This window comes from Lolium perenne, chromosome 1 (genome assembly GCF_019359855.2).
Source record: "Lolium perenne isolate Kyuss_39 chromosome 1, Kyuss_2.0, whole genome shotgun sequence".
Lineage (NCBI taxonomy): Eukaryota > Viridiplantae > Streptophyta > Magnoliopsida > Poales > Poaceae > Lolium > Lolium perenne.
The window spans coordinates 125,226,796-125,298,884 of NC_067244.2; the positions used below are offsets into that span (position 1 = coordinate 125,226,796).

The 72,089-nt window shown below is 43.3% G+C and overlaps 2 protein-coding genes across 4 annotated transcripts; one reads left to right on the forward strand and one right to left on the reverse strand.

Annotated features, from left to right (window-relative positions):
* The first annotated feature begins 10,639 nt into the window (after positions 1 to 10,639).
* On the forward strand, positions 10,640 to 18,045 carry LOC127301189 (meiosis-specific protein PAIR3). Of its 3 annotated transcripts, none has more exons than XM_051331412.2 (12): positions 10,640 to 10,783; positions 10,913 to 11,078; positions 12,099 to 12,176; positions 12,298 to 13,944; positions 14,066 to 14,213; positions 14,956 to 15,096; positions 15,172 to 15,235; positions 15,313 to 15,462; positions 15,603 to 15,661; positions 16,513 to 16,647; positions 17,364 to 17,455; positions 17,538 to 18,045. In XM_051331412.2, the coding sequence occupies exons 3-12, from the start codon at positions 12,147 to 12,149 to the stop codon at positions 17,604 to 17,606; spliced, it is 2,535 nt and encodes an 844-aa protein (XP_051187372.1). In that variant the 5' UTR covers positions 10,640 to 10,783; positions 10,913 to 11,078; positions 12,099 to 12,146; the 3' UTR covers positions 17,607 to 18,045. The 3 variants fall into 3 exon arrangements, with proteins under 3 accessions (XP_051187372.1, XP_051187381.1, XP_071674398.1); XM_051331421.2 differs by having other exon boundaries at positions 10,913 to 11,061; XM_071818297.1 differs by lacking the exon at positions 10,640 to 10,783 and adding an exon at positions 10,795 to 10,811.
* Positions 18,046 to 18,111: 66 nt separating this feature from the next.
* On the reverse strand, positions 18,112 to 22,342 carry LOC127301205 (ATP-dependent 6-phosphofructokinase 5, chloroplastic). Its single transcript, XM_051331431.2, has 14 exons — positions 21,974 to 22,342; positions 21,127 to 21,451; positions 20,933 to 21,014; positions 20,655 to 20,728; positions 20,472 to 20,583; positions 20,263 to 20,358; positions 20,079 to 20,180; positions 19,912 to 19,986; positions 19,601 to 19,741; positions 19,369 to 19,485; positions 19,178 to 19,282; positions 18,917 to 18,997; positions 18,701 to 18,829; positions 18,112 to 18,606 (listed from the first exon to the last, which is right to left on the reverse strand). Exons 2-14 carry the CDS (start codon positions 21,423 to 21,425, stop codon positions 18,439 to 18,441), a joined length of 1,581 nt encoding a protein of 526 aa, XP_051187391.1. The 5' UTR covers positions 21,426 to 21,451; positions 21,974 to 22,342; the 3' UTR covers positions 18,112 to 18,438.
* Between the last annotated feature and the right edge of the window lie 49,747 nt (positions 22,343 to 72,089).

Consider the following 72,089-nt stretch of genomic DNA (forward strand, 5'->3'; position numbering starts at 1 on the left):
TAATGAGTCTCTCTTTATAATCAATGATATAAGGATTATCAGTGTAACTTTCATTGCAAAAATTAAGGATAGAAGAGACATAATCTTTAAGGTCCTTACAAAGAACACAAGTTTCATAATTCTTAGACATGAAGGATTCTATCTCAGAGGCTCCCATAAATAAGAAAAATTGTTCTACCTCTTCGAACCCAAGATGAATATAGTTATTCCAATTGTAGTTCTTAATTAAAGCTTCCTCACTAAAGCCACATTGGAATTTCAGATGTTTAGTATCCTCTTTAGAGCAACAATTTATATCATGGAGTTTAAGCAAGATTTTAGCAATTGTATTCAATTTTTCTATCATAGCACTCATTACTTTACCAGTTCTTGATTCTCTATAATTATTATAATATTCTATAAGCTCCAAATAGGTTGTGGGTTCTCCCATAACAACAGTTTTTAATTTTTAGGGTTTTCAAATTTTTATGGATTTTTGGGTATATGAGAAAAGTAAAACAAGACAAAAAGAAACTAGATAAAAGTAAACTAAGCAAAATAATACTAGACAGAAATAAACTAAGCACAAATAAACTAAACAAAAGTAAACTAAGCAAAACAAAACAAAATAAAATAAAAACAGAGAGAGAGGTAGAGTGTACTCCCCAGGTGAACTTATGAGTAGAGATATGCCTCCCCGGCAATGGCGCCAGAAAACAGTCTTGATAACCCACAAGTATAGGGGATCGCGGTAGTCTTCGAGGGAAGTAAAACCCAAATTTATTGATTCGACACAAGGGGAGGTAAAGAATACTTATAAGCCTTAACAACTGAGTTGTCAATTCAGCTGCACCTGGAAAAGCACTAGCAACAGGGGTGATGTGAAAGCGATAATATGAGAGCAATAGTAATGAATAACACAAGCGATAAGAATAGTAACAGAGGCAATGGCACCAGAAAATAGTTGATACTACTTCCAATGACATGTAGAACAAGTATATGATGATGAGAGATGGACCGGGGTTCCCAGCGATCTACACTAGTGGTAATTCTCCAATAACAAGTGACAAGTGTTGGGTAAACAAATTACAGTTGGGCAATTGATAGGATTGATAAAGCATTAAGAAAGAACATCAATTCATTAATCATGTAGGCATGTTTTCCATATATAGTCGTACGTGCTCGCAATGAGAAACTTGCACAACATCTTTTGTCCTACCAGCCGGTGGCAGCCGGGCCTCAAGGGAATCTACTGGATATTAAGGTACTCCTTTTAATAGAGTACCGGAGCAAAGCATTAACACTCCGTGAAAACATGTGATCCTCACATCACCGCCACCCCCTCCGGTTGTCCCGATTTCTGTCACTTCGGGGCCTTTGGTTCCGGACAGCGACATGTGCATACAACTTGTAGATACAATCTAAGCAATAATATAGAGCTTAAATCTAAGATCATGCCACTCGGGCCCTAGTGACAAGCATTAAGCATAACAAGATTGCAGCAACAATAACTTCACAAACTTTATAGATAGACTAATCATAATGTATCATCCATCGGATCCCAACAAACACAACACCGATTACATCAGATGAATCTCAATCATGTAAGGCAGCTCATGAGATCATTGTATTGAAGTACATGGGATAGAGAGTACCAACTAGCTACTGCTAGAACCCGTAGTCCATGGGGGAACTACTCACGGAGCATGATGGAGGCGGTGGCGTCGATGGAGATGGCTTCCGGGGGCACTTCCCCGTCCCGGCAGGGTGCCGGAACAGAGACTTCTGTCCGCCGAATTGGAGTTTCGCGATGGCGGCGGCTCTGGAAGGTTTCTCGTACCGTGGCTTTTCCGTATCGATGTTTTAGGTCAGGGACCTTTATATAGGTGAAGAGGCGGAGTCGGAATGTCGACGAGGCGATGACATAGTAGGGGGGCGCGGCCAAGGCCTGGGCCGCGCCAGCCTATCATCTGGTGGGCCTGTGGCCCCCCTCTGGCGACTCTCGGGTGTTCTGGAAGCTTCGTCCAATTCTAAGACTCTGGGCGTTGATTTCGTCCAATTCCGAGAATATTTCCTTACTAGGATTTCTGAAACCAAAAACAGCAGAAAACAGGAACTGGCACTTCGGCATCTCGTCAATAGGTTAGTTCCGGAAAACACATAAAATCATCATAAAGTATGCATAAAACATGTAGATATCATCAATAATGTGGCATGGAACATAAGAAATTATCGATACGTTGGAGACGTATCAAAGGGCTTGAACAAGACTCCATATGAAATACTCACCGGGAACAAGCCTAATATCTCATACTTCAAGGTGTTCGGGTGTAAGTGTTTCTACAAAATCAAAGGAGTTCGTTTATCTAAATTTGCTCCTAAAGCTTTGGAGGGTATATTTGTTGGTTATGGTGCCGAATCTCACACTTATAGAATCTTTGATGTATCCTTCGGGATTATCATCGAATCTTGTAGTGTGAAGTTCGAAGAAAATGATGGCTCCCAAGTGGGGCAAGTTGATGTATGTGCAGGTGATGAAATACCACAAGATGCCATAGTAAGAATGGGTGTGGGATTTTTCCGCCCCATTGAGGGACACGGTGTGGCGTCTCGGGAAGGACTATGCTCTACCATGGTGGAGCCCTCATCTTCTCAACATCAACAAACCCCTTCTAGTGAAGCAAATGATGCACCAACCCAAGAACAAGAACAAGAACAAGACCCTCCCTCTTGTGTGCAAGATCAAGGACAAGATCAACCAAGTATTCATGATGGCTCCAATGAGGATCCATTCAATTCATGTCTTTCACCTCATAATGTCCAAGATCAAGTACATGATGTTGAGCACTCTCAAGAAATTGAGGAAGCTCAAGTTGAAGGTCAAGACGGGGACCCAAATGATCAAGTTGATCAAGTGATACCTCCAAGGCCAAGAAGAACCAAGGAGGAGATAGAGGCCCGCCGTCTAGCAAGAAGAGAAAGGAACCTTGAACTTCGTGGACACACACATGACAAGGTCCTTGGTGATATAAGGGCAAAAGTCTCCACAAGAAGGCAATTGGCTAACTTTAGCAATCATCATGCTTATATCTCCTTAGTGGAACCCAAGAAAGTATTTGAAGCCCTTGAAGATTCGGATTGGTTGGAAGCTATGCACGAAGAACTCAACAATTTCAAGCGCATCAAAGTATGGACCTTAGTAGAGAAGCCAAAGGGGTGCCGCAATGTTATAGGCACTAAATGGATTTTCAAGAAGAAGCAAGATGAGTTTGGAAATGTTGTGAGGAACAAGGCAAGATTGGTGGCTCAAGGTTTCTCTCAAGTTGAAGGAATTGACTTTGGAGAGACTTATGCTCCCGTTGCTCATCTTGAGTCCATCCGTATCCTTCTTGCTTATGCATCGCATCATAACTTTAAGTTACAATAAATGGATGTGAAAAGTGCATTTCTTAATGGTCCTTTGCATGAAGAGGTTTATGTTAAGCAACCCGCGGGGTTTGAGGATCTCAACTTCCCTAACCATGTCTACAAGCTTGATAAAGCACTTTATGGTCTCAAACAAGCTCCTAGAGCTTGGTACGAGCACCTTAAAGAATTATTGGTAGACCGTGGGTTTGATGTTGGGCTAATCGATCCCACTCTTTTTACTAAGAGGGTCAATGGGGAGCTTTTCGTTTGCCAGTTATATGTTGATGATATTATCTTTGGCTCGACTAACAAAGCTTTCAATGATGAATTCTCAAAGCTTATGACCGATAGGTTTGAGATGTCTATGATGGGAGAGATGAAGTTCTTCCTTGATTTTGAGATCAAGCAATTGAGGGAAGGAACCTTCATCAACCAAGCAAAATATCTCCAAGACATGCTCAAGAGGTTCAAGATGACCGAGTTGAAGGGTGTAGCCACTCCTATGGTTACTAAATGTCATCTTGCACTTGATCCCAATGGTAAAGAGGTGGATCAAAAGGTATATCGCTCCATGATTGGATCCTTGATTTACCTTTGTGCATCTAGACCGGACATAGTGTTGAGTGTTGGTGTGTGTGCAAGGTATCAAGCTTCTCCTAAGGAGAGCCACATGATGGCTCTCAAAAGAATCTTTCGGTATTTGGTTGATACCCCAAGATATGGTATTTGGTACCCCAAAGGCTCAAGTTTTATTCTCAATGGATACACCGATGCGGATTGGGCGGGAGACAAGGATGATAGGAAATCAACTTCCGGGGCTTGCCAATTCCTTGGTAGGTCCTTGGTGTGTTGGTCTTCTAATAAGCAAAATTGTATATCTCTCTCCACCGCCGAAGCCGAATATGTTGCCGCCGCAAGTGGATGCACTCAATTGTTATGGATGAGGCAAACTTTAAAGGAATACGGTGTCATTTGTGACAAAGTGCCTCTATTATGTGACAATGAAAGTGCCATCAAGATTGCCTATAATCCGGTGCAACATTCAAGAACGAAGCATATTGAGATCCGGAATCATTTCATTAGGGATCATGTTGCCCGTGGTGATATTGAGCTTATCTATGTTCCTACCAAAGATCAACTTGCCAATATATTCACGAAGCCTCTTGATGAAGCAAGGTTCTCTTATTTGAGGAATGAGCTAAATATCATTGATTCAAGGAGTATAGCTTGACCATCTTGCAAACACACCTTTGTCTCAAAACTTTATTTGGTTTAGATGTGGGCATGGAAATAGGGGGAGTGCGGTTTAAATTATTGATCTATCCCTCCCCCCATAATGCCAACATTAAGAAATCATTCTCTTTATATCATATGTTGATATGTGAGCTTCAATGATGAGTAGTGGCTTGGACCCAAGATATATCTTCACGGTGCCTTGCCACAACACTCATATATGGTGGCCTAGGCCACCACACTCTTCTTTGTGAAGAGTTGGAGTTATTTGGATCTTATCGCCTTTTATTTGACAACTCCGTGTTCTTATGGGAAATCACTCTAGTTTGGCCTTATTTGCTCATATCTTGCAAACTTGAGTGATCATGTACCATTAACAGTTTGTGTCTTCTAAACCTAAGCCTACACTCATCTATAAGCCATTTGCATCTTGCTCATATGTCATGTTTTGGTAAAAACTTGGAGTTTGAGTTTTTTTGGTCGGATGATCTAGGTTGCCCCATCTTATTGGTAAATATGCATCTTATATGTGACGTGATACTTTATTGCATCACATATGGGTTCATGCAAATAACCAACTAAAGATAGGCAGGATTTCCGGTGTTCTGGAAATTTCCAGAAAATCGGATAATCCGCCCCCTGGCAACCCGGAATATCCGGCCCGGCCGGATTATCCGCCCTCACTTTGGGCCGGAATATCCGGCTTGGGCTGGTTGCGAGGGGACTTAGAGAGGCCGCGGGGTGGACAGTTGCCACAGCAACCAGTTCCCCCCACGCGCCCTCTTTCTCCTCCTTAGCCGCCGGAGCTCCTCCTCCTCGCTGGAGTCGCCCCGTCCGCTCCCTCTCGAAGTTTTTGGGTGGATCGGGTGCCTCTCCTCCCTAGCTACCATCTTCTCCAAGCGGCTTCCCCAATGGATGCGGGTATGACTCACAATCCCTAACCCTATGTGTTGTAATTTGTATGTGCTATTTTCTTGGTGGAGATGGTTTCTAGTTGTTCCAAATCGTGTGTAGTATACTCCTCTTGCATGCTATAAGGCCGATCTGGTCGTAGACAAGCTTTTGATTGCAAGTTCTGCAAGATTCGCAGGGCCGGATTATCCGGCCCCCGCGAAGACCGGATTATCCGGTCAGGCCGGATTATCCGCCCCCCGGGGACACCGGATTATCCGGCCTGGAGCTTCATCGCCGCTGCAGTGTTGATTCAATCTATCTTATCTAGACTTGTACCGACTTATAGTATGTTTCTAGAGTACATTACTGTATCATACATGACTTATGAGCATTATCTTCTCTTTGCTATCCGCCTTTGCTTTCACAGGTGGTGGTTCTCGGGGTACTCGGAGACGCGCTAGGCATGATCGGTCAAGTGATGAGTTCGCTTCGAATGCTCCTCGCAAGTCCTCAGCTTCTAGGCAGAAGAACAAGGCTCCTAGGGATAACTACAAGACAATGGACATTATTTCTTATGCAGCAATCCGTATGAAGAACTGGTATGAAGAACTTCCAAGGGATGAAGAGACAGAGGGCAGGCAATTCTGGTGCATGGAGCAGTAGTTCATCTACAAGGATATTTATGAGCCCATGAAGAAAGTGCGACCCATGCAAGCTATCAATGTGGATCTTCTGGCAGTCAACAATCATTTTGAGGATGCCATCTGGGTGACTGGCAGGATGGGCTTGCAGGATCTGCTGAAGATTCAATGTGACTATAGTCTAGAGTTGGTTAAGCAATTCTTTGCTACTTTGGCCATCAAGAAAGATGCTATGGAATGGATGACTGGCTCCACTCACTGTGAGGCAACCTTGCGCCGGTTTGCCTCTATTCTTGGACTTCCTGAAGAAGGAGGCCGATGCCTCCATGGTCCTCAGAAGACGGATAAGAATGTGATGTTTGATCTCTATAACTCTTCTGGAGCAGTTGGTACTACCAAGGGGCTGCTTCCCATCTACGGTCAGTTGCTCCGTTTCTTTCGAGCCACCATTGCTCCAAGTGGTGGAAACAATGATGCACTCCGGGGAGCTCTTGTGGATCTTATGCACCTCAGTCTTAGGTGTGCTCGTGATCCTAATGAGGAACGTGACTTCTCTCTTGATGTCATGGACTTCATCTTTAATGAGATTCAGGATGCCATGGTCTCCCGGACCACCATACCATATGCACCATATATCCAGCTCCTCATCAACAACTCTGTGGCCATGGATGAAGACTTGAGCTGGTTCCCATTGGTGAAGCACACTGTCAAGAAGGCTTACAAGCTTAAGCCGGTTCCTCATGTTGCACCTGCTCCTGACTCGTTTATGGGAGATGCTCGCTCTAGTGGTTTTGCTCCTGCTCGCCATGCTGATCTTCCTGCCATGAAGAGACAAGTGAGGAAGCTTAGTTGGTTTCAGCGTCACATCCTTTGCATGAATATTGAGATTCATAAGGAGAACTATGCGGCCAGCCGTGAGCGTTCTGAGATTCAGCATACTCAGGCGGTCATTCTTCATAAGCTCAGTGGTGAGCAAGGACCCCCGCCTCAGCCTCCAGTTCACCCAGGTTACAGTGGGTGGCATTCTTCACAGGTTCCGTGGAATGATCTTGAGGATTGCATTCAAAGGGCCAACTACTCTCGCCGCTCTCCGGATGCCCCTGACACTGAAGATGAAGACGAGGAAGAGGTGTACCAGTCCGAGGACGAAGATGGCTCCGAGTGATCTCCATGGGGCGAGTAGCATCGCGCTTTTCCCCTTTTTGGCGTCTCGATGCCAAAGGGGGAGAAGTGTTCTATTAGGAATTCTCTCGGGGATTTGCATGGTTTGGGCACAAGCATATGCATTTATCATTCCTTTATTGCTTGTGTTCCCTCTTATTTGAACTATTTGGTTTGGTTGTGTTTCGTTTCAAACTATGTGCTTTGTGGTGTGAGACATTGTTAAGGTTTTCAGATTTCTATATGTTGAGATCAAGGTTATTATATTGTGTGTGATGCTATATCTCCGTATTATATATCTCCATATGGGTATGATTTCTATCACCTTATCTCAACTTCATATATGTCTATGTCTCTCTTGTTAGAGCTCATGCTGGATATCTCTTGTGTTGAGGCACCCCGCACCTATGTGTTGTGTATTTGTATTCAAATGCAAATTACTTATATGCACACATGTATGGGGAGTGCCTCTATGTTTTTGCCATCATGCTTGTCTCTATTGTGATTCTCTTGCAAATCCGTATATTGTCATCAAACACCAAAAAGGGGGAGATTGAAAGAACATCTCTCACATTATGTTTTGTGTGTTTGATGTCAATGTATGTGATACACTAATGTTTGTTTAAGTGGTACAGGGATTATATAGATACATATATATGTGTGATGGATGTTGTATGTCGTGTAAAAAAGAAGCTGTAACATGATCAACAGGCCGGATAATCCGGGCCGGATAATTTCCAAAATATCCGGCACCCATTTTTCGGCTAAGGACTTGAGGATTTGTGGCTCAGTACTCCCTGGACATGGGTCGGATAATTGCCCGGATTTGCCCCAGGGCCGGATAATCCTGGCCGGATATTTCGAAATCGGCTAAGGACCTGAAGAAAAGCAGCTCGATCTAGACGTGGGCCGGACATTTGGCCGGATTTTCCCTTTGGCCGGATTTTCCGGGGGGGGGGGGGGGATTATCCGGCCCTAACTTAGGCCGGATTATCCGCCCCCCCGGAAGCTCCAACGGCTGGATTTTGGAGGGGGTATTTATACCCCCTTCTTTTACCATGCTCCTTGCTCAATCATTGCACAAAAATCTGCCAAGTGTTCACCACCATTAGAGCCACCTCAAGAACACAAGATTTGCAAGATCTCCTTCCTCCCCCAACCAAACCTCTTGATCTTTGGAGATTCGAAGGAGAAGACAGCGATCTACATCCTCACCGAAGCGATTTACATTTCCCCCCCATTTGTTTGAGGGCCCTCTTGCTAGTGTTCCTATTTGGTTCCCTAGTTGATTGTTGTTGATGTGTTGTTGTTGATTGTTGTATTATTACAGATTTGGGAGCCTCCAATTCGGTTGTGGATGTGTGCCCCAAGAACCTTGTAAAGGTCCGGTTTACGCCTCGGGGAAATCCCTTAGTGGAAGTGGGCTAGGCCTTCGTGGCGTTGCCCATAGGAAATCTGAGTGAAGCCTTCGTGGCTGTTGGTTTGGCTTTCGTAGCAACCACACTCCTCCAAACGTAGACGTACCTTCTTGCAAAGGAAGGGAACTACGGGAATCATCTCCGTGTCATCGCGTGCTCCACTCTCGGTTACCTCTATCCTATTCTATCTCTTATATTGCGTAGCTATATCTTGCTTAGTTGATTACCTTGTCATATAGGTAAATACACTTAGTTGCATATCTAGAGAATTTACCTTTGTGTCAAGCCTAAATTGAAAAAGAACTAAAAATTGGTTAGCACCTATTCACCCCCCTCTAGGTGCGGCATACGATCCTTTCAGACATACATATGTAATGGAATTTTATTGTTAGGTCTAATGTAGGCTGGTGAAGCTGGTTAAGTTTAGCCCCACCTTGCTTAGGGGAAGAGGCTACGACTAGCTTACAAGGGAGAGTTCCCTCCTCTATTTAGTCTGAGATTTTGGGATGGAGTGGGATCTCACTAATAGCTAGGCCTTATGTGAATAAATGTCCAAACCTAGGCCGAGTGATGGGTTAAGATTGAGCGGACACTAACATCTGGTATCATAGCCAACATCTCCATACCTTCCTGAGGGGCTTCTCAGGGGATAGGATGTTAGGGCTGTTGTAGGCTGGTGAATCTGCTCTAGTTTAGTCCCACCTCGCCTAGGGGAAGAGGCTACGACCAGCTTATAAGGGAGAGTTTCCCTCCTCTCTTTAGTTCGGGATTTTGGGATGGAGTGGGCTCTCACTTGTAGCTAGGCGGTATGCGAATAAACGTCCGAACCTAGGCGAGTGATGGGTTAAGATTGAGTGGGCGCTAACATTTATATCACAAAGATAATGAATGTGGATGGAGTTTTATACTATATATTAAGTGAAATGAAATTATGTTTTGACTGTAAGTAACTATGGATTTGCTACCCTTAATTGCAATTAAGTGTTTCATGACGCTAATGAGAAGGTAATTACGACAAATGATTTGCACCGCACTTATCCCTATCACGATAGTAAATGTTGTGTCGTATATTCATGTACTATGACATTTCAATCTTAATGCCGCGTACCTGAGGGCGTGGCAGATAGCGATGCGCAGTGCGAAAAGCGTCAGGTCTGCAGGTTCCCCGACGCAGTTGTCTCCGACGGCTTCTTTCTTTGCCGTGATAGCGTGAGCGCAATAATTACGGGGCGTGCCTCGCCGTTTAAAAACATGAAATGCCGCATGTCATGCTTTAATGAAGCCCCGATGCTAGGGATACTGGGTGAGCAAACACCGATGTGTTTCAAGGCGTCGACGAAGTTTTATGGGATCGGGCCAGGGTGGGGTTCGAGCCAGACAAACAGTGAAGGAGACATGGCTGCTTGTCAATTGTTCAATTTAGCCCTTTTGATTTTGTTATTCAAAAATAGTTTATGGACGGGGCAGACATGTGGGATTAACTTAATGCCACATCAACAAATACAGTGATCTACCGGCTTCCTAACCGTAGGTAGAATACATTGATCCAAATTTATTTAAATATTTAGCAAAAATCTGAGAGTAGGCGGGATCCAAATTATTACAGATCAAATACCAATGACAAAAACTTGATGGGCAGCTAGTAACTTTTTAGCGGGGCTACTGACTGGATAACCAAACCAGGGAAAATACACGATAACCCCCCAGTTCGCGCGTCTTCCATCATATGCTCCCCTTTGTGTCGCTGACATGTGGGGCCGGACCCCAGTGATACAAGGGGGGCATATGATGGAAGCCGCGCGAACTTTACACACCCTTTTGCTCCTTTGATCCACTGCCATTTCGGCCACGCAACGCAAGTGTGTCCCACAAGTACGCATCAGCCTTCCCCGAGTGACCAAAATTTCGAAACCCCCGCCCGTCCCCTTTTCATATCACCGCTCCCCTTTCCTTTTCCGCTCCGCAGTTTTGAAATCCCAAAGCCCCTGAGCGGAGCGCGAGGCCACCGGGCGACGCAACGCGACGCAACGCCGGCGAGGGGCGGCGAAGGTGAGGTTCTCCTCTGCCTCCACCGTCGGTACCAGCCTACCAGATCCACACGAACCCCTCTATTCCCCGCTCAGTTCCTTCTATTTCCCGGTGTCTGATGAGCTCGCCTCCTCTTCGTCTTTGGATCAGCTTGGCTCGGCTCGGGACGGCGCGGCGTTGCGTTGGGAGGAAGTTCGTCGCGGATCAACTCAACTCGCCGCGGTTCGTTCGTGGTAGATTCACCGGACGCGTCGCAGCGGGGCCGAACTGGACCGTCAGGACCTCTCCAGGCCTCACCGGTGATCCTTAAACCTAGGTACCCACTCCTCCGGATTTCCCTTTGGATTGGCTCGCTCGATTCGCGCATCGTGGTTCCCCACCGCGGCGTTTTAGTTAGGTTTAAGGGTTGGAATTCGATGCTCGCCTCTGCGTTTGCTACTCGATTCGTTACTATTTCACCTCGATTGCGCGCTTGTTGTGGCAAATATCTGCCCACGTCTTCTGATTCCGCTGGGGTTTGCTCGGTTTCCGTCGGTTGCTATCAGATCCCTGTTTCCCTCCATGGATCTAGCTCTTTGCTGTAATGCTTTTTGTGTTTTGAGCATGTACGTGATTAGCTGCCGCAAGTGTTAGCCAGTAATAATTGTGTCTTCCCCGTATTTCGGCGAGTTAAGCTAGTACTGTATTTTACTTTGTGGAAAACCATCTCTGAATGAATGCTGAGACCACGTTTACTATGCTACTCTATGATATACGTAGTTGCACCTGTTACGTTCACTAATTTAATGCATGTGTTTACAAGGGGCTGATCCTAGTATTTCTACAACTAGGCTAATTCGACCTGCTAGGTATTCTATTACTGCCTCAAGTATGTACTGCATTTCCCACTTAAAATCAGGTATTCTATTAGTTCCTGAAGTATATACTGTATTTGGCACGGTATTCTGTAATTTCAGTCACCATAGAAATGAAGCCTTGGCATATCAGTTACATGTACCAAGAATTTGCACTTCTGTGCTACTATTCATTTCTAAATTCTCTCTGACGAATGGCTCATAGCCTGACATGCTGTATTTCCATAAACGATATGACGACTTTGTTAAATGATACACATGCTACTCTGTTTTGATCATATAGTTAAGGATCAGTGGTAGTCCTTTATTCTAGGCCAACTCTGCAATGCCACCATTTTTTATGCCTACACAATGTTTTCTAGGTGATATATCTTTGCAAGTATTGTGTTTATACATCTGTGTGTGAAGCTTATTTCATCTTAAAAGATGCTTTCACGTTGGTGGAGCTTTCTTTAATACACTTATTCTCTCTTGTTTACCAGCTTCAGTTCAAGTTAATTTGGTATATTATTATCTCACAAGCTGCAACAATGGAAGTCGAGCTGCCAAACATCCAGAAAGTGAGTAGCAATTCCTGTGCTAAATTGTATAGGATGTACATCCTGTTTCAGGTTCAGCTGTTCTTCAACAGCAGTATACTAGTACTAGTATTTAACAACCTGTGCACTATGATTTGTCTAGGCTACATCAAGCGATTACTGGAGTTTGGCCAGCAACCAGTATCCATCTGGTAAATTTCCTAAGGTCTCAATTGGCATCCCAATTTCAAGGGCAGGTTCTGTATCAAGAGGCAGAGATGCTGCTACTGCCCCTGCGTTCGAGAGGAACTTGTCTCAGGCAACTGATGGAAGATCGAGACCGCCTAAAGGCTGCAATGCTCCACTCCGGGTCTCACAAGAAGCTGCAAACCATGGTGGATCTGCTACAGAGGCACCTGAAGCCGTCCCTGTTAAGGTTTCTCTATCACAACAGGAGCAGACAGGAACCTTTTCCTTTGGAACAAGAAAAGAACAAGGCAGCCAGCTTGATCAACCAGAAAAGGCACCCTTTGTGAGTTCAGAAGGAAAGCGTCTAGTGGAATCTGCAGATAAAACCAAGCCTAACAGTGAAGTGCTCAGGATGAAGCTGTGGGAGATCCTTGGTGGTACTGCACAAACCAAGCAGGCTGTTACTTCACCAAACTCTGAAGACATTGATACACCTGACCAACCTAAAATGCAAACCACCAATGTCCCATCTCCAGGGAACAAGAAAGTTAACACATCACCTCTTCCTGATAATATCAAGACACCTGATCTGCTGAACTGTCAAACAGCTAGCTATATGAAGAGTAAACCATCCTCTGATCCAATTGAGTCAGATTCTCATACTCCACAAGTAGTTGAAATAAGGCATGTTACTCGCACCTTGGGGATCCGGAAACCCGCACCAGCAGCCTCCAAGCAGCAGGATAAGAGCCAGAGTGCAAAGAAACCATTGTGTACTTCACGTTCTGCACCCAAGCAGAAAAAACTGGACAATGTGTTTGTTTTCAATGAGAAATGCACACCCAAAACAGTGGAGAAAACTACAAATGGTAACTCTGCCTGCTTGAGAAATCTTAGAAGCTCTAGTAGGAAGGCTAAAGCAGAGCTTAAGAAGATCCACTGTTCTGACAGGATTTCCGACAAGACCACACAAGATGATGGGGAAGGGCAGTTACCAACTAGAAATGCACCATCAGAGAATAAGGGAGAGAAAACCGCCTCCTTTTCTTCTTTGTCCCGAACTGGAAAAACTGCCGAGAGCCGTTCAAGAAGCCCTACAAGGGAGAAACAGTTGAAGGGAAGAGCTAAAGTTGGGCCAAGGAAGATGCAATTCTCAGAAACGTTGCTAGCCACGAAACTCAATGAGGGTGAGGATAAGGTCTCTTCTCAGAATATTTCATCAAAGAGCAAGGAAAATTATTCTTCATCGCTGCACCGGAAGGAGAATTCTAATTTCAAGAAAGCTTCAGATAGAAACCCTCAGGCATATACAGCAGCTGGAAATAATTTTAACTCGCCACTGTCTGGTGCTGCTAGTCCTGAACCAAAAACATACCCATGGGATCATGATGCAAGTCCCCAGATAAATGGTAAAGCTGGAGAGATGCTTGCCAGTCCATTGGCAGACAGATTCAGAGACATGCGAGATGATTTTGCAAGTCCTACTTTTGCAAATGATGTAAATGGCAACCACCAAAGAAGTAAAATGCTAGATGATGACACATACAGCCCCAAATATCCAAGAAGAGTGAACAGGTCAAGATCAAGTTCCTATGCTTCAGATCCAGAGTCTGAGCAATTGGTAGGTTTCAAATCTCTTAAGCATTCCCCAGCCATAGGAAATTTAATTTATTTGTACTCTGTAACAGATTAACAGAGTAATTCTATCTGTTGTCAGTCATTAATGAATTACTGATTTCCAGGATGGAATGGATAAAACTGATGAGGTACCTAGCAGTGAATCTCCTGATTCTCCAGAAGAAAGAGAGAACAAAAAACAACCATATACTTCACCCATTTCACTAACTGAAGATGAAGGGGATCAAATTTCTGTTCCAAGCTTTCGGAAAGGTCTGATACCCAATATTCCATACACTTTGTACAGACAAAACAATAGTTTTCTAGAGTATGTTTTGTTCCTCTTTTACATAGTGCTACATTTATAGAACCAAAGTTGATTGTTACCTTTCAGAGTGCTACTCCACCTGTTTGGCACTAGGATAATAGTCTTTTAGAAAACACTTTCTTCTCAACGTATATACACCTATAAATTGAACGGTTTCTATATGTATCTATTACCAGTTAAATAGTTTTGGCAGAGCTCCCGTCCTTTCCCTATACAATAAAAAGGTCAGACAATAGGAGTCTGAGCTTCCAATAGTGCTACTGTTGCATCAGCTGTATTTGAATATAGCATCAGTATCTGTGTCAGAGCCTCCAATAGTCCTACCGTGTCTTTTGGGTTAAGGCTCTCCAAACATAATGCATTGACTTGCTGATGTGCTAACAACCTACACACACTTTTTGCTATATGTATGAATTGCTTGCTCATGAAAGGCATTCAGATGGAACAGAAGCAACATGTGGCATATTTTGTCATGTGTATGCATGCTACTTCAAAAGTTCAAATGTGTTTCACTAGTATTGTTTCTAATTGCTTTAATTTAGTTATCTGACCACTTAAGTTTTAGAAAACAAGTAACATGAGCAAAACTCTTCCCATTACATGTCGTTTGAGATGTGTAAACTACAGTATGTCATATATCCAAAAGTTTGTGTTGTGTTACTTATTTCATTAGTTCTTCGTCTGCAGGATATAAATCTCGCAAATGGCTTTCAGACATAGACATGCCTGATAAATCTCCCCCTGAAAATCTGGATAAGGAGCCACTTTTAAAAGAGGGTAAAAGAGGCAAAAGGCGCTTACCTTCGCCTATTCCTTTTGCCACTTCTGGTAAAGTTGCTTACCTTCTTGCGTTAATTTAAAGGTTGCAGTTCGTCACTAATACATCCTTACAAATTTATTCAGGAACACAAGAAACTACAATGTCAGACAAAGAACCAGTACAATGCCCAGATGACTACCTATCCAGGTTTGTCTTCAGTTTTATTAATAAATACATATCTGATACTGTTGGCTGGTCCAAGTTAATTTCTCGATTGCAACCAGGGCTTTTGATCAGTTACTGGTGGTGCTGGGAAGGTTCCAAACCAAGATCAAGTTTGAGACAAGCAATAAAAGTAATGAGATACTGGCATCTACTGGAGAGATAATAAGCCAGCATCTCCAGGGGGTTGAGGGGCAGATGCAGGATGATTTGTAAGGCCTTTGCCAATGTTACTAAGAAACTACATCTATCCGCTTATACACACCGAATTGTATATAGGCTTGTTACAGCAGTACTACATATACTAGAGTTGCAACTTTATTTGATGCATGGCATTTAACTACGCTTTCAGGGATAAGCTGGTAAACGCAGGAAAATCTAAAAGGAGGCGACTAGAATCAATATTTGAAGGTACGGCTTATGTTATTTAATGCAGACATTAGGTTTGGGGTATGTTACTCTGAAATGTGGTTTTATGACAACTGGATCCATTAGAGTCCATTCAGAAAGCAGTTGATCTATACAGATGGGATTTACAAGTGTTCTCATCCATGGTGCCACATACTTGACGAATTTGGATTATTCAGCTCAAGCAATTTGCAGAATATTATACTTCAACGTAGAATTGTAAAATGTTTGGAATCTAGAGAAATTAGGTTTAAGTAGCAGCGATAACCACATAAAGCTAGTTATGATCTGATTCCAGAATGTTATGTAGGTGCTACATACCCTAAGATTCAAAAGAACATGTAACAAGTTGAATGTAGGATGCATATACAAGACAAAAACAAATCTAAGGTTAAATAGGTTAAAAATGTCACATCATAAAATTGTTGTTGTTGAATCTATTTCACCATCTTAACACTGAAGTATAAAATCATTTTCATGAAATATTAATTCAAGAAAATCTAATATAGTATTTTTTTTAATCTGTCTGCAGCTATCCAATATTGTTTGATTCTTCTGTATTCATTATCCATCACTCTTTGGACTCTACTGTATATGCATATATAGAGGCTTGGAACCTGTTTGGTTGGCATACTAAACATGCCACACTTTGCCGCACCACAGCTTAGGCAGGTTTGACTGACTAAGTTAGTCACCTGTTGCCTGTTGGTTCGCAGCCACACTTGTGACAAGATTCCTTTGTGAATCCATATACTTGATCTGTTTTTATGCATGCCTGATGCCGTTTCTCTTGAATAGTGTTAACTACTCAACTTATATAATATTTTCTGGCCCTCTATGTCTTCTGATTTTAGAGCAACAAGAACAGTTAAGGGTTCTTCATGAGAAGTTCAAGGAGGAGGTAAATCAGCAGTTGCTCGATTGCAAGAACTCTCTCTCGAACTTTGAAGCCTATCACACAGAACTTAAGGGAGTAGCTGACAAGCAAAGTAAGTTTAAGTTCAACCTTTACACTTGAGCAATGCAAAGAAACATTTACTTGGTGGACTATTTATTTGCAAATGGATATCGCAATAACTTCCAAAACTGTGGAATCATGTTAATTTTTGTCAATATGGAACAATGAATTATCTTCATCGGAGTACCCTGCATATAGACTGAGTACTCTATGTTACATAATTTATGAGGGCACTTCAATTATATGATTCATGAATTTTCTTGCTTAATATACTCGTGATGTTTTGGACACTGGCATGGTCTTTAAGTTCTAACTTTGACCACAAATTTTTAATCTAATATATGTAAAAAACCCAAAAAATTATATATTCTAGAAATACCTGAGACAAATCTATAGATATGGTTTGGAATTTTCAATCTGAATAATTTAAATGATATATGTAGTCAAAGTTTCAAAAGTTTGACTGAAGGCATGTCCAGAACATCACTTATTTGTGATAATAGAGGGAGTAATGTGTTAAATCACACGTTATTAGTTTAGTGCCAATCTGCAGTGCCACATGATTATAAGAAACATCCACCAGTGAAGTAATTATTGTTTTAACCCCTTATTATCACTGTTAAGATGCAAATGGAACGATTCATCATACATCCACCTCAAGAAATCTATTTAAGTGCTCCGTTTTTCTAACCGTTGGCCACCTGAATTACCACTGAACCATGATGTTCTTTATGATTGCATCAACAGAAGCATCACACAAAAAGCTTCTCCAACTTGCTGAGAAAACAGTTGGTTCTCAGCTCAACGATGCTGAAATCAAAATCGCGGAGGTTCAGAAGGTAAGGCAAACACCGTCCCTAAACCCCAGGGATCCTGTATCAGTAAGATTCTCACCTTTTCATGAAAAAAAATGTTTTGCAGAGAGCCCGGAAGAAGATGAATGGCCTAAAATACGTACTCAAGGAGCTTATCATGGAAACTGCAGATTGATCAAGTTCAAATGCTGTACACAAGTACATATCTAAGGCGAAACCACTAGGTTGCCACATCACAAATAGGTCTATGGCTCCATCTTACAAAGGGTATAGGAGGATGGTGCCAGAATGCATATATGGTTCCTTTTCGTAGAGTTACAAGTTGAAATATTTCAAGACAGTTATCGTATCAAGTTACCATCTGGGCAACTTTGCCATTAAGTTACCATCCGGGGAACTATGCCACTAAGTTACCATCTGGCGAACTTTTGCCACCATAGTGTCTTAATCACGAAGCATTCCTCATTTATATGTCCCTTCGTTCTTACAACACTTCCTGAGTTGGGAGTGTTCTTGAGTTATGTAATGATCCAGTGCAAAACTGCAAATGCTTATGTTCGATTTGCTGTCAATTGAACGTAATATGTGAAAAATCAAATAGACTCGTTTGATAATGTGATTCCCCCTGCCATTTTTTAAATTTCTGCGCATGATTACAATATGGTCTGGATCAAAAGAAATCAGAAGACAAAGTTCATTATTTCAGATTCATGTATGTCTGTACACAAATGGTTGTGCTGCAGTACATGCAGAATAGGAACGAATCATGTTGTTTGTAGAAAAACAGAACTCCAATGGGAGATAATACAGATGTATAAATCACTAACCTACAGAAAAAATGATAAGTGAGGTATTTATTGTAGCCATCCTGCACCTCAATGACCTGGGAGGTTGGGACATATCATCTCCTTTGATGGAAGATAAACAAGTTATGAACTTATCATATGGATCATGCTATACACCACCTGTACTTTTCCCATTAGACCGTACAAACTTTGCTGTCAAGATCAATGGAAGTCAGGTTGACCTGTAGAAGTCAAGCACCTGTGCCACATCCTGCTGTTTGGGTCGACAAGCCTTGGCGTTTTGATGACTTCCGGTATTGGCAAGTACACATTATGTGTGTTGCATATTCCGGTTGTGATGCCACTGAACCCTGCAAAGGCACCATGAACCTGCAAGGTTCCATCAGGGACTACTGTTCGGAAAACAGAAATCACAATTACTTGCCATGAGACAGGCATGGAGCTAAGCAAGCCAGTGTCTTACAGCATTTTGGCCAAGCACCGTGCATAGGATGGCATCAGATGCATTGGCACGCACAGCACGGAGCATGTATGTAGGATCAATGTACTTCACATCAGAGTGGACACCTATTTCTCTGAAATGAGACTTGATCTGTGGCATGACATTGTTTAAATTAAAAATTGTTCCGTTTACAGCAGATACATCACCCGGGAAGAACATTCAATGACATGGACAAACCTTCTGTTGAAGGTGCACACCGATATCACTAAGAACCATGTTCCCCGAAGCATCGGTTGCATTTGACTTTTGCAAATATTCCTGGAAACATATCACAATATCTCTTTACATAATTCTTGAAACAGATATATAGAATAGAAAATTATTTTTCCAAATTTATGTAAACCCAAGCCCATGCTCCTTCAGTATCCTTGTTAAATCACTCATGCTGGCAGTGAAGTCCCCAAAGAAAATGTACCTTATATGTGAACGTAATCTTACCTGCCCAGCTCCTTCAGCAACACAAATCAGAGCAAATCCCTTGGTCTGTATCAAGTGCTCAAGGTGTCGAAGAACCCCGTTTGGTCCGTCAAGAGTGAATGGTACCTTCATTTGGATTACCACGATAAGATTAACTACAGGGGAATAGTAAATAGGAAGGGCATACACATCAGAAGTTGAATAGTAGACACCTCAGGTATCAAGCAAATATCGACTTGCCCACTTGATAGTGAAGCATGCATTGTGATAAAGCCGCTGCTTCTTCCCATCAGCTTGACCAATCCGATGCCATGAAATGCAGAATGTGCCTAAACATAGTGTTAACCGCAAGTATATTTTTTAGTGACAACAAACTGAATATATTATATTGTTGCTCAAAGATATGTCTGAATGATAGCCTCATAGGTTACAAAAATGAATCACCTCAATATATGCAGAGTTGATAGCTCTTTGTGCTGCTTCCACTGCAGTATCGAATCCGAAAGTCTTGTCCATCAGTAGTATGTCATTATCAATTGTTTTTGGGACGCCCACAATCGACACTTTAAGTTTTCTCTTGCGGCACTAATTTTCGCCAAAAGAAGCAGACATATGTAAGTATGCAATATCGTGCTATATTAACTTCTAACCCCACGGTCCAGGCTACTCTGTTTGAGTGAGGCAAAAATATTTTTATTATAATCTATGAATTTAATATAGCTTGTTCTGATGCAAGGAGGAAATGATTTAAATACCTCGGCATGTATAGCATTAGCTCCAGCATGAGTTCCATTTCCACCTAGCACAAAGAGCATGTCAAGTCTCCTGGCCTGAACGAGGTTTGCAGAAATCAAGTTCATAAGACTATGTACAACCTTGTAGTAAACATATTTTGCAGAGTACCGGAGTTGCGTATGCATACCTGGATGCTGTTGACAATGTCAGAGATACTTGCTCCACCACGAGAAACTCCTAAGAAGCTGCCACCAGCAAGATTGATATTTTGGACGACATTTCTATTAAGCTGGATGGAGTAAAGGAGCCCAGACTTACAATCAGGATTGTTGTTGTTTCCAGATAATTCATAATGTACAAAGGATTCTTACAGGCACTTCCGATAGATGATCTTCGAAAAATCCACGGAAACCATGCTGTATCCCAACAATGTTTTTCACTCCATATTTTTCAAGTGTAAGCACAATCTACAAGAGTCAAGAGTGCAAGCACGCTGAAGTTCAAAATTGAGAATAGTGTTTTCTTCAAGAGATTTATCAGTACAGACGGTTAGAGATCAACTCGTCAAGTTCTATTCTACCTGCCGGATAACATCATTGAGACCAGGGCAAAGTCCACCACAGGTTATAATTCCAGCCTTTACACACTGAGGCTCAAAATATATTTCTTTACGTGGCCCAGCCCTGTGCACCCTGGGAAAGACATGAGTTTGTGTTAGAGAGAGTTTGAGATGTGAACACTTTATTTTGTGCAGCGTTGTCACCATTGTTCAACCCAGCTGCAATCAGGGTCAATGCATTCAGCTCCAGCAGATGTTGGTGAGGCAAACTTAATAACCTGAAGAACCAACAAAACTGAAATAAGATATTTATTTATATATTCACTATAGATACTTACCGTGTAGTCGAAGAGCAAGTAGTGGAACATACTATGTTTAGGTTAAAAGGTAAAATTATAGTTGAATAGCCACAGAAAGTATTGAACTAATTGCTGAAGATTGATCCATGCCTAGTAATCTGACCACTCAATGGTGGATGATACCTTCAAAAGTGCTCTATCGTCATCATTAACATAGCCGTTCCAAGATTCTTCCAATGAACCATTAACATTCTCTAGAGGAGTTCTGGTTGTGAACAAAGGAAACATCACAGCAATCATAAAGAGATCTGTTTCGATCACCAACATTATATATAAAGGCAAATGAATTAGAAGAAACGGAAGGCAACACATCCCACCTGCTCTTGAGAGAAAATGTCGTTGGCCTCGATTCGACATCAATTACATCTGTCAAATGCGGCAAACTGAACCTCCTATCAAATTCCTCTTGGAATTGCCTTTTCCAATTCGGATTTGAGAAGTCCAGTTGGGGCCGATCCTGGAATATTGCTCTGACGACCATCTGACAGGATGCTCTTGATTTCTTGTCATACCTAATACATTGCAAGCGATTGCAGCCGGGCAGTCCAAAACGACTGCTGTGCCTCTGAGTTGAAGTGATTGTGCCAGCATATTCCACTGGCGATGCTAGAGCCATTGTTTATATTGGTGAGCTACAAAACCCTGTGGGACAGGTCATATCTTGGCATCAGTAACAGATGACGGCGACGAGGGAAAGAGAGTAAATCAAGCCCTCACAGATTTGCAAACGTCAAACTTCAACAGTTAGATTGAACTGTATGATCCATGCTATCAGAGAGTAAGATGGAAAAGGCAAGTAGACCCCTTCACTACAGGAGCTAAAGTAACCAGCTCAAAATTTTCCTCCATCGTTCTTGTTCGAGACAAGCTAGTATGCATATAACATGTCTAAAAGGCAACAAATAGCATGTAAAACTATGTTAGAGCAACAGAACAATCACAAGACAGGGGACTAGAGATACTAGGCCAGCTATCCCTTTGCATAAAAAGAGAAAGAAAAAATCGTCTTTTCACCGAAATATGATTAAAAAAGGAAAGATTCCCGGATCATCTACAGTCGTTGTCAACGGCCAACCATCACGTTCACATAGTAAAAAACAGATGCACCTAGCCCCGATGGAAGAAAACAAGGGAAATCAGCATGGCGAATTGCAAGAAGCGCACCTGTCCTCAAACCTACTATGCAAGCACCGGCGGAGAGGAAAGCGCGCGCCGCGAGCCAAGTGATCGAGGAAGAGAGGGGAAGTGGCGACGTGTTATAGAGTGGGGGAAAGGGAGAGGAAGCCGAGGAGGCGGCGCCTTGATGCGGCCGTCGCCGTGTCGGTTTCTTGGAGAACTAGGAGGAGAAACAGAGGAGGTCGAAGTCGCAGCAAGAACGAGGAGGATTTGACAATTCGGGGGAAAACTGCTTTCTGCTAGCGCGCCTCTCACAATCGGGGGAGAGGGAGAAAATCGGAAAGCGAAAAGTCTGGGGGTCTGGTTTGGGTGTAGGAAGTCCGGCCGATCGAACTGAAAATTTACCGAATCATGGCATCCTCGTTCTGTTGCCGTTGGCATCTCGTCCGTTCGTCTTTTCCAACCAAGTAAAGCCATGCATAGAATCAATCTCTTCTAACTAAGAGTATCTCCAGCCCGTTGGACTCCTCACGCCTAAAATCTAGCGCTATTTAGCATCAGATGGATGTAATTTTTAGCTTGAGGAGATCCATTTTTCCAGCGGTGAGTCCAGGATGGATGATTTTTTTTTGGCAAATAATGACGAATTTAGACAAAACAAGGCGAAATTCGTTCAACATAAATGAAATTTAAAGATATTTAACATATATAGGCGAGTTCGTACATATATATAGGCCGAATTCGTACATATATTTGAATTCGGCCAGATGGAAACATAAACTAAAATTAATAACGGTCTTCTACATGCCGAAATGGCGGTAGAAAGCCGAGTAGTCGCCGCCGTCGTCGTCGCTCGAGTTGCCGGCGGCGCCTCGTACCAACGGCTTGAGCCAACACCAATGGCGGTAGAGCTCGTCGTCTCTGCTCTCCTCGAGCTTGATCAGCGGTACGGGCTTGGGCGCGACGTTTGTTGCGGCGGCGCGGACGGCGCGTTGCCGCGCGGCAGCCAAGTCCAGCAGGCGATGCTTCTGCTCTGCCTCCTGCCGCTCCCAGTCCCGCCTGGACCAGTTGAGCGCGGCGTCGATGGGGAGCGCATTGCGGCAGGGACGAGGTCGTTGAGCGACCCGGCGATCGCCTCCGCCACCGCGGCGTCCTCAACACGCTTGGCCTCCTCCTCGGCGAGCTGGGACGCGACGGCGGCCTCATTTTTCGACGACTTCCTCTTGCGGCCGCGCAAGGGAGAAGAAGGTTGGTCGCGGATGACGAGGGCGCCGCTGCTGCGCCCTCTGGTTGGCGGTGGAGACGCCGACTCCTTCTTGACGAAGGCCGGTGAAAGTGCATGGAGCCCCCATGTGAGGTTTTGGTAATTAATGACAATCCCTATGGACTAATGTTTGCATTGAGTTATATTTGTAGGAGTTATCCATAGGCAATTCTTGAACCATATGTTGGCTTCAAGGTTGCAATAAGAAGAATTTGATGAAGGATATCAAGTGTCAAGTATGTCTTGAAGATGAAGATGAAGTGAGCCCTCAAGTCACTTCAAGACATCAACATGTTTGTATTAGATTGCAATAAGAAGAAATTGATGAAGGATATCAAGTGTCAAGTATGTCTTGAAGATGAAGATGAAGTGAGCCCTCAAGTTACTTCAAGACATCAACATGATGAAGAATGAAGAAATGAAGTGCTAGTTCAAGATGAGCCATCTCGAAGAGATCCTTTGATTGACTCTTGCCATCCATATGGTGATCATGGATATGTGAAGATGCGCTGAAGAAGAAGCTCTCCCATGGTGGATTATGGGGGAGCAATCCACAAGACTTCGTCAGGCAAGCACAATCAAGAAAAGCATTCCATCTTGTTGCGGTCAAGACCGTCTGAATGTTCTAGGACGTCGCCTAGAGGGGGGGGGGTGAATAGGCGGTGTGGCAAGTTTTAGCCTTTTCCAATTTTAGCGCAACGGAAGGTAAAGGTGATAGCTTTAGCAATAGAGATGTTCCTACAATGATACTAGGACAAGTGCAACAAGAAAAGGAATCAACAAGATAGTAAGAGTAAGGTGCGAGATAACTGGAGGACGCGGAGGTGAGGCGAGGTTTGTTTACCGCAGTTCCTTCCACAATAGGAAGTACGTCTGCGTTGAGGAGGTGCTAGTCTCACACAAGAGACTAGACGGCCACACCACGAAGGAATGCCTCACCTTCTTCCTCGAGAGAGCTCCACGGAGGTGCTCTCCCTCTTCCACTAAGGCACTGGTCGAGGCGGTGATTCCTTCACAAGGTTGGGGCGAGCTCCACACACAAGGATGCTCCCAACACCCTATGGAGCTAGTACATCACCAAGCTAGCTTCCATAGGTGCACATCTCCAATGTCCCACAATAGGAACTCATCCAATGCTCCACCAAAGGAACCCTTCCAATGCTCCACCAAAGGAACCCTTCCAATGCCCCACCAAGGAACCCTTCCAATGCCCCACCAAACCCTTCCAATGCTCCACAAGAGGAACCCTACCACCAAGATCCACTAAGGAAGAACACACACACCCTACGAGATCGAAACCCCGGAGAGAGCACAACAGATGCACCTAATGCAATGGCTAAGAACACCACTAGGATGCCCAAGTTCTTCTCTCCCAAATTCCAACAAAGCTAGAAGAAGCTATTGGGGGAATAAGGGAGGAAGAACAAAGTGAGAAGAAACACCAAGAAACTCCAAGATCTAGATCTAGCAAGATCCTCTCACTTAGAGAAGGATTCAATTGGTGAAGCTCTAGATCTAGATCTCCTCTCTCCTTTCCCCCAAAAATATGCAACAAATAGTGGGGGATCAAGAGGAGTAAGAAAGAACCCAAGGTCAACAATGGAGGAGAGAGAGTGGAGGTGCAGGGTTGGTTGGGTCGGAGGTGGAAGAGAGATATATATAGGGGACCCAGAAATATAGCTGTTGGGCTGAGAAAAACGGTCAGATCCGCGCCCAAAGCGGTACTACCGCTTGTCGGAGCGGTACTACCGCTCGCGCGCGATCTGCGCAGAAAACAGCTGGAAAACGCCCCAAACCGGTAGTACCGCTCTGCGGAGCGGTACTACCGCTTGTGCCAAATCTGAGAAATTGAAACGCAAATAAGAGAGAGAAGCAGAGGCAGTAGCAGGCGGCAGCATGCATGCGTGTGTGTGTGTGTGCGCGGTGGCAGTAGGCGGCAGAGACAGCGAGCAGGCAGCAGCGCGCGTGGGGCCAGGCAGCTCTCCCGCGCGGGACTGCCCAGATCGTGGGCAGGAGCGGCACAGGCCACAATGCGGTCAACGCATCGATTCTCCATGCGGGAGATCAAGCGAGACAGCAGCGAGGCAGCGACAACATCGCGGTGGGCCAGCGCGGCAGCAGGCAGGCAGCGCTGGCAGCCACGCATGGGGCGGCCCAGCAAGGGGCCGGCGGCCCACTGCGGGCAGAGGTGGAGGCTGGCTGCAGGAAAGGAGCTGGGCCGGAGGAGGGTGCGGCCCAAGTGCGGAAGGAGAGGTGGAGGCTGGAAAAAGGAAAAATAAAAATAAAAAACAGGCCGGCAGTACCGGGCCAGGTACCGGGCCGGTACCGTAGCTGGGCTACGGTACTACCGGGCCGGTACCGGCCTGGTACCGCTTCCAGTCCAGTAAGTAAAAACCGCGCGAGCGGTACTTTGGCCGGTACCGCCCACGGTAGTACCACCCGGCCCAAAACTGTTTTTTCTTTTTCTTTTTCAAATATGATGCAATGTAAAAACCATAACTTGAGCTAGGAAACTCGGAATGACATGAAATCAATTTCGTTGGAAAGAGGGCGACAAGAGCTACATATTTACAAGGTGAAATCATGCAACGGAGTGAGTGATGATTTTCTCATGGTCATAGAGGTGTAACCTCTCAATATGGTATATCGGGAAAATCATCACTCTCGCATATGCAACATGCGATGCAACCGAATCCGTTTCATGCATAAGAACCAAGAAGAACCAAGAACACGATGCAATGCATGCAAGGTTTGAGCTCTCCCCGGTGATATGACCCACTATCCTATCGAGCACAAACCTAGTCCTTGCACGTTCTTCTCGAGTCGGCAAGCTCCGCCTCCATACTCTTCATGATTGTACATGCCACCATCTTCCTTCAACATACACGCCACCGTCTTCTTCCATCTTGTACGCACACCATCGTCTTCATTCATCTTCAACGCCGTCTTCTCTCTTCATCTTCTACGCCGTCTTCTCTCTTCAACACCATCTTCACCATTGTACTCCGTCTTCTCCATCTTACAACCTTGAGTCCAACACATAGCTATGGACTTGACCTAAGATCAATTCTCAATGCAACCGTTAGTCCATAGGGATTGTCATCAATTACCAAAACCACACATGGGGTAAAGGACATGTTCTTACAATCTCCCCCATTTTGGTAATTGATGATAATCTCTTTGAGAGGGTTTAGATATGGAATTTAGCGAACAACCCAAGTTGAATATTTAGAACAAACTCCCCCATAATATATGCATGTGTGAATGAACTTGAATTTCATTGCATATACCGACAATTAAAGCCTAGCGGAGTATCCTCTAAATATTCAACCATGCGAAGCAACGAATGCAAGGCATGAAAGGCAAATGCTTAAGAACCAACAAAAGCAATTTCCTTAAACCCTCCAAACTTCTCCCCCATTGGCATCGATTGCCAAAATGGACGAAAGGTTTGGAAGGCCAATATAGTGAGCGTTCCTCCATAAGTTGTGCATTTCTCATAATTGTGAGTGAAATCAAATGCACATATTCAATGACGAATATTCGGAGGAAATCAAACTATATTGAGGATCAAAGATTGCAAGAGGATATGAAGGTGAGACACTATGAAGCAAGCAATCAATGAACCAACACTATGCTCTAAGTAATATGTGGAAGCTCGCCAAAGTTTGTGCACAAGATAAACAATTTGCATTGAAGAATAAGGTGCACAAGCATGGCATCATTACTCCCACAAGACCACTCAAAGCATGTGCCAAAAACAACTATGAGTGCTTGAAGATGTAAATAGTATAAAACGAGCACTCATAGCCACAATCTTTGTGGAGTCATCAACAAGTCAAATAAGAATAAAGGAATAGACTCCAACAAAGAGGGATATCAAAAGATATGCACCATCTCTTATGTATATAAGTTTCTCTAAGTGGACAACATCACGAAGACATTTGTCCACAAAGAAACATGCACACACAAGATAGGTACAAGAGAGATAGAGCAAGATATCCAAAACAAGCATGCTCAAGGACTTATCTCATTTTAAAATCTAAACCAAATATAAGAAATGAGATAACCCACTCCCAAAGAAAGCAAGGTTCTAAATAAACCAAACCCTCAACACTTTTCATGATGGCACAAAAGTACCGAATAGAAAAGGTTTGTCTTCCAAGGTCAAATTCTTGAAACAAGGGAGTGTTCTAGTAAACATAGGAGAGCTCCCCCAAAATTAGTGCACCATTTAGAATTTTGCATTTGAATACAAAATGCACAAATGTGGGATTTGCTCAATCATGTTTGTCAAAACACCAACAAGGTTCAAGAGAAATAAGGAGATCCAAAAGAAGCAAGGAAGACAAATGAGAGTCTAACCCACAAGGACAAATTCTTGGCAAGAAATGAAGCAAATGAGCACATGAGCCAAGTGTGAGGATGATCCAGAACAATACTACACAATTTATTACCAATTGTCAAAGGACAAGAGGTGTATAGGAAATATCCATATGGTAGTTTGTGAGTATGTCCAAGATCATCTTTACAACTAAGAAAGCAAATGGCAAAGTGAGATTGGTTTGAGCACACATGTCACATAGGAACAAGATAATCTATAATATCGACTCTATGTGACACAACCTCAAATGTTCACATTTTCTAGGTTTGTAAAAAGCACGAGGCACAATACTCCCCCATAATGTGATAAAGACATTTTTCGTGCAAGAGGCAAATAAGAACCAAGTGAGATAATTAATGGACATTATAGAATTTTAATTCATCACGTCACACATTTTAGGATTGTGAAATGCACGAAGCATATCACCCCCAAAATGGGATAGTCCATTAATTTCTCACATGAGCCAACAACTAAAATATGAACAAGATGCAATAGGCTCAACAAGGAACAATTGTACATGATGTGCCACCCAACATATAAGAAGCAAGATAAGCAATTAGGAAGCACAACATACACAATCACATGCAAGGTACAAAACCAACACATGCAAAAAGGGGAGCGAGTAACTTTCAATGAATGGAGTTGAGGACTCGTTACCGCAAGGAGGTGCATGGGTAAAGGATAAGAGGAATACAACTTGACTTGAGGAAGTGAGAATGATGAAGATCCCCTAAGTCTTCATGAGCTAGTCAAGCCTCCATGCCCTCCACTTGGACCTATTGATCAAGTTTTGGCTTGTTGGTCCCCAACTAAGTTGGGTCCTAAGAAGTTAGTCACAATAGGCTTGGCAACCCAAATGGTTCTTTTTGCGAAACCACTTTGAGTGCCAACATATTTGGCAAACACATCGCCAACCTTATCCTTATGTAGAGAGTAAGCACCATGGATCAAGATAGGGTTGGATGAGTTACCACTAGTGCAAGAGGAGGAGATGTGGCCCTTCTCACGGCATATGTAGCATCTTCTTCTCCTCCCCTTCTTCTCACTTGATTTCTCTGCAACGGGAGCCTTGGCTTGATCCTTCTCGGGTAGCGGCCCTTCTTCAAGTTGAGGTAGACCTGACCATGAGCTCCATCTTGAGGCCGCTTCCCTTGTTTCTTCACGCCAAGTGGCTTCTTCTTCAAGGGGCACAATCTAACATGATGCCCTTCAATCTTGGACTTGAAGCACACAATCTTGGCGGGGTCCTTCACATGCCCTTGGCCCTTCTTCCGCTTGTGCGAGGTGGACTTGTTCTTGTTGTTGGAGTTGAATCCAAGTCCACTCTTGTCATTGGGGAATTGCTTCCCTTCATGACCCTTTACCAAGTCCTTCTTCAAAGAAATGACTTGGGCCTCGAGCTCTTCGATTTCCCCTACATGGTTAGTAACAACACAAGTACTAGGGAAGTGGAAGCTTTATTGTTAGAGCAACAAGGCAAGGTATGTAATTCGCCACAAGATATAGCAATAGCATGGGTGGGTGAATTACTAGCACTAGCACAAGGAATTGTAGAACAAGGCATAGAAGGTAGTTCACCACAAGATAAGTCAATAGCATGAGTGGGTGAACTAAAAGCACTAGCACATGGCAAAATAGCATTTTGAGAGGTAGTGCTAGTACTCACATGAGGCTCACAAGATTTTACCTTTGACATGATAGCCTCATGGGCTAACTTTAGCAAATTATGAGAGGCTAGAAGAACATCATGGGAGCTAGAAAGCTTTCCATAGTTTTCTTCCAGTTTCTCATAATTGCTTGTTAGCAAAGCAAGTTGAGCCCTTAGCTCAACATTCTCCTTCAAGATGGAGGCTTCACAAGAGATAGAGTTAGTAGCACAAGCATTATCAATAATGGCACAAGGAGAATGCAACTTAGCAAGCTCTATTAGGTTGAGAGCTTTAAATTGCTCATGTGACTCGGTGAGTTTGATGAGCTCACTCTCAATAGCCCTAGAGCTACCTTTGAGAAGCTCAAAATCCTCAAGGAGTTTATCACGAGCACTTTCTATCTCACCATTTTTAGTTCGAAGATCTTGTGCCACCTCTAAAGCATTATCACTAGATTCCCTTTCCATAAGTATCCTTATGGCAAAGTTCTCTTCAAGAGTTTCTTTGGTGGCTTTTTGTTTTTTAAGAGCTTTACTAAGAGTCGCAATCTTGTTTTCATACTCGCGCTCATGCTCTTCCATTTTCTCAATACGTTTTGTGCTCGCAATGGCAAGATAAAAGATTTTCATGAAGCTAGAGCGAGCAAGTTTCTTCTTAGGAAGAGCATGATAAACCGACTCTCCCAACTTGTTTAAGGAAGCAACATTAAGTCCTTCCATATCATCATCCTCATCATCACTAGATAGATAGGGTTCCAAGGAAGGAGATACCTTAGAAGCCTTAGCCATAAGGCAAGTGTAGGAACCGTGCGATGATGAAGAAGATGAACTCCTTGAAGCTCCATCCAAGATCTTGTCTTGGCCCATAGTATCTTCGGTTTCCTCTACATTGTTAGTCACACAAGTACTAGAGGAAAGCAAAGTATCTTCATTATGGCAACAAGACAGGAGAAGCATATCATCATGGGATGAAGATATGCAAGGACTATCAACACTAGCATGTAAATCATTTATAGTGCTACAAGTGTTAAAGTCCAAAGATGAGACATTGCAATGGGATAGAGATGAAGAATCATCAAGAGAGCGCTCACCATCAACAATGCAATGTTCATCACCACTCACCATATCATTACCTTGTGTCTTACCACACGTTGGTGAAGTGGAAGGAGCGTGATCATCCTCAATGGTCTTGGATCCACCATATGCATCTCTAAGCTTTGTCCAAACCTCATGAGCACTCCGGAAAGGTGCAATGGAGGAAATCACTACATGACTCACAACACGGCAAAGGACTTTAGTAGCTTGAGCATCTAGATAAGAGTTTTTCTTCTCCTCAAAAGTTGGATTTTGTGGATCCTTAGGAGGAGAAAAACCCATATCAAGAATTCGCTCCACATGTGGGTGCATGTCCCTAAAATAATCAAGCATGTAGAATTTCCAAGCATCATAATTAGTGCCATCAAATGTATAGGAAGAAATGTGCACTAATCCTCTAGCCGACGTCATACTCTCTAGGCGGTGAAGCCCAACAAGATAAGAGAGCCCTAGCTCTGGTACCAATTGAATGTTCTAGGACGTCGCCTAGAGGGGGGGGGGGGGGTGAATAGGAGGTGTGGCAAGTTTTAGCCTTTTCCAATTTTAGCGCAACGGAAGGTAAAGGTGACAGCTTTAGCAATAGAGATGTTCCTACAATGATACTAGGACAAGTGCAACAAGTAAAGGAATCAACAAGATAGTAAGAGTAAGGTGCGAGATAACCGAAGGACGCGGATGACATAGGCATCCCCAATGGGCCTGCCGAAGATGGTACCCGGGGTTTACTGGAGGCCCACGACTCGATGAATATGAAAGATTCGGAAGCCCAAACTAGTATTAAGGAAAGCTAGAGTTGTATTAGGAGAGAACACTTGTAAATATTATGGGAGGAGTTGGAAACCTTCCCGAACTCTGTAACTTGTACATCAAGAATCCCTCGACTCCACCTCCTATATAAAGGGGGAGTCGAGGGACAAAGAAGGCATCGATTCATTGTCCCACAAACCCTAGTTTTCATATCGTCGAGTACTTTTCGGCTGAAACCTTCGAGATCTACTTGCCCTCTACTTCTAACTAAACCCTAGTCTACAACCCGTAGGCATTGACAAGTTAATACCTTGTCAATTGGTGCCGTCTGTGGGAAGTAGAGGCGTCAAGGATCTGATCTCGATGGCACGTTCAAGATCGTCGACTTTGTCAACAGCAAGCAACGCGATGGATCGAGGTAAACAGATCGCAACTGGACCTGTCGATTTTGTTCCTCACCCGCCCTCCCGTTTGGATGCATATGCGTATCTGGAGGAGCCTATGGAGATGACGTTCGAAAGGTTCCACTTTCGCGTCGAGAAGGAGGGAGCGTATCGTCTCGAAATTCCGATCTCATCGGGATTATCGGCGGTCGATTCCGATTCTTCTAACTCAACATCATCAATCGAGTCAGGCGAAGAGGAGACTTCATCGCCACGCTTCATCAGCACCAGGGCAAGCGAAAAGCTCGCCAAGATCTTCAGCGACATGTCCTTCGAGTCGTCTGCGGACTCAGATATAAGCAACGACTCGAATAGCTTCGACAACTTCAACTTCATCGACCAATCCACTACCATCGGCAAGGTCTTCACCAATCTTTATGATGGTGTCACCAAACCCAACATGGTTCAGTGTCCAAAATATCATCAGATTTATGCAATCGGGGATCCGAGTCTCCCACAAGAGGAGACGTCAGAGAACTTCGACGAGGCAGGAAATCCGTATGTCGATCCTGCAGATCTCATGAGAGGTCTAGGATCAAAATATATTGGACCAGGGACACGAGAGATGGTGCGATTTCCACAAGAAGTGTGGGATCGAGTCGCAAGAGCCATTAATGGTACAGAGCCAATGACTGTAACGGCGACACCTGAGGAGTTACAAGCATATCAATATAGGCTTGCACGTACCAGGCGGGAGCTCGAGAAGCAGAAAATCGCGTTGGACAGAAGGCAGGAGGCAGCCTCTGCATCAAGCAGGCGAAGGGCGGAGTTAAGTCGACAATCAGGAACTTCGGGAGATAGCCATAGAGAAGCTCGAAATAGAGCAAGATCAAGGCTGCAAAACATACCTGAGGGAGAAAGAGAGCACTTGGTTCAAAACCTCGACATGTCTTTTATGTCGATAGACACGAGAGGAAACATTATCCCCAAAATACCGGAAGATGGGTATATGGCGACACAAGCCTTCATCCTCGCGTCTAGGCCACCTCCTGGAGATCCAAGGGAAGCATTATACAACATGGCCATGGCAGGTGTTGGGGCCATGGGAACAGCGTTTGCATCAACACCTCCCGAAGGTTCAGCAAGGCAAAATAGTCCACGACCTGCGGCAGCAGCAACAATTCCCGAAAGAACAGGTGGAGCAAGAGACACAGCAGCGCAAGCAAGGGTGGACAGAGCACGACAAAATAGAAGGGAACATCGGCACTCCCCAGAGTTAGATGAAGAGGATATGTGCGGGCTACCGTGCTTTACAAGGAGGGTCCGAAAAACTCGAGTTCCTGCGGGGTTCAAGTTGCCCGATAACTTCAAAAAATTCGACGGCCTGCAAGATCCAGAGGATTGGCTAATCGATTATCTCGAGACGGTAAAATTAACAGGAGGAACCAGAGCAACAGCCATGCAGAGCATCCAAGTACATCTGAGTGGAGCTGCGCGATCTTGGATAAAGAAGCTTCCTCCAGGTTCTATCGACAGCTGGGATAGCTTTGAGGATGTGTTCGTCATGAATTTCCGGTCTACTTGCAAAAAACCTGCATCACTAGAGGAGTTAAGAGCATGTCGACAAAAGCCAGATGAATCAATGAGAAAGTACATCCAAAGATGGAATATCATCAAAAACTCGGCAGAGAATATATCTGACGAGAGAGCAATAGATGCGTTTGTCGCAGGAATCCGACGAGGAGATTTTGTCGAGGACTTGGGGAGAACCAACCCAAAGACAGTATCTACGTTGATGGAGATAGGAAATAGATGGGCAGATGGAGAGGATGCTGTTCATAACAAACGGCATAGGTCGCCAGAGGAGGACCGTGGTCGAAATTATCAAAATAGACGCCGGTTTTCTCGGTAATATACAAACTACGATGCACCTGGCCAAATCTCGGCTGGGTTTCGAGCAAGCGCTGGAGGAAACAACAGAGATGATTATCAAAGGAGCAACGAGCAGCGAGGCGACAATAGAGATGATTCCCGAAACAACAGGCCAAATAATGGGCCTAGGTTCCAGAGACCTTTCGTGTCCCCTGAGGAGATGATGAACGGGCCGTGCCAGATGCACTTTTATCTCGAGAACAATGGAAAGAGACAGTCAGGACACTGATACGTCTCCGACGTATCGATAATTTCTTATGTTCCATGCCACATTATTGATGATATCTACATGTTTTATGCATACTTTATGTCATATTTATGCATTTTCTGGAACTAACCTATTAACAAGATGCCTAAGAGCCAATTGCTGTTTTCTGCTGTTTTTGGTTTCAGAAATCCTAGTAAGGAAATATTCTCGGAATTGGACGAAATCAACGCCCAGGGGCCTATTTTCACACGAAGCTTCCAGAAGACCGAAGAGTCAACGAAGTGGGGCCACGAGGTGGCTAGGAGGTAGGGCGGCGCGGCCCAGGTCTTGGCCGCGCCGGCCTGTCTCCTGGGCCCCTCGCGACGCCCCTTGACATGCCCTTCCGCCTACAAATAGCCTTCATCGCGAAACCCCCAGTACCGAGAGCCACGATACGGAAAACCTTCCAGAGATGCCGCCGCCGCCAATCCCATCTCGGGGGATTCAGGAGATCGCCTCCGGCACCCTGCCGGAGAGGGGATTCATCTCCCGGAGGACTCTACACCACCATGGTCGCCTCCGGAGTGATGAGTGAGTAGTCTACCCCTGGACTATGGGTCCATAGCAGTAGCTAGATGGTTGTCTTCTCCTCATTGTGCTTAATTGTCGGATCTTGTGAGCTGCCGAACATGATCAAGATCATCTATCTGTAATGCTATATGTTGTGTTTGTTGGGATCCGATGAATAGAGAATACCATGTTATGTTGATTATCAATTTATATCTATGTGTTGTTTATGATCTTGCATGCTCTCCGTTATTAGTAGAGGCTCTGGCCAAGTTTTTTCTAGTAACTCCAAGAGGGGGTATTTATACTCGATAGTGGGTTCATGTCTCCGTGAATCTGGGGGAGTGACAGAAACCTCTAAGGTTATGGATGTACTGTTGCCACTAGGGATAAAACATTGATGCTATGTCCGAGGATGTAGTTATTGATTACATTACACACCATACTTAATGCAATTGTCTGTTGTTAGCAACTTAATACTGGAAGGGGTTCGGATGATAACCTGAAGGTGGACTTTTTAGGCATAGATGCATGCTGGATAGCGGTCTATGTACTTTGTCGTAATGCCCAATTAAATCTCACAATACTCATCATAATATGTATGTGCATGGTCATGCCCTCTTTATTTGTCAATTGCCCAACTGTAATTTGTTCACCCAACATGCTATTTATCTTATGGGAGAGACACCACTAGTGAACTGTGGACCCCGGTCCAATTCTCTATACTGAAATACAATCTACTGCAATTGTTCTACTGTTTTCTGCAAACAATCATCATCCACACTATACATCTAATCCTTTGTTACAGCAAGCCGGTGAGATTGACAACCTCACTGTTTCGTTGGGGCAAAGTACTTGGTTTGTGTTGTGCAGGTTCCACGTTGGCGCCGGAATCCCTGGTGTTGCGCCGCACTACATCTCGCCGCCATCAACCTTCAACGTGCTTCTTGGCTCCTACTGGTTCGATAAACCTTGGTTTCATGCGAGGAAAACTTGCCGCTGTACGCATCACACCTTCCTCTTGGGGTTCCCAACGGACGCGTGCTGTACGCGTATCAAGCTCTTTTTCTGGCGCCGTTGCCGAGGAGATCAAGACACGCTGCAAGGGGAGTCTCCACATCGCAATCTCTTTACTTTGTTTTTGTCTTGCTTTACTTTATTTACTACTTTGTTTGCTGCACTAAATCAAAATACAAAAAAATTAGTTGCTAGTTTTACTTTATTTACTGTCTTGCACTCTATATCAAAAACACAAAAAAAATTAGTTACTTGCATTTACTTTACTTATTTCATTATGTTTCCTTTTAATTTTACCGTAAAAGACATGCCGGTCGGACGTGGGTCTATAATTGGGAGAAATAATATAGAAGAATTTTTCAATCATGTTAGTACCGTTGAAGATTTTGAAGATAGACACTTGGTAGAACTTGCTCCTACTTATGAAATTGCTGCTGCTGCTTTAGTTCGCATGTTGGAAACTAAATTTGTTAATCTCAATCCTATAATCCAACAAATGTTTCTTATACTCGGTGATATGGAAGAAGGGGAAAATAAATATTTTGTTTTAGAAACCCTTCTTAGAGAATTTGGTGGTATAGCAAGAGAGGCTAGAATGGTCTTTATTAAATATAAGATGCTTGGTTCTTATACCAATTTTGTTAGTCTCCTTGAAAAGATGGACATGGAGAGAGTAAGGTACACTAATAATATTAATGATGGTGGGGAGATCAAAGCACCAATACCATGTAAGCTCCTAGCGATGAATGACGCACTAGAAAATAACTATGCTTGGCTTGTTCCTGAAAATTTGTTTGATGAGAGTAGCAAGCCCAAGACTAATGAAAAGGGAGCCGCTAAAACTTATGTATCCAATATACTATGCATGGTTGAGAAAACTCCACACCCCACTGTAGATACACCATCCTTCGATCATACTTGATACACACTTTCTGCGCCTAGCTGAAAGGCGTTAAAGAAAAGCGCTTATGGGAGACAACCCATGTTTTTACTACAGTACCTTTATTTTATATTTGAGTCTTGGAAGTTGTTACTACTGTAGCAACCTCTCCTTATCTTAGTTTTGTGCATTGTTGTGCCAAGTAAAGTCGTTGATAGTAAGGTTCATACTAGATTTGGATTACTGCGCAGAAACAGATTTCTTTGCTGTCACGAATCTGGGCAAAATTCTCTGTAGGTAACTCAGAAAATTATGCCAATTTACGTGAGTGATCCTCAGATATGTACACAACTTTCATTAAATTTGAGCATTTTCATTTGAGCAAGTCTGGTGCCTCAATAAAATTCGTCTTTACGAACTGTTCTGTTTTGACAGATTCTGCCTTTTATTTCGCATTGCCTGTTTTGATATGTACGATGGATTTTTCGATTCCATTGACTTTCAGTAGCTTTGTGCAATGTCCAGAAGTGTTAAGAATGATTATGTCACCTATGAACATGAATATTTTGATTGTGCACTAACTCTCTAATGAGTTGTTTTGAGTTTGGTGTGGAGGAAGTTTTCAAGGATCAAGAGAGGGAGATGATACAACATGATCAAGGAGAGTGAAAGCTCTAAGCTTGGGGATGCCCCGGTGGTTCACCCCTGAATATATCAAGAAGACTCAAGTGTCTAAGCTTGGGGATGCCCAAGGCATCCCCTTCTTCATCGACAACATTATCAGGTTCCTCCCCTGAAACTATATTTTTATTCCGTCACATCTTATGTGCTTTGCTTGGAGCGTCGGTTTGTTTTTGTTTTTGTTTTGTTTGAATAAAATGGATCCTAGCATTCATTGTGTGGGAGAGAGACACGCTCCGCTGTAGCATATGGACAAGTATGTCCTTAGGCTTTACTCATAGTATTCATGGCGAAGTTTCTTCTTCGTTAAATTGTTATATGGTTGGAATTGAAAAATGATACATGTAATAATTGCTATAATGTCTTGGATAATGTGATACTTGGCAATTGTTGTGCTCATGTTTAAGCTCTTGCATCATATACTTTGCACCTATTAATGAAGAAATACATAGAGCATGCTAAAATTTGGTTTGCATATTTGGTCTCTCTAAGGTCTAGATAATTTCTAGTATTGAGTTTGAACAACAAGGAAGACGGTGTAGAGTCTTATAATGTTTACAATATGTCTTTTATGTGAGTTTTGCTGCACCGGTTCATCCTTGTGTTTGTTTCAAATAGCCTTGCTAGTCTAAGCCTTGTACCGAGAGGGAATACTTCTCATGCATCCAAAATACTTGAGCCAATCACTATGCCATTTGTGTCCACCATACCTACCTACTACATGGTATTTCTCCGCCATTCCAAAGTAAATTGCTTGAGTGCTACCTTTAAACAATTCAAAATTTATTACCTCTGATTTGTGTCAATGTTTTATAGCTCATGAGGAAGTATGTGGTGTTTATCTTTCAATCCTGTTGGGCAACTTTCACCAATGGACTAGTGGCTTCATCCGCTTATCCAATAATTTTGCAAAAAGAGCTGGCAATGGGATTCCCAGTCCCAAATTAATTAATAAAAATAGACACTCCTCCATGGTATGTGATTGTTGGACGGCACCCGAAGGATTCGGTTAGCCATGGCTTGAGAAAGCAAAGGTGGGGAGGAGTGTCATCATAATAAAACTAAAATAAAAAGGCACTCCTCCATGGTATGTGATTGTTGGACGGCACCCGAAGGATTCGGTTAGCCATGGTTTGTGAAAGAAAGGTTGGAAGGAGTGCCACACAAAAATAAAATAAAATGGGAGCTGCTCTTTGAAGGTTTGTCTGGCAAGGGGGTTAGAGTACCCACTACCATTCGTTGACAACAACAAACACCTCTCAAAATTTTACTTTTATTGCTCTCTATATGTTTTCAAAATCAAAGCTCTAGCACAAATACAGCAATCGATGCTTTCCTCTTTGAAGGACCATTCTTTTACTTTTATGTTGAGTCAGTTCACCTATCTCTCTCCACCTCAAGAAGCAAACACTTGTGTGAACTGTGCATTGATTCCTACATACTTGCATATTGCACTTGTTATATTACTCTATGTTGACAATATCCATGAGATATACATGTTATAAGTTGAAAGCAACCGCTGAAACTTCATCTTCCTTTGTGTTGCTTCAATACCTTTACTTTGAATTATTGCTTTATGAGTTAACTCTTATGCAAGACTTATTGATGCTTGTCTTGAAGTACTATTCATGAAAAGTCTTTGCTATATGATTCATTTGTTTACTCATGTCATTTATATTGTTTTGATCGCTGCATTCATTACATATGCTTACAATAGTATGATCAAGGTTATGATGGCATGTCACTCCAGAAATTATCTTTTTTATCGTTTACCTGCTCGGGACGAGCAGAAACTAAGCTTGGGGATGCTGATACGTCTCCGACGTATCGATAATTTCTTATGTTCCATGCCACATTATTGATGATATCTACATGTTTTATGCATACTTTATGTCATATTTATGCATTTTCTGGAACTAACCTATTAACAAGATGCCGAAGAGCCAGTTGCTGTTTTCTGCTGTTTTTGGTTTCAGAAATCCTAGTAAGGAAATATTCACGGAATTGGACGAAATCAACGCCCAGGGGCCTATTTTCACACGAAGCTTCCAGAAGACCGAAGAGTCAACGAAGTGGGGCCACGAGGTGGCCAGGAGGTAGGGCGGCGCGACCTAGGTCTTGGCCGCGCCGGCCTGTCTCCTGGGCCCCTCGCGACGCCCCTTGACCTGCCCTTCCGCCTACAAATAGCCTTCATCGCGAAACCCCCAGTACCGAGAGCCACGATACGGAAAACCTTCCAGAGACGCCGCCGCCGCCAATCCCATCTCGGGGGATTCAGGAGATCGCCTCCGGCACCCTGCCGGAGAGGGGATTCATCTCCCGGAGGACTCTACACCGCCATGGTCGCCTCCGGAGTGATGAGTGAGTAGTCTACCCCTGGACTATGGGTCCATAGCAGTAGCTAGATGGTTGTCTTCTCCTCATTGTGCTTAATTGTCGGATCTTGTGAGCTGCCGAACATGATCAAGATCATCTATCTGTAATGCTATATGTTGTGTTTGTTGGGATCCGATGAATAGAGAATACCATGTTATGTTGATTATTAATTTATATCTATGTGTTGTTTATGATCTTGCATGCTCTCCGTTATTAGTAGAGGCTCTGGCCAAGTTTTTGCTAGTAACTCCAAGAGGGGGTATTTATGCTCGATAGTGGGTTCATGTCTCCGTGAATCTGGGGGAGTGACAGAAACCTCTAAGGTTATGGATGTACTGTTGCCACTAGGGATAAAACATTGATGCTATGTCCGAGGATGTAGTTATTGATTACATTACGCACCATACTTAATGCAATTGTCTGCTGTTAGCAACTTAATACTGGAAGGGGTTCGGATGATAACCTGAAGGTGGACTTTTTAGGCATAGATGCATGCTGGATAGCGGTCTATGTACTTTGTCGTAATGCCCAATTAAATCTCACAATACTCATCATAATATGTATGTGCATGGTCATGCCCTCTTTATTTGTCAATTGCCCAACTGTAATTTGTTCACCCAACATGCTATTTATCTTATGGGAGAGACACCACTAGTGAACTGTGGACCCCGGTCCAATTCTCTATACTGAAATACAATCTACTGCAATTGTTCTACTGTTTTCTGCAAACAATCATCATCCACACTATACATCTAATCCTTTGTTACAGCAAGCCAGTGAGATTGACAACCTCACTGTTTCGTTGGGGCAAAGTACTTGGTTTGTGTTGTGCAGGTTCCACGTTGGCGCCGGAATCCCTGGTGTTGCGCCGCACTACATCTCGCCGCCATCAACCTTCAACGTGCTTCTTGGCTCCTACTGGTTCGATAAACCTTGGTTTCATACTGAGGGAAAACTTGCCGCTGTACGCATCACACCTTCCTCTTGGGGTTCCCAACGGACGCGTGCTGTACGCGTATCAGACACCTGCAGAAGGATTGCCGAAATTTTTAGGCAATGCTAAGGTGGGCAGGGCACGCCAATGCCCAGGCGACAAATAGAAACCCGCAAGGGCCCAGGAGTGAGATTCACTTGCCACCCCCTCCCGCAATTACGGACGATAATCGACATCAGCTCAGAATAGCAGCGGCACCAGCGCCACCGCCTTACGTTGATCCCAACTCCAATGGAGCGGTCTCGATGATTCAGAAAGGCAGACCATCCAATAGAGCTCAGAAAGTAATCTCGCGACAGGTGTTCATCGCAGAGAAGATGCCTCCACCAACGATTGAGTACCTCAATTGGTCAGGGCAAGACATTGGCTTCACAATAGCGGACCATCCGCAGCAAGTTCCTCGACCAGGGCAATCAGCACTTATTTTACCAGCAGTAATCGCAGGATTCGACGTATCGCGAGTATTCATAGATGGAGGCAGCAGCCTAAACCTTATGTATGCAGATACACTAAGGAAGATGAACATATCTCTAGCAAATGTGAAGCCAACTGATACGCGTTTCCATGGAATTACGCCAGAGAAGCCAAGTTATCCGCTGGGAAAGATCAATCTCGACGTTCAGTTCGGGACCCGAGAAAACTACAGGATAGAGAGGCTGGAGTTTGAGGTCGTGGATTTCCCGTCACAGTACCACGCTTTGTTGGGACGCCCAGCATATACCAGGTTTGTGGCGGTACCACATTACACATACCTGTTGTGGAGGATGCCTGGGCCTAAGGGACCAATCACAGTTAAAGGAAGCTTCGCGCTAGCCGATAAATGTGACAAGGATTTTCATCGACTCTCAGAAACCTTCGGGATGCAAGCAGAGTACATGGCACCAAGGCTCACGACGGATTACGATGTGTTGCCAGATGTAGGAAGGCCTAACAAGGAATCAACTTTCAATACCGCGAAAAACTCTAAGGAGGTGCAGATTCACCCGACAGACCCTAAGAAGACGACGTCCATCGCGACAGACATGGACCTCGCATAGGAAAGCGCGCTCGTCGAGTTCCTCCGTGAGCACTGGAAAATCTTCGCATGGTGTCCAGCTGACATGCCAGGAGTACCCAGGGAACTTGCCGAGCACCACCTAAACTTGGATCCACTAGCAAGACCAATCAAACAACCTTTGCGGCGTTTTTCGGAGCCAAACCGCAAAGCTATGCTATCAGAGATCGATAGACTGAGAGAAGCTGGTTTCATCAAGGAGCTGCATACAGAGGCCACGTGGGTCGCAAACCCAGTATTGGTCCCGAAGAAAAACACTAAAGTCCTTCGCATGTGTGTCGACTTTACGTGTCTCAACAAACATTGTCCAAAGGATCACTTTACCCTCCCAAGGATCGATCAAATTATCGACTCCACGGCAGGATGCGAATGTCTTTCCTTCCTGGATGCTTACTCTGGTTATAACCAGATCAGATTGAAAGAAGAGGACGAGGTCAAAACAGTGTTCATTACACCCTATGGCGTATTTTGCTATCGAACAATGACTTTTGGTTTGAAAAACGCGGGAGCAACATATCAGAGGATGATGCAGAAGTGCTTAGCAACCCAGATTGGGAAAAACGTACAAGTGTACATTGATGATGTCATAATAACATCAAAAAAGGGAGAAACACTAATCAAGGACTTGAAGGAAACTTTCGACAACCTCGACAAATTCTGCCTCAAGCTAAATCCGACGAAGTGTTCTTTCGGCGTCCCTGCAGGAGAACTTCTCGGGTTCCTAGTCTCAGCAAGAGGGATTGAAGCTAACCCCGAAAAAATCCAAGCTATCGTAACAATGCGGAAGCCAACAAAGTTGAAAGAAATACAGCAGCTAACTGGGCGAGTCGCAGCTTTAAGCAGATTCGTCGCCAGGCTAGGAGAAAAGGTGCTGCCGTTCTACGCCTTAATCAAGCAAGGAGAGAAGTTCCAGTGGAACGAAGAAGCAGATAGAGCCTTCAAAGATCTTAAACTCACAATTTCGACACCACCAATCTTGGTGGCGCCGAAAGAGAAGGAACCCCTCTTGTTATACATTGCAGCCACACCTCAGGTGGTCAGCACGGTGCTAGTTGTCGAAAGAGAAGAAGAAGGAAAACTCCATGGAGTGCAAAGGCCAGTATATTTCATTAGTGAAGTTATATCGCCTTCAAAACAGCGGTACCCGCAGTACCAGAAGCTAACATATGGAGTGTTCACAACCGCAAGGAAATTGCGCCACTATTTTTCGGCACACCCGTTAGTAGTGGTCAATGAAGCACCTCTATCAAATATACTGAACAATCCAGAAGCTACATGTCATGTCTCCCTTTGGGGAATAGAACTTTCTCCTCGGGACATCACGTATGAAAAAAGAAAAGCAATAAAGTCGCAAATTCTGCCAGATTTCATCGCAGAGTGGATGGAGTTGCAAAATACAGGACCCCCAGATTTATCGAGAACTTGGACTATGAACTTCGACGGGTCCAAAAGGGTATAAGGAGCCGGGGCAGGCGTGATACTCATATCACCTAAAGGCGACAAACTGAAGTATGTCCTACGGATGACGTTCCCAAACGCATCTAACAATAAAGCAGAATATGAAGCTCTTATACACGGGATGAAGATGGCGAAAGCTTGTGGTGCAACCCGATTAAAAATCTTCGGCGACTCGCAGTTGGTGGCTCAGCAAGTCATGAACCAATGTGATGCAGTCAATGACAGTATGGTGGCATACAAGGAAGTTTACAATGAGCTCGAGAAGTTATTTGATGGATGCGAAGTAAATCACATCAGTAGGCTGAGCAACGATGAAGCCAACGTTCTCGCAAACATCGGGTCGTAGTGCCTCGCGATTCCACCAGGTGTGTTTTGGGAAGAGATAGCCGAGAGATCCACAAAGCCAAAGAAGGCGCAGAAGAAGGAGAAGGAGGAGAAAACTTCGGCGCCTCCCAAGGAAGCACTAGAAGAAGAAGAGGACCAGGAGCTGGTAATGATGGTGCAGGTCCCATGGATGCAAGCGTACATATCATATATCTTAAGGAACGAGATACCCGACGACCCAGTTGAAGCAAGGCGAGTTATTCGACGATCCAAAGCCTTTACAGTGGTCAAAGGGGAGTTGTACAAACGCAGTATTTCAGGTGTGCTGCAAAGGTGTGTTACACCCGAAGAAGGGAGGATAATCTTAAAGGATGTACATGAAGGAATATGTGGTCATCACGCAAGCAGTCGAGCTATCGCGGCAAAGGTTTTTCGAGCCGGATTTTACTGGTTGACAGCAATCGAAGATGCAAAGGAGATAGTAAGAACTTGCAACGCGTGCCAGAGATTTGCAGCAAAACTGCACTCTCCGGCAGCAGAACTGATGCCAATACCATTGTCTTGGCCTTTTGCTCAATGGGTTCTTGATATGGTGGGAAAATTGCAGAAGGCCTCACCAGGAGGATACGAGTATATGCTTGTCGCTGACGACAAGTTCACCAAGTGGATAGAAGCGAAGCCGATAAATTCACCAGATGCAGCGTCAGCAATAAAATTCGTGAAGAGCATCGTTTTTCGATTTGGAGTCCCTCATAGCATCGTCACGGACAATGGCAGTAACTTTACATCCAAGGGATTCAAGGCATACTGCGCAGAAGTAGGCATCAAATTGCACTTCGCGTCAGTTGGGCACCCGCAAACCAATGGTCAAGTCGAGAAAGCCAATGGTATCATCTGCAATGGTATCAAGAAGCGCCTACTTGGACCACTGGAAAAAGCTCGACATACTTGGCCAGAAGAGTTGCCAAGTGTTTTATGGAGTATTCGAACAACGCCAAATACATCGACACAGGAAACTTCGTTCTTTCTGGTCCATGGAGCTGAGGCAGTATTACCAATCAAAATAGAGCATGATTCCCCAAGAGTCACAGAGTATGACGAGGAAACTTCAAGAAGAGCATTGGAGGACGATGTCGATGCACTCGATGAAGCTCGAGAGGAAGTACTATCACGGGTCACTAAGTACCAGCAAGACTTGAAAAACTACCACAGTCGACGGCTGCGGCCAAGATCTTTTCAGGTCGGAGATTTAGTCCTATGACTCAATCAACAAAGTACTGAAAAACTCGAGTCGCCGTGGCTTGGCCCTTACATCGTCACAGAAGTAATCGAAGGAGGAGCATACAGGATCAAGGACAAGAAGACAGGGGTTCCCGAGAAAAACCCCTGGAACGTGGCGCAGCTCAGGCGGTTCTACGCTTAGAGTCGAAATATAGTCCTCCTTTGTAAAAATACAATGTACTGAAACGCCCGCGAGTTTTCAGACGCACTCTTTTCCTTTTCAGGGCACCGAGTGGGGCTGGAAAGGTTTTTAATGAGGCGGGCTCGCGGTGCTGCAATATAGTAAAAGATATTGGTGGTATACATCTTTTTCGTCGACAGGCTCGGGGGCTCATAACCCACGACAGCAAAATATATATTCTCGCAAAATAGTAAATTCATCGAAACAAAAAATAGTATAAGCTCCGACCAAAGGCTCGGGGGCTTCGCAATATAGATTACACTTCACAATATAGACAACTTCTTTAACACAAAGAATTCGATAAAAAATATAGACATGATTTTTCGCAATATAGTACAACTCAGTCAAATGCCTAATATACTATCTATGGATAGACCTTTGTTATTTGCAGCAGACGTCTTGTGATCAGCATAGCTCCCTTTGACAAAGAATTCAGAATCCATCCGAAGAAGTTCGTCCATCATTTCTTCGGCTACAGGAGTCACAATGTCATTGATTTCATCGACGTTACTTTTTCGATTCGACTTTTTGGCCAGATATTTGGAAACAATCTTCGCGAGATCTAATTTTCGATGACAGATCTGTATCATGATCATGGCGAATCTTGCTCCAGCAGTCAACTGAGCTCGTACAAAGTTATGAATACGAGGAGCATCCCGAAATCTTTCCATCAAACCAAGAAGAGTCTCGGGTGCCTCGTCCCGAGGAAACATTGTCTTGTAAACAAGGGACAGTGTTCTAGTGGAGAGATCAAGGAACTCGCGAACCTGACAGGCGCGGTCTTGAAACCTGACAATCTGTCGGGTTCGTTCTGGAGTGGCCCAGAACAGACAACCATGGTCAAGAGAAAGGTTAACGAGAAGATTTGTTCTCGCGTTTACCCTTTCGTCTTCAGCAGCAGCGTCGAGAAAGGAACCTATTGGGCCATAGCACGAGAAATTTAAAAAAGGATACAGTAGAAAGATAGAAGAAGTTCTGGTTTGAAAAATCATACCTGACATATCGGCACTGGCTTCATTCATCAGTTCAAGCATGGAATTCTCTCGAGTGGTTGCCTTTTCAGCTTCAGAAACGGCGGCTTCCTTGGCAGCTGTGGCTTCTCGAGCTTGTTGAAGAGCAATCTTCTCTTTTTCGGATGCCTTGCGAGATTGCTCCATCATCACAAGTGTTTGCTTCTTCGCATACTGAAGTTGTTGACGAAGTTCTTCCAAGTCTTGCGATAAACTCTCACTCGAGGAATCTTCACCAAGTTCACTATTTACAAGTGTTTTCTTCGAGCGAGAAGAGGTAGGCAAAACATCGGAAGGAGCAGGAGTTGGAGTATAGTTATCGAACGTCAACTGAAAGAAAAGGCTCGACATCAATCATCAAGCAAGATAGAATTCCATTGATTTTCAAAATATTTACAAGACATTACAATGGAGAAAGCCCTAATAAACTAGTGGGGTAGGCGTCGCCAAAGCTACTTTGGTGACATCATCAAAAGGAAAAAAGAAAAGAAAGAAAGGGTGGTCTACTTGACCTCCGGCTTGGATGCGCTTGGAGCAGGAGTTGGTTTAACACCAAGGTAGGCAAGGATTGGCTCCGAGGGAGGTTTGGCAGCTCTAATTAGAGATTGCCACTTCTTCGTTTCCATCTGCCCTATGTCGCCAACCTTGGTCCAGTCGACATTTTGCTGGCTATCAGCAATCAGCGCGATGGTGCCCTCAACGCCAACCTTTAGGCCCTCTTTGCGAAGTTTGAGCCCAAGATCTTCCGGCACATTGAAGCTTTTGGCAAGAGCAACAAAAGTGTCGGGCTCCTCTTTCTTCGGGAAGAAGTAGGGGAAGAGCTTCGACAAACCTGCCTCAGCATCAGCAAGGCCGTCGCGTGCTTCATCCCCATGGATTTCAAGAAGGGTTAGAGCGTCGAGAAGCTCGTCACCTACAGGACCATCTACTTCGTACTCTTGATGAGTTCTCCCTGAAAAGAAGCAAAAAATTGCTCGTAAATAAAGAGTGCTCAGAAAATGAGAAGTAACTCGAGGAAAGGCACAAAGAGTCGAGTACTTACTAACAAAACGTCGACTTTGTGCCTCCAAGCGACTGAGGATCTTTTCCTCTCGAGCAGCTTGCTCAGCTATTTTGTCGCTCAAAGCAGTTTCTGCGTCGTGAAGCATCTTCCGAAGATCTTCAACACCAGCAGCGTCTGCCTTGGCCTTTTCAGCATCTGCCTTGGCCTTCTTCGCATCTGCTTCAGCCTCCTTACGAGCCTTCTCACTTTGCTCCAATTTTTGAGCAAGTGCATCGGCACGCTTGTTGGCTTCCGCAAGTTTTTCTGCCAAAATATTCAAAACCAGTCGAAATCACGACAAGAAAGGAGTAAGAAGTCATGGGCCAGGAGAAGCAGAAAAATATTACCTTCAGCCTTGCTAGCATATTCACGGTACCCGACGAATTGGGCACCGAAGCGGATGAATTCCTTAATCAAAGGCTGATAAAGAAAGATAGAGAAAGAAAGCGTCAGTATAGTCAAAAGCTCGACAGCACAAAGTGAAAAGAAGCAAACAATGAAAACATCGATAGCATCAGAAAGTATTTAGGAACTTACATCATCCAAAAGAGGAGTCGAGGAGCTACCCAATTGTAAGGCAGGCTCCGTGATTGATTCAACCCTCGCCCTTTTTGGCGAAGGGACATGAGGGCTTGAAGGAGGAGTAGGTTCGTCGGTGTTTTGTTGAGGAGGCGAAGATTCTTCTCCTTCAACTTGCACTTTAGAAACAACTAAAGTACGCGACGTACTCGTTCGAGCAGTCGCGTCAATAGCTGGTGTTTCATCCTCGTCACCACTACAGTGAAATGGCGACAGTATAAGAAGCAAGATAGAGAAAAAACTTCAAAGAAGCAAAACAGTAAGACGCAAGGGGTAACTTACGAGCTGACGAGGGCATCAAGGTATGGATCGAAAGCTGCCTTCCGATTTGAAGGAGCAGCTTCTTCAGCTTTGGAGGTGCCGGAATCTTCGACTTTGTCCCTTTTCCTCTTGTTCCTTGGGGAAACAACAGGAGGAAGAGAATGTGTCGAGGCAGTGGCCTCAGAATCAGCGTCTTTTTCAGAAGAAGCCGCGGATTTGTGAGAACCCGCGACTTCACTTTCAGGACGCGAGGTGCCTTGGTTGTCATCATCGACAACAATGCGGTCTTCAACTTCTCCACCCTTAGGAAGAGGAGGAAGAGAAGCGATAATAGGGTGGTTCTGAGAAAAAAAAGTGTCGACAAAAAGAAGTTATGCAGAGGAAGCCAGCAAGATAGTACTCGATAAATATTAAAACTCGGGAATGACAATATAGCAATTAAAAGAAAAATTACCTCGGGGAGAGGGTTGGCGCCACTATATGGCATAATGCGGCAAGAGGATGGAATTGGATCCTTCTTGTTGAGCGATGAGATTTTGCGGATAAGCTTTTCAAAATCCTTCAGAGGAAGGTCTTTTGAGAGCCTGTCGACATCTTCTTCACCAGCATACTTCCAGAGGGGATTTTTGCGAGCCTGGAGAGGCTGCACCCTAATCCTAAGGAAATATGCAGTAATCTCAATGCCTGAAAGTTCCTTGCCACGGGTGTTTTGAAGCTCGTGGATGCGAGTCATCAGCGCTTCTGTCGCCAACTTCTCAGCTTCGGTAGCCTCAGCATCCCAGGAACGGCGGCGAAGGATTTTTGCTTCTCCGTCAAAAGGGGCGATGTTGTCCTCCACTGGATTGGAGCTTTCTTCGCGGATATATAGCCACTTCTTTCGCCAACCTTGGACAAAGTCGGGGAATTTGACGTCGAAATATTCGACGTCAGAACGAACACAGATAACAACGCCGCCAATGTTGTAGGCGACATTGTGGGAGCCATTACGGTGGAGGCAGAAAATACGTTTCCACAGAGCCCAATTAGGTTGGACCCCGAGGAAACACTCACACAATGTGATAAAAATCGACACGTGGAGGACGGAATTGGGGGTCAACTGATGCAGTGGAAGCCCATAAACAAACAGAAGACCCCTAAGAAAATCATGGATTGGGGGAGAAAGACCTCGGATGAGGTGGTCAACAAAACTGACCCGATACTCGATTGGAGGCTTTGGATAGCTCTCCTCCTTGGGGAAGCGGAGTGAGTTCTCCTTCTTGCTGAACCCCATCTTCTTCAGCAGATTGATGTCTTGGGCAGAGATCTTGGATCTTTCCCACTCTGCGCTTCCCAGATCCGTCGTCGCCATTCTTGACTCCGGAGTGCTGTGCCTTGTCAAACGGATGCGAGGCGGCATCAATGAACTTGGCGGCGGAGAGTGTGAATGTGGTTGAGCGCTTGGAACAATGGAAGCAATGGAGGATTTTGCAGAGGAGAAGCAGGGGTGCGGCGCGAGCGAAAGGACTAGAGGAGGAAGACGATGCCCTTTTATAGAGGTACGGTGAATCGACGCACCATTGGATTGAGAGATTGCGGGACAGATGGTGTACACGTGGACAAGGGGTAAAAAGTAATTTCATATAGACGAGAAAGCACAGGCGCTATAGTACGTGCGCCAGGAAAAGCGGAGGACGTGTGTCCCCCACTTGCGCGACGTGTCAATACGATGCGTAATTTGGGCCCGCAAGGCAGTGAGATAGAATTTCTCGCGTTTTCCAGGAACAGCGGTCGTGGCTATCATCAGCAGTGATGTCACATTAACAAGAGGAAGTTTAGACTAAGCAGCTTCATAAAAAAAGGCGACAGCAGAGGATTATGGACTATTTTGAGAGCCTTTGATCAAATACAAGTTTTTGATCAAATGCTCGGGGGCTACTTTGGAAAAATGAAAAATTCGAGAAAGACAAAATAGAAATGGCGAGAGCCTATGATCAAATACAAGTATTTGCTCATAGCCTCGGGGGCTACTCCCATCGGGAGCACTGTTCGCGCACCCGAGAGATTTGAAAAATTATGCGACAGGTGAAAAATATAGCGACATAAGGCATGGAGCCTACACCCAAGCACAAGTCCTTGGCTGTAGCCTCGGGGGCTACTCCCATCGGGAACGTTGTTCGCGTGCCCGATGAAATTATAAAAAAGAGAGAGAAAAAGAAGAAGAAAAAGTGAGCATATTTCGAGTCATATACATAACTCTACATATACTCCCATCGGGAGAGAAATATAAGTCATCCGTTGACTCAATAAAATGTGCTATTCCAACAGCCGAAAAAGCACTCGACAATATATTCTCAGAACGCCAAAGTTGCGAACAATTTCTGAATGCCGCAAAACTTTGCGAAGGTAGGACCCCAGATCCGTTCTGTGTGGCGTGGCGCCGTCTCTGACGTCGGTTTTCTACTTTTATCCGTATCAACAGATATGAAGAAAAATCCTAACGGACGCATTAGGTACCCGATAAATATGACTGGGACTCGATAGAATGGTAAGACCTTAAGCGGCACCTGTCGAAGTTTACACCAGTATCCCGAGATCATGTCCAGGGACGTGATCTTGAAGTAGGTTTTTGTGGATTGCCACTAGAGCAGTTAACTAGTACCTGATCCGTCAGATGAACTAGCCCCAACTACCATTATCCCTGTACAATATAGAAATTCGTATGCAAAGATATGTGGTGAAGATCAGAGTTATCGAATAAATATAAATGTGGAGATTTTCCCTGACTCTACGATTCAAACAAAATCTCGGGGGCTACTGACATAGGCATCCCCAATGGGCCTGCCGAAGATGGTACCCGGGGTTTACTGGAGGCCCACGACTCGATGAATATGAAAGATTCGGAAGCCCAAACTAGTATTAAGGAAAGCTAGAGTTGTATTAGGAGAGAACACTTGTAAATATTATGGGAGGAGTTGGAAACCTTCCCAAACTCTATAACTTGTACATCAAGAATCCCTCGACTCCACCTCCTATATAAAGGGGGAGTCGAGGGACAAAGAAGGCATCGATTCATTGTCGCACAAACCCTAGTTTTCATATCGTCGAGTACTTTTCGGCTGAAACCTTCGAGATCTACTTGCCCTCTACTTCTAACTAAACCCTAGTCTACACACTACAAGAAAAGTTGCCATGGCCGACGAAGTTGAAGTCGCGCCGTGGTTGCTGGTGTACCATGGCCGACAATTTTTGGTCCCTCCGTGGTGCATGTCAAAACTTTTTTTTTTTCTCGTTTTTGAGGCCACCTAGCCCGACGAAAGCGGCCAAAACGTCGCGTATGGTGGCCCGGGACGTGGTGCATCTCGAAATCTCGGGTTCGCCGGCCGAGTCAACGCAAATCCGCACCGCCGAGGGATGTAGGGCCCAGATGGCAGCCTCTCTGGCATTGTTTTTTTTCTCGATCGCGCCATCTCGTTCAACGTTCTCCGATCGAGCCGTTTACGATGCAGGATCATGGGTCCCGCATGTCATCCTCTATGAACCAAAATTCTTTCTATTCTTGGATTTTTTTTTACCCCTGATTTCTGGCTACTTCCTTTTTCTTTTGATCCCTTGCCGCCTTGGAAACGTTGAGACCGCTGCTGCTAAATGGGACCCGCATGTCATCCTCTATGTGCAATCAACTTTCTTTTCTTGGAGTTTTTTTTGGCACCTCAAATTTGGTCACTTGCCTTTTTCTTTCGATCCCCTGCCGCCTCTCAAACGGTGATACCGCTGCTGCTAACTGGGACCCGCATGTCATCCTCTATGTACTATAAAACTTTCTTTTCTTGAATTATTTTTGGCACCTCATATTTGGTCACTTACCTTTTTCTTTCGATCCCCTGCCGCCTCTCAAACGGTGATACCGCTGCTGCTAAATGGGACCCGCATGTCATCCTCTATGTACTATAAAACTTTCTTTTCTTGAATTATTTTTGGCTCCTCATATTTTTTCACTTGCCTTTTTCTTTCGATCCCCTGCCGCCTCTCAAACGGTGATACCGCTGCTGCTAAATGGGACCCGCATGTCATCCTCTATGTACTATAAAACTTTCTTTTCTTGAATTATTTTTGGCTCCTGATATTTTTTCACTTGCCTTTTTCTTTCGATCTCATACCACGTTTGAAACGTTGAGGAACCTGCAGGCTCATGGGACCCGCATGTCATCCTCTATGTACTATAAAAGTTCATTTTCTTAGTTTTTTTTCACTCTCTGATTTTTGGCAATTTCTTTTTTCTTTTGATCCCCTGCCGCCTCTCAAACGGTGATACCGCTGCTGCTAAATGGGACCCGCATGTCATCCTCTATGTACTATAAAACTTTCTTTTCTTGATTTATTTTTGGCTCCTCATATTTGGTCACTTGCCTTTTTCTTTCGATCTCATGCCACGTTTGAAATGTTGAGGAACCTGCTGGCTCATGGGACCCGCATGTCATCCTCTATGTGCTATAAAAGTTTATTTTCTTTATTTTTTTTTCACCCTCTGATTTTTGGCTATTTCCTTTTTTTCTTTTGATCTCCTGCCGCCTTGGAAACGTTGGGTAAGCTGCTGACTCATGGGACCCGCATGTCATCCTCTATGTACAATCAACTTTCTTTTTCTTTTGATCTCAAGCCGCATTTGAAACGTTGAGACCGCTGCTGCTAAATGGGACCCGCATGTCATCCTCTACGTACAATAAAGTTTCTTTTCTTGGATTATCTTTGACTCCTGATATTTTGTCACTTGCCTTTTTCTTTCGATCTCATGCCGCCTTTGAAACGTTGAGTAAGCTGCTGGCTCATGGGTCCCGCATGTCATCCTCTACGAACAATAAAAGTTTCCTTTCTTGGAGTTATTTTTTACCCCTAATTTCTGGCTATTTGCCTTTTTCTTTTGATCTCCTGCCCCCTCTGAAACGATGAGGACGCTGTTGGCAGGTCGGTCCCACATGTCATCCTCTATGAACAATAAAAGTTTCCTTTGATGGATTTATTTTGAACCCCTAATTAATTTCTGGATATTTCCCCTGCCGCCTTGGAATCGTTGAGGATGCTGCTGCCTCATGGGTCCCGCATGTCATCCTCTCAGAACGGTAAATGTTTATTTTCTTGGATTTTGTTGACCAAACGATTTTTGGCTTATTTTTCTTTCGATCACGTGCAGCCTTTAAAACGTTGAGGACGCTGCTGGCTCACGGGTCCCACATGTCAACCTCTATGAACAATAAACGCTGAGGATGCTGCTGCCTCATGGGTCCCGCATGTCATCCTCTTAGAACAAAAATGTTTCTTTTCTTGGATTTTTTACCAACAGATTTATGGTTTATTTTTTCTTTCCATCCCCTGCCGCCTTTAAAACGTTGACAATGCTGTTGGCTCATGGGTCCCCGATGTCAGCCTCCCCGTACAAGAAACATATGATATCTTGATTATTTTGTAGACAATAAACAATGTATTGCGCTCTGAGCTATTTCAAACGGATAATTAAATCTTTATTTTTACATAAACAAACTTATATGTTGAATCTCCTTGTTTTTTTGTCTTTGCGAAGCATAGGACTTTCCTGTTTTTTTAGAAAATTCGGAACTTTCCTGTTTTGGAGTGGGCTGAAATTGTACGAGTCAAAAGGCCAAGCAGGATAGTTCGAAGGCCCAGATGTCCAGATGCAGCCCAATTGAAATCTTTCTTCTTGGATTTTTTTCACCCCCTGATTTCTGGCTACTTCATTTTTCTTTTGGTTCTGTGTCGCCTTGGAAACGTTGAGACCGCTGCTGCAAAATGGGACCCGCATGTCATCCTCTACGTATAATAAAATTTCTTTTCTTGGATTATTTTTGGCTCCTGATATTTGGTCACTTGCCTTTTTCTTTCGATCCCGTGCAGCCTCTCAAACGGTGATACCGCTGCTGCTAATTGGGACCCGCATGTCATCCTCTATGTACAATCAAGTTTCTTTTCTTGAATTATTTTTGGCTCCTGATATTTGGTCACTTGCCTTTTTCTTTCGATCTCATGCCACGTTTGAAACGTTGAGGAACCTGCTGGCTCATGGGACCCGCATGTCATCCTCTATGTACTATAAAAGTTCATTTTCTTTGTTTTTTCACCCTCTGATTTTTGGCTATTTCCTTTTTCTTTTGATCCCCTGCCGCCTTGGAAACGTTGAGTAAGCTGCTAGCTCATGGGACCCGCATGTCATCCTCTATGTCCATCAACTTTATTTTCTAGGATTTTTATTTACACCCTAAATTATGGCTACTTTCTTTTTCTTTTGATCTCTTGCCGCATTTGAACCGTTGGGACGGCGGCTGAAAAATGGGACCCGTATGTCATCCTCTATGTAAATAAAGTTTCTTTTCTTGGATTATCTTGGGCTCCTGATATTTTGTCACTTGCCTTTTTCTTTCGATCTCATGCCGCCTTTGAAACGTTAAGTAAGCTGCTGGCTCATGGGTCCCGCATGTCATCCTCTACGAACAATAAAAGTTTCCTTTCTTGGAGTTATTTTTTACCCCTAATTTCTGGCTATTTGCCTTTTTCTTTTGATCTCCTGCCCCCTTTGAAATGATGAGGACGCTGTTGGCAGGTCGGTCCCACATGTCATCCTCTATGAACAATAAAACTTTCCTTTGATGGATTTATTTTGAACCCCTAATTAACTTCTGGCTATTTCCTTTTTTTCTTTGATCCCCTGCCGCCTTGGAAACGTTGAGGATGCTGCTGCCTCATCGGTCCCGCATGTCATCCTCTCAGAACGATAAATGTTTTCTTTTCTTGGATTTTTTTACCAACTGATATTTGGTTTTTTTTATTTTCGATCCCCTGCCGCCTTTGAAACGTTGACGACGCTGCTGGCTCATGGGTCCCTGATGTCAGCCTCCCCGTACAAGAAACATGTGATATCTTGATTATTTTGCAGACAATAAACAGTGTATTTCGCTCTGAGCTATTGCAAACGGATAAATTAAATCTTTATTTTTACAACTTATATCTTGAATCTCCTTGTTTTTTGTTTTGGCGAATCATAGGACTTTCCTGTTTTTTTTTTTGAGAAAAATCCGAACTTTCATGTTCTGGAGTGGGCTGAAATTGTACGAGTCAAAAGGCCCAGAAGGATAGTTCGAAGGCCCAGATGTCCAGATGTAGCCCAATTGAAATCTTTCTTTTCTTGGATTTTTTTCACCCCCTGATTTCTGGCTACTTCATTTTTCTTTTGGTCCTGTGCCGCCTTGGAAACGTTGAGACCGCTGCTGCAAAATGGGACCCGCATGTCGTCCTCTATGTACAATAAAGTTTCTTTTCTTGGATTATTTTTGGCTCCTGATATTTGGTCACTTGCCTTTTTCTTTCGATCTCATGCCACGTTTGAAACGTTGAGAAATCTGCTGACTCATGGGACCCGCATGTCATCCTCTATGTACAATAAAAGTTTGATTTCTTGGATTTTTTTAACCCAATTATTATTGGCTATTTACTTTTTCTTATGATCCCCTGCCGCCTTTGAAACGTTTAGTAAGCTGCTGGCTCATAGGTCCCACATGTCAGCCTGTATGAACGATAAAGCTTTCCTTTCTTGGAGTTTTTTTTGACTCCCTAATTTCTGGCTACTTTCATTTTCTTTTGATCTCAAGCCGCATTTGAAACGTTGGGACCACTGCCGCACAATGGGACCCGCATGTCATCCTCTATGTACAATCAAGTTTCTTTTCTTGGATTATTTTTGGCTCCTGATATTTGGTCACTTGCCTTTTTCTTTCGATCTCATGCCACGTTTGAAACATTGAGGAACCTGCTGGCTCATGGGACCCGCATGTCATCCTCTATGTACTACAAAAGTTTATTTTCTAGGGGTTTTTTTTTCACTCTCTGATTTTTGGCTATTTCCTTTTTCTTTTGATCCCCTGCCGCCTTGGAAACATTGAGTAAGCTGCTAACTCATGGGACCCGCATGTCATCCTCTATGTACAATCAATTTTCTTTTCTTGGAGTTTTTTTACCCCCTAATTTCTGGCTACTTTCTTTTTCTTTTGATCTCAAGTCGCATTTGAAACGTTGGGACAGCATGTCATCCTCTATGTACAATAAAAGTTTCTTTTCTTGGATTATTTTTCACCCTCTTATTTTTGGTCACTTGCCTTTTTCTTTCGATCTCATGCCACCCTTGAAAACGTTGAGGAACCTGCTGGCCCATGGGACCCGCATGTCATCCTCTATGTACTACAAAAGTTTCTTTTCTTGGATTTTTTTCACCCTCTGATCTTTGGCTATTTCCTTTTTCTTTTCATCCCCTGCCGCCTTGGAAACGTTAGTAAGTCTGATTGGTGGGACCCGCATCTCAACCTCTATTTACAATCAACTCTCGTTTCTTGGATTTTTACCCCCTTATTTTTGTCACTTGCCTTTTTCTTTCGATCTCATGCCACGTTTGAAACGTTGAGGAACCTGCTGGCTCATGGGACCCACATGTCATCCTCGATACTATAAAAGTTTCTTTTCTTGGATTTTTTCACCCTCTTATTTTTGGCTGTTTCCTTTTTCTTTTGATCCCTGCCGCCTTGGAAACGTTGATTAAGGCTGCTTGACACAAGGGGCCCGCATGTCATCCTCTATGTACAATCAACTTGCAAGATCTTGGGGCGGAAGAGCTTGTATAAGTGGGACCCATATGTCATCCTCTATGTACAATAAAAGTTTCTTTTTCTTGGATTATTTTTTGCTCCTGGTATTTGGTCTCTTTGCTTTTTCTTTCGATCTCATGCCGCCTCTGAAACATTGAGTAAGGTGCTGGGTCATGGGACCCGCATGCCATCCTCTATGTACAATCAACTTTCTTTTCTGGGAGTTTTTTTTACCCCTAATTTCTGGCTACTCTTTTTCTTTTGATCTCAAGCCGCATTTGAAACGTTGACACCGCTGCTGCAAAATGGGACCCGCATGTCATCTTTTATGTACAATAAAGTTTCTTTTCTTGGATTATTTTTGGCTCCTGATATTTGGTCACTTGTCTTTTTCTTTCAATCTCATGCCCCCTTTGAAACGTTGAGGAAGCTGCTAGCGCATGGGTCCTGCATGTCATACTCTATGAACAATAAAAGTTTCCTTCCTTGGAGTTATTTTGACCGCTAATTTCTGGCTACTTCCTTTTTCTTTTGATCCCCTGCCGCCTTGGAAACGTTGAGTAAGCTGCTGACACAAGGGGCCCGCATGTCATCCTCTATGTACAATCAACTTGCAAGATCTTGGAGCGAAAGAGCTTGTATAAGTGGGACCCATATGTCATCCTCTATGTACAATAAAAGTTTCTTTTCTTGGATTATTTTTTGCTCCTGATATTTGGTCACTTTACTTTTTCTTTCTATCTCATGCCGCCACCGAAACGTTGAGTAAGGTGCTGGCTCATGGGACTGTACAATACACTTTCACTTCGTAGATTTTCAGTCCCCACTGATTTTTGCTAACTTGCCTTTTTCTTTTCGATCATATGCCGCCTTTGAAATTGAGGTCGCCGCTGGCTCATGGGTCCCACATGTCAGCCTCTATGAACAATAAACCTTTCCTTTGTTGGATTTATTTTTTACCCCTAATTTCTGGCTATTTGCCTTTTTCTTTTGATCCCCTGCGGCCTTTGAAACGATGAGGACGCTGCTGGCAGGTCGGTCCCACATGTCATCCTCTATTAAGAATAAAAGTTTCCTTTTTGGATTTATTTTTTTACCCCTAATTTCTGGCTATTTGCCTTTTTCTTCTGATCCCTGCCGACTTCGAAATGATGAGGATGCAGCTGGCAGATCGGTCCCACATGTCAGCCTCTATGAACTATAAATGTTTCCTTTGTAGGATTTATTTTTACCCCTATTTTCGGGCTACTTGCCTTTTTCTTTGAAACGTTGAGGATGCTACTGTCTCATGGGTCCCACATGGCATCCTCTCTGAACGATAAACCTTCATTTCTTGTTAACGACAGGTTTATCAGTATTATTTTCGCAGACTAATACAAGCTCTTTGGCTCCAAGATCTTGCAAGTTGATAGATTAAATCAAGGAATTATTAGGATATGTTTTAAATTTCAAATCCACTTTATGAATTTTTAAAAATACCGTTATCCATGTGGGTATGGAGCGATCAAGGATTTTCATATTGGGCATGAGCAGTTTCAAAAATTGGAACCCTATAATTCAAAATAAATAAAAACAACTTTTATGTAGAATCTCCGTGTATTTTTATTTGCCAATCATAGGATCTGTGTTTCATTAGAAAAGGGCCAAAATTGCATGAGCGAGAAGGCCCATTTGTAGTTATTGGGCTTCGACGGCGGATCAAGTAGACCGATAACAATTACCATGTAGATGTTCCTTGGCAACCCAAAAGTGAAATATTGGGCCCAACAGGGGAAGGTTGAACAGTACTTTTTCTATTGGGAAGGTGGTACATGGGGTTATCCTGACAAAAAAAAATGGAACATGGGTTACTGAAGGTTGCCCATTTGTGCCTAATATGTTTGTCAGCAGGAGCTTTACCTTCCGCCGCCGCCGCTCCGCTTCCGCCGCCGCCGCCATGCCTCGTCGCGGGTCGAGCTACCGGTACGGCGGCATCTCGAGCTCGGGGTACCGCAGCGTCCGCGCGCGCCCCAAATTAAGGTACTTCCTCCTCGGGACGGCACCTACGATAGGCTCGGCTGGCCTTGGGGCATTTACCCCTAGCCTCTTCCATGCTCAAGTTTTTGAAATGTTTCTGGCTCTGTTCAACACTGGATCAAATTTGTCAACATGACCATTCTTATGGAGTAGCAACGAGTTGAATCTCTCAAAACTCTTTAAGTTCTGCAATATAACGACTAATTGGTACTACCTTATACAAAATGATTACATATCCTTATTTTGGAAGCAAGCAATCACACACTTATAGTTTGCTAGTCAGCTGCACGTAACGTTAAAAATCGGCAATTATAATGAATAAACCTGTAATTTTCACTTAAAATGCATTAAGGAGCATCAAATTTGACAAATCAAACCATGTCGTACTGAAAATTGACATGTCTTTCTCATGCAGAAATGTAAAATTATCCATGCATGTGCGTTTATACAGGTTAAGTTTTGCACGTATTATTTTTTGTAACTTTTCTGACTACCTTCAAAGCTCCAATCCTTCTTCATCATCTTTGTTGTACCGCACTGATGCAAGTGAATGCGAGCTGCTCGCCAGACGCGACTTCGTGTCGTATATGTGTACTATGCCTTCTCCATCTAGTGCTAGTTACGCCTCTGTGCTAATTAATTCAGCACAAACCTCTGTCATTGCAGCGGTGACTCACCTCGACCATTGGAGCCCAATCACAAGAGCGAGCTCAGTCTCAACCAGAGAGGCATGTGTCTCATGGTTAGCTATCTACAACTTGCTGTCTTACTAAAACCGTGCCTATCATAGAGATCACCTCGCTGGTGTAGCAATGGCTGCAAGTAGCTGCTAGCATGAGCGAAGGGGATAAGGAAGAAAAGATTTAAAAAATGGGTTGGGGCCAACAAGCAGGAAAGCTATCTACTAGCTTTATGGATGTTTCTGGAATTGGGTAGAAAATAGTAGATGACACTGTAGCAGCGAATCCCAGAGACCAAGGCCGTTGGATGATGTCTAATGAACGGCAGAACAAAATCGGCGAAATTAGCTTGAATTTTGATAATAAATCTTGGGCATTTTCCCTCGAACATGATTTATCAACTTTGGGTAGTCTCTGGACTAGTCTCCCTCGTCCACCAATTATTATCATACTACTGCGGAAAGTTGAGGGTAGTCCCTAGTCCCGAGCACTTCGCCCACTGCCCCGGGCCTCATCCAGCAGATCTCACACCAACCACCTCACCGTCGACTAGCCGCCAGTCTACAGCCCTCCGAAGAATCCCCAATGGCGGCGACGCCCCTACTAGAGCGCTCCTCACGCGAGCGCATCATCGAGTCCGGCCCACATGTCTTCCGTGCCCGCCGTGTGTCGGCAAGCACGACCGACTTCGCCGTCGGCGAGCCGCCGGCCGTGGGCGAGGGCGAGGCGTCCCCGTACACTATGACAGTGCACATCTTCTGCTCGAGGACGTACGAGCTCAGGAGGATGGCCGGCCCCCTCCCTGCCCCACGGGATGAGGACGATATCACCACTACACCTGCGCGAAGAGGTGGTGCTGGATCTTGGCTTGCCTCCGAGGGAGCTGCGTAGTGGGGGCAATGTCGTGCGAACTATGCGCGAGATTCTTGCCCGTGTATGGCTGCTCAAGAACCTGAACCTCACGGAGGAGGAGTGGGACATCATCATGCCTTACGATGTTATGCACCTGATGTGGCAGCAGGCGTGTCGTCGGCTCGGTGGCCTCCACTTCGACCTCACCCTTAGGGTGGACCACCGGCTCATCGTCAACTTGCCAGCGCTGCAGGACAGTTGGGTCCTAGTTGCGCCGGAGGACGGCCACTGCAGCATATGCATGCTGGGGCTATCGCAGCGCACAACGGTGCGTCTCCGGGGATGCAAACACCCGTTCCATAGGAAGTGCATCTTCTCCTGGTTTGTAACGAACGCCAGCTGCCCTATCTGCCGCGATAAAGTGCTGACCCATCTTATTTTCGATTTGTAGCATAGTATGAATAAAACCCCTGTATGATAGGGATGCCATGCCAACTTGAATCCTATGTCAAGAGAAATTCTATTTGATTGTGGTTATAAGATATTCTGCATTAGTTTGATCAAGTATTATCATTCTATTTTCCTATGGGATATGACCCTATGAATCAAACAACATGGGATTACTTCCACACAATTAAGTTTGACCAACTTTTAGTAGGACAACAAACATAAATAATTAGTCATCATGGGATTACAATCCAACAGATAATTGTCTTCAGGACTCATACATTTTCCAAATAGAAAATCAAAACAAATCATGGTTCTTCATCTCACAGCATGATACAGAGACAAGAGTCTAATCATCATCATCATCATCATCATCATCATCATCATCATCATCATCATCATCATCACCTCCGTCTTCATTCTGATATTCGTGCATGGTCTCATCCTGCTCGTCGTGTCCATTCTCCTCCTGAGATTCACCAGGTAGCTTCAGTTTATCCATCTCTTTGTCGACTATGCTAACCTCAACAGTGAAATCTACTTCTCCATCATGTGCAGGGATACCTGTATCCAACGAGGTTTCATCAATGTCAGCAACTTTAGTTTGCATACAACCAGCGGAATCATCTTGCTGGGCACCAATTATTGGATCCGCATTCTCATCCAAATCATATATGTTCCTTGCCACAAACTTTTGCACATACTGCCATCCTTTTCTAGATCTGTCTTCCAAGAAAAGTACCTTGGCCGCTTGAGGTACCAAAATATAAGGATCATCCTTGTACCACTGAGCAGTAGTATTAACTGATATGAAATACCCATCATTTATGGCACCTTTGCCCTTGTTTGGATCTTGGTTGTACCAATAACACTTAAATAGAACCACAGATCGGACGATAACCTTATCACTATAGAACAAGCTGAATAACCTCTTCTATGTGACCATAATGGTCAAATGACTACGATCTCTTCTTTACGGTTGTCAAGTGATCTCCACTGGTTGTGATGCCACTATTTCGTGTCTTCAAATGTTGTTCACGCTCATAGGAGCTGTAATGGACACCATTGGCATTGCAAGCTGCAGCTACCAACACCCTCTTATCTGGACCACGTGATAGGACAAGGAGATCAGCACTAACAGCGCCTGGATTCTCTCGCATGGAGTTTCGAGATCTACGATTACAAAATAGACAAGAGGTCATCTCATGTGAAAACACATAGACAAGTCGAGTGCAATTGAACATCTTACATATTTCTCAAACCAGTCCTGAAACCCACTCCCACGTGCCGATAGCTTTCCATTCGTTTCCATGTACAACCTGCAAAACATAGCCAAGTCAGCTGAATATATTTCATTTTGATACAAGTTCATAGTATATGCGAGGAACTGAGTATTTCGTGTGCATAGTACTCACTTAACATATTCATCAGCCTCTGTAGCATTATTCAGCACATACCAAGACAGCTGTTCAAATTCAGACTGCTCTAATGTTTTTTCGGTCCTCTTTCCTATTAGCTCAACACCATGATTAAAAACAGATCCTCCAACTTCCAAAATTCTGCGACCCGTGTTGAATCTGGTCTCAATATCAGGAATATATCTTGAGGCAAATGTATATGCTTCAGCAGCAATATACGCCACCGCAATGCAAGCCTCCGGTCTAGCTTTGTTCCTAATCGTATTCTTGAAAGTGCACGATCGACGTTCTATAGGGTACATCCATCCATACTGTACCGGACCTCTTAAAAGTGCCTCATCGGGTAGATGAACAGCCAAATGCACCATCACATCAAAGAAGGCCGGAGGATATATCAGCTCCACTTGCACAGGATTCTTGCTATGTCCACCTTAAGACGTTCTACAACAGCTCTGCTTAGAGTTTTACTACATATTTCCCTAAAGAACCTTCCCAACTACGCAATCACGTTGTACATATTTGGCTTCACTAAATCTTTAATGCCAATAGCTAAAAGCCTTTGCGGCAGGATATGACAATCGTGAGTTTTCAACCCTTGGAGCTTGTTTCCTTGACATTGAGACAATTTGCAATGTTGGAAGCAAATCCGAACGGGAACATCACACCTCGGAGGTACTCACAAAATAATCTCCTTTTAGGCATCGGCAATGTGAATTCCGCGCCTCGAAATTTATAATGTTTTTCCTTGCCTTTGTTCACTTTGTCATTACGATCCAGTTGCAAGTGCCTGTTAACATTCAATGTTGCACAATCAATCCTAGCATTTGAGCTATCTTTTGTCTTGGATGGAATGTTGAGTAATGTGCCAACAATGCTGTCACATATATTCTTCTCCATGTGCATGATATCAATATTATGCCGAAGCTTCTTACCAGCCCAATACGGCAAGTCCCAAAGAGTGGTCCTGCGCTTATAAAATATTCTCGGTCTATCATTTTCCATTTCCTTCCTCTTGGTACATGCTGCTATTTCACCTCCCATCTTCCTTTTGGTAGCTGCTAGACTCAGTTCATCTCCTCTCTTCTTCCTTTTTCTATCCGCTACTACTCGCCGCATCTTACGTATCCTTCTCTGCTGCCTGTGCTTGTGGCGGCTGGTGGTTTTCCTGGTTTAACATTTCGACCGCTTCTAGGTGCGCCTCCAACTCGTGACTCTTAAAGTGCTGCGGTTTAGTCTTTTTACGGTGCACGATCACCAATAAATTGCAATTTTTTTCTATTTTTCGGAAACCGTGATCTAATGGAAGGAAACGGCGATGGCCCATATAGCATATCTTGTTTATTATCCTCACTTGCCACTGATCGGTATCACGGTGAACACATGCATTATAACCTGATGTTACTCACTCGACATAGTGCCCAAAGCTGGATAATCATGGGTGCAATACGACTGACAGCACGTAATATAAAATTTTGTTCTTTAGGTTTACACACATCCCGTGTAGGGACACCCTCCCATAATGTTTGCAAGTCTCTAATAAGAGGCTGCATGAACACATCAAAATCCATCCCAGGAGATTTGGTACCTGGGATGAGTAAGGCCATCATACGATTCGGCGATCGGTGCATGTCCGGGGAGCCTGGTTGTAAGGTGTAACTAGTACGGCCACATGCTATACGAGTTGCTCATGTTGCCAAATGGGTTGAATCCATCCGTAGCAAGGCCAAGTCTTAGGTTCCTTGGATCTGCAGCAAAATCTGGATGATCCGGGTCGAATTGCTTCCATTCATCGCCATCGGCGGATGCCTCAGTAAATCAGGGTCGGGCGTGAGAATCTCTTTGTGCCATCTTGTTTCCCGAGATGTTTGTTCTGAAGCAAACAACCTCTGCAATCTTTGTACAAGTGGAAAGTATCTCAGAACCTTCCAAGGAATCTTTTTCTTACCACCAGCTCCATCATGTTTCCATCTTGATTCCTTACATACTGGACATTCATCGAGGTCATTATACCCCATCCAAAACAAAGGTGCACGATTATTTTTGCAAAAATCAATCTTCTCATATCCAAGTCCCAGTACCTTGATGTACCGCTTCACCTCATAAAAGGATTTTGGCAGTCCAGCCCCTGTGAGTGCATCGCCGTATGTCTTCGCAATCGCATTGAACGCTTTATTGGTAATCCCCTGGTATGACTTGTCATGAAGTAATTTCACAATTAATTCGAATCTTGACACAACAGAACCAGGGGCCACTAAGCGCTTAGCATCTTCTATCAGGTCATGGAAAAGAGGCTTTTTGTGATAACCATGGGGCTGTTGGCTTGCATATGGATACAGATCCCGTAACAAATTAGCGTAGCCTCATCCCGGACGAGATCTTCGAGGCTGATAACCATCGAGAATAAAGAGGATCAATAATGTCAGGCTGATCATAGTGTTCACCATGGTTAATCCACCTGATATATGTCTGGTCCATCCCATAAACGAATAAATGATCTGAGACTACATGTTGAGGCTTGGACCCAATATTCAAACATACGCGGCATGGACAAATCACTTCCTTTGTCTTGTCGCCGTCAGTAAAATCACTAACGTGCTTCATGAAGTCTTCAATACCACTCAAATATGTTGGTGTGTTTAATGAGTGAAATAATATCCAAGTTCTGTCCATCTGTTGAGGAGATAGATGGTCAGAGAAGCGATAAGCTATTTCAACAAACAGGTCACCTACGAATGTAAGCAAACATACCTGAGCAAACAGGTCGAATATAAAACTATAAATGCTACATTATTTGAGCCGATTTCAGCAAACGAACTGAGTGCAAAACTACGGCTACCTAGCGAACAAATTTTTTTAGGCTGACCACTGGGTTTCCCCACTTTGTATTTTTTTATTAATAAAAAGAGGGAAATATGTACAAAAGTTCTTTGGAGAGCAGCAACTAAAAGGATCATAGATCCCAAACAGCAAAATATATATAAAATGTTCTACCCATGATATGATTTCCTCTTTGCCTTATGAACAAGGAGAGCAATTTCATCCTTGAATCTCTTGTGCCATCTGTAAATGCTTGGGGGGGAGGGGCGAACAGATCTATTGAAAGCAATACAATACCAACACATTCTTTCTTCTTTTTTGCCGTAATTCCGCCGATCTATTAGCAGTGCAAAGAAGCCAAAAGTAATAAGATTACATACAGGTTCATAGACCACCAGGGCCGTACACGAGAATACGGAGGGCCTGAGCAAAACAAGAAATAGAGGCCCTCAACATGATCATTGGCAACTAAAATGATTTTATATATACTACTCACTCCATTTCAATAAACAATGCACCCTTGTTTTTCGTATTTTATCTTCGAAAAAATATTAATCTATATCTCTCTATTTAAAAATGATGTTTCAATTTTATGTAGATATACATGTATTTAGATGAGTTTAGTTTGCAGATACATACAAGTTTTGATGAAGTTGAAACATATTTTTCAGGATGAAGTATATAAAAAAATTGATATAAAACTGGTATCATTAGAAAGTATTTTCCAACACGATTCTAACAATGCTGCTTATGTATTATATGATCGTGATATTGTTGTCCTATTTATTTGGTCAAGGTTCACATTGAAATGTGGTAAAATAAATTAAAAGAAGTGCATCGTGTGAAAAAGCAATCTAAGAATTCAAAAGTGCTAATTGTTAGTCGAAACATGACATCATTGAGACAAAATATTAATATTCATTGGAAGACTAACTGAATTAGCTGCACTCGCGATGAAAGAGAAAGAGAAGATATGGGTAAGAGCAAGTACAATAAGGTACAGTCTTAGTTTGTTTGTTTGGGTTGCTCATCAAGCTTATCGCTCGATACAATAAGGTACAGTCAGCGGGAGTGGTGTTTGGAACATGGGTGCATAGTGGGTGGTATCATAGAGTACTATCATAGATATGCTATATTTATTATAGTGGAGTATTGAAAATGGCATATATAGAAGGGGATATTGAGAATTGAGAGTGACATAAACACAACTTCAGTTTTTGTAATGGCATAAACACAACTTGTGAATTGAGGAGTGCATAGAACCAATTAACACTTGTTTCAATAACAGCCATCAAAAGCCAATCGAACGCACGAGAATGGATCCAAAATTTACCATTTTAAGTTTCACGAGAAAATTTTAAACTTAAAATTCGTACTGCCTAGAAGTTTTTGAAACAAAAATCCAGTAAATCTTATATGTCGGGTTATGCATTCTGGGGGAGTTTCATCAGATTCAGCCATATTGTTTATCAATAAACCTCATTTTATGTTTTACAACCAACTTTAAACTTAAAATTCAAACTGTCCAGTAAAAAGAACAACATTCCAGTAAATCTTATATATTTCTTCTGCATTCCGGGAAAGATTGGTCGGATTCAAAAAAAATAGTTTGGGAATAAACATTGTTTTAGTCTGGAAACGACTTATTGTAGAGTGATTTTTGGTTGGATACATTCATGTGTGTTCGATTGGCTTTGGATGGCTGATATTGAACCAAAGTCAACGCTGGGCTTTTGACCTGAACGTCACTGGAGCTGCGTCAAAAGTCCAGCCATGACTTTGTCTCAATAACAGCCATCAAAAGCCGATCGAACGCACAGAATGGATCCAACCAAAATCACTCAACCGCTTGAATTTTGACACGAAAGTCATCGAAGCTGTGTCCATACTTGCCCAACAGGTTGCGTATGAATGTAAACCAACATATCTGAGCAAACAGGTCGAATATAAAACTATATAACTAAATGCCACGTTATTTGAGCCGATTTCAGCAAACCAACTGAGGTCTATTTTTTTAGGCTGGACAGTGGTTTCCTCGCTGTGTATTTTTCAACGTAATAAAAAGAGGGAAAATGTTACCGGAGAGCAGCAACTAAAAGGATCATAGATCCCAAACAGCAAAATCTAGCTAAAAGGTTATACCCATGATGATAAGCCATGATATGATTTCCTCTTTGCCTTACAAACAAACAAGTGTACAAAGATTTAATGAATTCGAGCAAATAGGTAAAGCGGAAAACAATGTCAAACAAACACATCGAGAGGAAAACAATATCAACCGATCGATTCGAACGAACTAACAAACTTATAAGGGCTGGGCGACGGCGACTGACTTCGATTGAGCTATAATGAATCGTACTTGCCCAGGCCTGAAGATAGCATGCATACCGTGAGGATCTACCAGCTGACCGCGCCTGCTGGTGCGGCTGGAGAAGAACGGCGCCACCAGCGATCGCCGGGCGACGCGGCTGATAGACAGCGTGGGGAAGTTTTGGTGCGCGGCCTGGTTCACCGAGGGTGTGTCTAGAGAAGAACAGGGCGCCGAAGGAGGTGTCTAGAGAAGAACAAGGTGGGCTGGGTGCTGAGTTAAAGGCGAGCGTTCGAAATATTGGGCGCGCGTTCGAAAGTTTAGGTGCGCGAGGGAGGTGTCTGCTGAGTTAAAGGCGAGCGTTCGAAATTTCCCCGTCCTCTTCTTTTTTGGGCTAATCTATCTATACCTCTATTCTATCTACATGTTTTTTATTTTATTTTCTATTCTATACATGAGTTTTTGAATTTGAATTTTTTCACTCTGTCAGCCTTCCGGCCAATGCTCATTTGAAGTAATTGAAGCTGTTGATTTGCAGCTTAGAGGTGCTATCTACCGCTCATCATACAAGGACTCTTCAGATCTAACGGCTGTGAATGCACGGATTCGTCACCCATCCTTCCCTTGGACTGGCGATGCTGAAAGCCTGAAACACTGGAACCCTCTAGATACTTCGGGATACCTCACTGCCCCACATTATTAAACAGGCCTTTTCCGACACGGGAAGTCAAAAGTTGGGGGCTCCATGCAGTACATATGAATACTCGCTAGCTGCATGGTCTAGAAGCAGACTAGAGTAAATCATCAATTCGTCAAATCAATTGGTGTATAATTTTTTTAGGAGCTAAGACGCCGGCATGAACCATTTTATCAACTTGAATGCTTACTACATGACATAAGAAGACTATGTACTTTGGTTTTTCATTTTTCTGATTTTTTAAATTTTGTGCCCATTTGAATCTTGGTCAAATCCTAGGTTTGACCAAGATTAAACAAGTTTAAAACATGAAAATGAAAAGGTAATCATGGATCCTTCTTAGTCACTCTAAAATGACGCTTTTGGGATGTTGTTGAAATTTCCATGTTTGAAACCCAAAACGACTTCTCTTCATGCTTGACTTCATAAGACAGAGTTTAGGGGTTAGGGGGTAGATACATGATTTGTCTAGTTTGCTTATGTCTAGACCTTGTTTATCAACTTTAATGCTTACTATATGACATAAGAAGACTATGTGCTTTGGTTTTTCATTTTTCTATTTTTTTTGAATTTTATGCCCATATATTTGAATCTTTGTCAAATCCTAGGTTTGACCAGGATTTAAACAAGTTTAAAACATGAAAATGAAAAGGTAAGCCTGTATCCTTCTTAGTCACTCTAAAATGAAGCTTTTGGGAGGTTCTTGAAATTTCCATGTTTGAAACCCAAAACCACTTCTCTTCATGATTGACTTCATAAGACAGAGTTTAGGGTTAGGGGTAGATATATACATGATTTTCTGGTTTGAATATGTCTAGACCTTGTTTATCAACTTGAATGCTTACTATATGACATAAGAAAACTATGTGCTTTGGTTTTCATTTTTCTGATTTTTTATGCCCATTTGAATCTTTTGGTCAAATCTTAGGTTTGACCAAGAATTAAACAAGTTTAAGACATGAAAATGAAAAGGGGAGCATGCATCCTTCTTAATTAGTCACTCTAAAATGAATTTTGTAAGAGGTTTTTGAAATTTCCATGTTTGAAACCCAAAACCACTTCTCTTCATCTTTGGACTTCATAAGACAGAGTTTAGGGGTTAGGGGGTAGATACATGATTTGTCTAGGTTGAATATGTCTAGACCTTGTTTATCAACTTTAATGCTTGCTATATGACATAAGAAGACTATGTGCTTTGGTTTTTCATTTTTCTATTTTTTTGAATTTTATACCCATATATTTGAATCTTTGTGAAATCCTAGTTTTGACCAGGATTTAAACAAGTTTAGAACATGAAAATGAAAAGGCAAGACTGAATCATCCTTCTTAGTCACACTCTAAAATGAAGCTTTTGGGAGGTTCTTGGAATTCCAATGTTTGAAACCCAAAACCACTTCTCTTCATGATTAACTTCATAAGACAGAGTTTAGGGTTAGGGGTAGATATATACATGATTTTTCTGGTTTGAATATGTCTAGACCTTGTTTATCAACTTGAATGCTTACTATGTGACATAAGTAGACTATGTGCTTTGGTTTTCATTTTTCTATTTTTTATATTTTATACACATATATTTGAATCTTTGTGAAATCCTGGGTTTGACCAGGATTTAAACAAGTTTAGTACATGAAAATGAAAAAGGTAAGCCTGGATCCTTCTTAGTCACAATCTAAAATGAAGCTTTTGGGAGGTTCTTGAAATATCCATGTTTGAAACCCAAAACCACTTCTCTTCATGATTGACTTCATAAGACAGAGTTTAGGGTTATGGGTAGATATATACATGATTTTCTGGTTTGAATATGTCTAGACCTTGTTTATCAACTTGAATGCTTACTATATGACACAAGAAGACTATATGCTTTTGTTTTTCATTTTTCTGATTTTTTTTTGAATTTTATGCCCGTTTGAATCTTTTGGTCAAATCTTAGGTTTGACCAAGATTTAAACAAGTTTAAGACATGAAAATGAAAAGGGAAGCTTGCATCCTTCTTAGTCACTCTAAAATGAATTTTTAAGAGGTTTTTGAAATTTCCATGTTGGAAACCCAAAACCACTTCTCTTCATGCTTGACTTCATAATACAGAGTTTAGGGGTTAAGGGGGAGATACATGATTTGTCTAGTTTGAATATGTCTAGACCTTGTTTATCAACTTTAATGCTTACTATATGACATAAGAAGACTATGTGCTTTCGTTTTTCATTTTTCTATTTTTTTTGTATTTTATACCCATATATTTGAATCTTTGTGAAATCCTAGGTTTGACTAGGATTTAAACAAGTTTAGAACATGAAAGTGAAAAGGTAAGCCTGGATCCTTTTTAGTCACACTCTAAAATGAAGCTTTTGGGAGGTTCTTGAAATTTCCATGTTTGAAACCCAAAACCACTTCTCTTCATAAGACAGAGTTTAGGGTTAGGGGTAGATATATACATGATTTTTCTGGTTTGAATATGTCTAGACCTTGTTTATCAACTTGAATGCTTACTATATGACATAAGAAGACTATATGCTTTTGTTTTTCATTTTTCTGATTTTTTTGAATTTTATGCCCGTTTGAATCTTTTGGTCAAATCTTAGGTTTGACCAAGATTTAAACAAGTTTAAGACAAGAAAATGAAAAGGGAAGCCTGCATCATATCCTTCTTAGTCACTCTAAAATGAATTTTTAAGAGGTTTTTGAAATTTCCATGTTTGAAACCCAAAACCACTTCTCTTCATGCTTGACTTCATAAGACAGAGTTTAGGGTTAGGGGGTAGATACATGATTTGTATGGTTTGAATATGTCTAGACCTTGTTTATCAACTTGAATGCTTACTATATGACATAAGAAGACTATGTACTTTGGTTTTTCATTTTTATGATTTTTTTAATTTTCTGCCCATTTGAATCTTGGTCAAATCCTAGGTTTGACCAAGATTTAAACAAGTTTAAAACATGAAAATGAAAAGGTAAGCCTGGATCCTTCTTACTCACTCTAAAATGAAGCTTTTTGGGATGTTCTTGAAATTTCCATGTTTGAAACCCAAAACGACTTCTTTGTACTATAGTTTGTACATACTCTCAGATAATCTGGACCGTACTTTGCACCTATGTTTAATGGATCATATGTGCCCAGAAATGGCTCATATTAGAATAGTAGACTCATATTAGTGTTCTTGACATTCTGTAAAATTATCAGATTTTTCGAAGTTTGTTTTTTTGGACAAAATTTTACCAATTTCTAGACAACAGAAAATGTCGGTCTTTTTATGCAAATCTGCACATAAATGGCTCAAATTAAAACAAGATACTGCTTTCGTTGTTTTTGATTTCCTATAAAAAAATAGATTTTCCTGAGAAGTTCTAATTTTTGCCAGAATTTGAAAATTTTGGATTTCTTGTGTGCCCGAAACACCCAAAAGTCGCTCCAAATCTGAACACAGGATTATTTTGGTCAATACGAAAGTATAAACTGAAATACGACTATTTATTGAACCGTTTTCATGTTGTATTGTTGAAAATGGCATAGAAGGGGGTATTGAGAATTGAGAGTGGCATAAACACAACTTCAGTTTTTGGAATGGCATAAACACAACTTGTGAACTGAGGAGTGGCATAGAACCAATTAATCCTAGAACCAATTAACCCCACCAAAAATGGGTGATGCATGTCTCCTTCACCAAAACAGCAATACCTGTCTGAAACACGTACATGAACACAAGTAAACCACCATAATAATAATACTAGGTGACTCAACGACTCAACATTGACTCGACTCAGACACAACTACTACATTGACACAAGTACTAATATAATAAAGTAAGAGTACTAGTTTGTTTACATTTCCACAGGCCAATTTTATGAACAAAATTTCGAAAATTAACCTTCAGAAACTCGGAAGCCAGGTGACACAGCAATCATCAAGGATTGCAGCTAGTGGTACACAGTGACCTGGTCAAGATCTACCTTGAGCCTGCTTGACGCTTCAGCTCGGAGTTGAGAGCCTTCTCCTGTGACAGCTCGGCCTCTAGTTTGTCCGTCCTAACCGTGAGGTTCAGGATCAGTCCGGCGAGTTTGTCCATGGTCTCCGCCTGGCCGAGGCTCCGCCGCTGGATCTCATTACTCGCAATGAACGATTTCATGGCGATATCGTCGAGAATGCGAATCCGGATCTTCTCAGTGGCGAGCTCAGAATAAAGTCTCATGCACTCATCGGCGAGGGCGCTTCTGTCCGCCATCTCGACGCAGAAATCGCCCATAACCATTTCTAAAATGGGCCCGATCTCGTAGCGGGGATTCTATCAGATGGGGATGGAGCACAAAATCAGAAGTGTACCCAGAGAAGTACCAAGAAAGAGAAAATGGGAATCCCAATTTGCACGAATGTCTATACCTCGCTGCTTTGAGAACTTGGCTCCGTGGAAGATGTTTCCGCAGGCAGGAGGGCTGCGGGAAAACTAAGGCCGCCCGACCTGAATATACGATTGAGAGAAGGTAAGAAAAGGAGGGGATGATAAGTTGTGAAAGACATAGAAAGATGCGCAAGAACGGAGGATCGCACGAAGGTGGCGATCGCGGGCTGCGACGCCCTTGAAGACTCTTGCGCAGAAGGCACCTCGACAGCAGCACAGGGACGGCATTGCTGGGATTCCCTCAGCTTCGCCGCAGCCGCACGAGCCCTTCTGTGGCGAGACTTGCTCCCAGTCATGGTGGCGAAGTAGTATTCCAAGAGGTAAACAAAGTGGTGAACTGAGGAAGACGGCAAGAGCAAAGGTTAGTCCTTAAATTTGGCCTCCCCGTCTCCTCGGCACCTCGCGAGTAGTAATACTTATCTGGTCAAAGAGCAAACTTCGAGGCAGAGACTTGGTGGGCCATTCATCTCCAACTATACTTCCTCCGATCCGAATGATACCAAATTTTTGAATGACAAATCACCCAAAACAGTATTCCAAGAGTATATGTAAGCTTTCATTTTGGAGTG

Coding starts and splice junctions, on each gene's coding strand:
- LOC127301189 (XM_051331412.2), top strand. CDS start 12,147: ATGGAAGTCGAGCTGCCAAACATCCAGAAA. Junction 15,236..15,312: donor CCAGATGACTACCTATCCAG/GTTTGTCTTCAG, acceptor GATTGCAACCAG/GGCTTTTGATCAGTTACTGG. Junction 15,463..15,602: donor GGGCAGATGCAGGATGATTT/GTAAGGCCTTTG, acceptor CTACGCTTTCAG/GGATAAGCTGGTAAACGCAG.
- LOC127301205 (XM_051331431.2), bottom strand. CDS start 21,425: ATGGCTCTAGCATCGCCAGTGGAATATGCTGGCACAATCACTTCAACT. Junction 20,729..20,932: donor ACGATAGAGCACTTTTGAAG/GTATCATCCACC, acceptor TTGGTTCTTCAG/GTTATTAAGTTTGCCTCACC. Junction 19,283..19,368: donor ATATTTGCTTGATACCTGAG/GTGTCTACTATT, acceptor ATCCAAATGAAG/GTACCATTCACTCTTGACGG.